Source organism: Emydura macquarii, unplaced genomic scaffold (assembly GCF_026122565.2).
Source record: "Emydura macquarii macquarii isolate MOO-44397 ecotype Brisbane River unplaced genomic scaffold, CSIRO-AGI_Emac_v2 contig_3062, whole genome shotgun sequence".
In the NCBI taxonomy this organism is placed as follows: domain Eukaryota; kingdom Metazoa; phylum Chordata; order Testudines; family Chelidae; genus Emydura; species Emydura macquarii.
This window is the reverse complement of record NW_027133199.1, coordinates 6,080,450-6,152,538: the sequence shown is the minus strand read 5'-3', so window position 1 is coordinate 6,152,538 and position 72,089 is coordinate 6,080,450. Positions and strand designations below refer to the sequence as shown.

The following is a 72,089-nucleotide window of genomic DNA, read 5'->3' as shown; positions in this document are numbered from 1 at the left end:
GCTGTAATGTCTCTCCATCCTAAATCAGTGTCTTATGCGGTATGTCTGCACAGTAAAGAAAAACCTGTGGCTGTCCTGTGCCAGCTGACTCAGGCTCACAGGGCTCAGACTGCGGGGCTGTTTCGTTGCTGTGTAGAATTCCAGGCTTGGACTGGAGCATTAGCTTTGGGACCCTCCCACCCTGAAGGGTCTTAGAACCTGGGCTCCAACCCGAGCCTGGAAGTCTATGCAGCAATGAAACAGCCCCACAGTGTGAGCCCAAGTCAGCTGGCATGGGCCTGGCACATCTTTTTCTTTGCTATGGAGACATACCCATTGATTTTTGCCACAAATTTTCACCTGTTCTTGCATGCAAATTTGTCATGGAGTAGGAAATCCAGACAGTCAAATTCCAAGGCAGGGCACACTTATCAGGGCCACCTCTGTAGCTCACCAGTCCCCTCCATTTAAAGATGTGCTAGTCAGTCACCAGATGCAGAAAAATCTCCTTAACACAGACGAATCGTTCTTCTCCACTGGCCTGGAACAGAAGTTCATGCTTCCACTCAGGCACCTCCAGAATAACAATGGCCTCTAGTGCTTTCCCTCCCTGAAAGGATTGTAAAACAAATAGCTAGTGACAAGGTCCATCAGAGGAAATGCCCTCCACTTAGGAAAAAGTTGTGGGGAATTTATAAGTGATTTTAATTGAATTTCCTACGTGCATCTTATCATGATGTGTGTTGGCTTGAAGTATAGCTTGCAGGATCTTCTGAACTGGGCAGTGATTATTGGGCAAATAAAGCCAAATGATAAAAAAAAAATATCACCGCTTGACCGTGAAGTGACACAGCCCCTGGAAAATGGTAGATAATTTTTTTCTCATGGTCAGACAATGTGATATTTCATTTTCCTTCACAGGCCTTCCCACCTCTGCAGGGCAAAAGACAAGAAACCAGGAACATGGGGGAGAGGGCTTTCAACCAACATAAAGAAGGAAGAGAGTCAGGGATGAAATAATGGCGGACATTTTGAACCAAGCTGATCAGCAGCTTGGGTGACAGAGAAAGGGGGAGGAAAGAAGGCTAGAAAGAGAGAGAGAGAGAAAGAGGTGGTTCTGTGCAAGGAGAAATTAGCGGTGCAGTTCGTGGAGCAGGACTGGAGGCTGGGGGAAGAGGACTGAGTGCCCAGAAGGAGCTTTTCAAGAGGTTGCCCACTTTCATGGCCACTAGACTGTAGGCGCCTGTTGCAGCACCAGTGCCTGTTCCAAGCACGGAATCATCCTCATGTTTCTTGAAGATGTTAAAGATGGCACTGATATAAATATATATCCTGGTAAGATAAAGGTGCAATACTTCTTTAAAAAAAGATATCTGGAAACATTTGGGAATCACGGGTCATTAGAGATCAGATATTTGGACTATTGGTCTTTCTCTGAACTTTCGACATCTGGCATTTTACATTAATAACAGCCTGCTTCCTAAGCTGTATTACTGTAGAAAACATATCATCAACTAATTAGCACTGACAGATGAAGTGGTGGTGTTCCGAGAAGTGAAATCCAGTATAGAAAGAAAAAGGAATTAGCAGGAATGTAAACAAGTGCTTCTGATTAGCATTTATAATATTTGTTATGTAAGAAGACTATGAGGAAGGTTGTATGAAATGTTCACAAATAATTTTCACACAAGTACAGAGGACTCATGCAAAGCTCTCTGTATCTGTGCTGGGGGGGGGGGGGGGGGTTATGTAGGAGGCAACAGATGGAGCACACACATGGCTTCTGCAGGCCACACAGGAGCTTTCCATGTCAGCCCCATGTCGGCCAAAGTAGAGGGCAATGCCGGTGTGGAGGACGGGAGGGGCCATGATATCTGGGATTAACCTGTGCAATTGGCATGGAGGGGATTTGGCTGTTGAGCACATTGACTGGAATAGCAGTTACAAGAGAGATTGGATTAGAGATGTTGGATTTGCCCTTTCTCCCACAAAACCGTTGTACACTTTATCCATGTAAAGCTGTTACTTGGGCACGCACCCAGTGTAAACAAAAACATTAGAAATTAATCTAGTTCAGTTTGGTACAGACTTGAAACGCCAACCCGTTGGGCTCTTGAGCAGGACTCCAGGATTGCGTTATGGTTTCAGTGCAAAGCCAGGAGAAATTCATTAACTTTAAACACGTTTGGGGTTAATTTGAACCTAGAATGCAAAGCAAAAGTTGAGAGGTGCAATTCTACAAATACTGAATGAAATGAGTCTTCACATGAACCTTGTGAAGTTAAACTGCTGAGTTTTGTATAGCCCTGTTTGGTGCTACTGGACCACTCCATACACATACCAGTGTATGGTACTAAAAATCATGAAATTCAGCTGGGCTCTCTTAGAACAGAAAGTCACTATGCTGTGGTGGGCCTAACCCAGTGGCTAGCGAAGGGGAGGGCGGGGTGGGGGGGAAGCAAAGCAAGCTCTCCGCAGGCTCTGTGCTTGGACTGAAGATGCTGCAGATTTCATCATGATCTGCCTCCTTGTGCTGCTCAGGCTGGGGAGGGGGCTGCTGCCCCAGGCATATTCAGGTGATGATTATCCTCACAGACAGCCCAGATTTGGAAGTTTAATGACAGCAGGGAGCCACAGGGACCCTGGCTACGCAGGGGCCAGGCAGCCAACTCAACGGCAGGGCTCTGGGGCAGAAACCGTCAGCCCTCCCCTCCCCCCCACCACCACCACCGACACCAGGCGGTCCGGGGGCATCTGCCCCTGTCACTCCTGATCTGAGCTGCACCTGCCATCCCCAGGGGGGAAGTGGGGGAGAATGGGAAATGGCCCACAGACCCTCCATCCCCTTGGGGTGCTGCTGCCAATGGGGGAAGGAGCACTAATGCAAGCATTGGCCCCCTGGGCGCCGGAGACCCATAGTATGCCACTGGCCTAACCCTCCCTCACAGGCCAGACCTAAAGGTAGTGATGGCAGTTATGCGATAAGAGAGGGAAGAACCTCTCATGGATCAATACTGGTTAAATGACAGGAAATAAAGGGTAGGAATAAATTATCAGCTTTCAGAATGGAGAGAGGTAAATAGTGGTGTCCCCCAGGGATCTATACTGAGACCAGTGCTGTTCAACATATTCAAAAATGATCTAAAAAAAGGAGTAAACAGAGAGGAGGCAAAATATGCAGGTGATACAAAACTACTCATGATAGCTTTGGACTTAATTGACTGCGAAGAGGTACAAAGGGATTTCACAAAACTGGGTGACTGGGCAACAAAATGACATATTAAATTCAGTGTTGATAAATGCAAAGTAATGCACATTGGAAAACATAATCCCAACTATACATACAAAATGATGGGGTCTAAGTTATCTATTACTACTCAAGAAAGAGATCTTGGAGTCATTGTGGATAGTTCTCTGAGCAGATATTTTCAGTGTGCAGCAGCAGTCAAAGAAACTAACAATGTTAAGAACCATGAGGAAGGGGATAATACATAAGACAGAAAATATGATAATGACACTATATAAATCCATGGTATGCCACATCTTGAATACTGCAAGCAGTTCCAGTTCCCCCATGTCAAAGTAAAAAAAGATATATTAGAACTGGAAAAAGTACAGAGAAACGCAACAAAAATGATTAGGGGCCTGGAACAGCTTCCATATGAAACGAGATTAAAAAGACTGGGACTGTTCATCTTGGAAGAGAGAACTAAGGAGAGATAAGATAGAGGTGTATAAAATCATGAATGATGTTAAGAAAATGAATAAGGGAATGTTATTTATCCTTTCACATAACACAAGAACCCAATGAAATTAATAGGCATCAGGTTTAAAATGAACAAAAGGACATACTTCTTCAAACAACACACAGTGAACCTGTGGAACTCATTGCCAGGGGATGTTGTGAAGGCCAAAACTATAACGGGGTTCACAAAAGAATTAGGTAAGTTGGAGGATACGTCCATCAATGGCTATTAGCCAAGATGGTCAAGGATGCAACCCTGTGCTCTGAGTTTTCCTAGCCTCTGACTGCCAGAAGCTGGGAGTGGATGTCAAGGGATGGATCACTTGAGGATTTTATGTTGTGTTCATTCCGTATGAAGCACCTGGCATTGGCCATTGGTGGGAGACAGGGTTCTGGCCAAGAAGTACTGTTGGTCGGAGCTGGTATGGCCATTTTTATGTTCAAATTGCAGCTCCACTTTCAGAGCTGTCACCTGTGGAATTCTACAAGGCTCCATTTCTTTCTCCATCATAGTAAATACACTGGATAATCCATCCACTGGGTGCAGTTTGTAAGACATTATGGTCTTAGATGCCAGCAGCTCAGAGACAGTACAACACATCAAATACAAGTAGAACCACTTGCTCACTATCCCAGTGCCTGAATGAGATCAGCACATCCATGAAGAGCAACTGTCTGAAACTAAATCCGGACATAATCGTGGTGATTCTGGTGGAAGAGGGAAAATGTGAAGAGTCAGCATACACTATATAATTACCCTCTCTCTAAAATAGTACATTGCCTCTGTGTCCTTTTAGACTTCTCACAGGTACTGGATACTAAATAGCAATGTCTACAAAAAAAAAAAAAGCCTTCTTTCATGTATTTTCTCTGGAAGTCTATGTCCCAACCTGACTAATGTAGACTTGGCCTTAATGATCGATGCATTCCAACCTGAGAATGAAACTACAAACAGATAAATATCTCCAGCTGGTGCAATACAAAGCAGCCCACCTGAACAACACGTGTAAGTATATGTCACAGGTGTTCTGATCATTTCAATGACTCCTTATCAAATTCCAGATTAAATGTAAGGTCTTGATCTTCATTACTTATTGATCTTAATGGGTTAAGCCAGGGCTATACTAAGAACCATCTGGCCCAATGTGACCATGATGTTTGCACTGCTCAGGAAAAATCAAAACTATCTCCAATAAGCAAGTCTAGTGGAAATGGGAGAAAGAGCCTTCTTCATGGGTAGCATGTGTTCGCGGAACTTTCTTTTATGGGTACTAGACTGCCTTCAGTCAAAGCAAGGCCTCTCTGTTTCCCTGTTTCCCTATGACAACATTAATAATAATGGAATGAAAAACATCTTTCTATGTGAAGGAAAAGGGGGAGAGACGCAAAGAACTCACGGATGCCATGATGATGCGTGTAGTATAGAAAAAAAGATGATGTAGGCTGTAGTCTAGAAACCAAATAATTCCCATTTAATCTCAAGTTACATATTACTCCTGGCCTGGAATCACTGAGAACATAACAGATGAGTGCAGCTTTAATATTCATTCATTTTAATTTGATAAAATTGCTTACATAGTCCTGTTTCAATTTCTCCAAAAATGCCATATTTTGTTCGTCTGATAAATGTCTGCTCAACCTATAACGCTGGTTAATTTTTAAAATAGATTCTTCTGACTCTTCAGTATAATTTGTGCAGTATTGCAGTTATCTAAAAAGTCTGAATCATGATGCTTCTGTTCATTAGTTCTCTGGTACTTCTGTATCTTGACTTTTTACTGTGTGCTAGATGGCTATTTACACTGATGAAGTAATAATGCAAATGTGTAGAGCTCTCATGCTGAAAACTCATAGGAAAATAATTTGCAACACAGTACAGAATATCATAGATGTCATTTTATTCCAAGGGGAAGACTAAATTCCCTTTGCCTGGACTGATTTTGCCTTTTAGAGCTAGATCCTGATTTAAACTATATGCCTGGCCAATGTGTATGGATTGGTGAGGATATCCTTTATAACTCTGCACAGGCTACCAGACATTGGGTCCAGGCATACAGAAATAAGGGTGCCCTGTACATCCTCTGATTCCTCTCCACTCATTCCCTCCTCCATTAGGAGCAGGTGGTCAGAGAGGGGCCAGTCATGAGTAAAATCTTTCCTCTGATCCTCAGACTTCTCTGTGCAGGTAGGTTGTAGTTTGTGGCTGATGTAGTCCAGCAGCAAATTATTACCCCAGGGAGCTAGACAAAAACAGGGAAGGAAGTGGGCCTCAAAGGAGTATCCCTCAATACAATGTCTTCTGGGGCTACTCCAAAGCACAATCTGGCCCTTAATTGTTAGCCATTAGTTGAAAATAAAGGGCCAGCCTATACCACTCTTAGTTGCATTGAGTAGTATCTTACACTGTGAGCAGTCCCATTGAATGCAATACGATTGGTTGGGAAGTAAGGCCCAGATTCTCAAAGATGCCTAATCCCCATTGGCACTAGTAAGGCACTACTCACCACCTGAGACACTACTCAGCATTAGTAAGGGCAGCAGAACCTGGCCCAAAATAATTACATTGTTTTTTGAAACACTGTACTCAGAAGTAGATCAGACTGAATACTTAAATTATTTGAGAATATTATCATAAATAAAAGTGCTGAGTGGATAATGGGGTAGCACTCCATTATTATTCATGAGTATTTGGAAGACTGTTGGGTATTTGTGAAAATATTTGCAAATCCCCAAATTTTAATTTTAGCACTAATTATTCTTCTTCCAGAAATTTGTATCAGAAAGTGAGTTACATTCAGTTTGTTGTTCTATTGAAAATGGTTCAGCCATCCAGTCAGGGATTAGAAATAGCATCATGCAATTTAGCCTACCATTCAACAATGCTAATAAATAGTAAAGAGTGTAACCAAAGCAAGGTGTTTAACACATACTCTGAGAATTATTCGTCCAAATTACTCTGCGAATACTTACTAATAACACAATTTACTAATACACAAATATTTGGGAAGGAAAATAGTTGTTTCATGACCAGTTAACTGTAGTTTGTACAACTGTCACAGACCTCACAAGGCAAGTAAAGTTGGGTCCGGTCAGTACTTGAATGGTAAACTCCCAAAGAAAATCAAGGGCTGTAGGAAATGGTGTCAGTGATACAGTGATTGATGCTCTGCCCTCTTAGTCAGCACAGAGTCAGAATGGTATAGTGAAAGAAGGAATTTTGTTGTGTGAAAGTCCAGTGTTTCAGACACTCTAACCGCTTAAGGATCCCCTGGCTTCTTTTCAAAGGGTGTGCTTAAAAGAAGTGTGAGCTCCTGGCTATGTCCCAGTTTGTGTAATTACATTCTGCCTACCTAAATTTTCCTTGCATTAGATCTTTTTTATTCCACTTCATTTCCTGCCTTAGACTATTTAGCTGCTTAATGGTACAGTAACTGGTTGTGCTGTTATGTGTTAGTAAAACAGAATGGCGTTTAAATGGCGACTGATGTGATCCTGGGATAGCCGTATATAATGTACTTCAGGCTGAATGATATTCTGTAGAACAAATGCAGAGGTGATGCATAAGGAGATGCAAGTTACACATTTATTAGTGGATGTGAGTCAAAGGGCTCCTGAGTCTACAGGAGCCTAACAAAGTGTAATTTGCATAGTGACAGGGCTGGAAAAAACTATAAATTACATCCATTTAGATTGGGGGACAGGCCCAATAGAGTGTAGTCAGGAGAGCATTAAATTAAAAGCAAAAGGGAAAGTAAAAGAAAAGGACAGATATGAGCACCCAGCACAAAATTGAGATGTTGAGAATAAAATTAATGAAGGAACTAAAGAACATGAAGAGAAGAAATTCTTTAGTTGCCTATCGGCTAATGCTATAGGAGCATGGGTAACAAAAAGAGGAATTTGAAATGCTCATTTAAGAGCATAAATTTGATCTAGTTGGTATTACTGAGACTTGGTGGAATGATTCCCATGATTGAAATGTTAAAATCAATGGTTATAACTTATTTAGGTAGAGGTAGAGAGGAAAAGTTAATAATTTTTGTGCAAACTCCACTCAGTGAGAGAAAATATTGCATAAGAACAGGAAATAGTTTTTGCTCCTTTTTATTCGATGCACCCACTCTCTAAGCATAATAAAGGAACACTTGTCCAATTCAAGCTACACTTCTTCAATGGATAAAGGGGCTAAGATGTTGCAAATGATTGCTGCGGATTTTGTGTGTGCAGATGAAAACTTAGGTTGGTACAGTTTCCTAATTAATTGTGATGTACAGTCACTAGACTGACTGTGTTGTGCTGTACTGAGTGGTAAGCAAACACTCCCTCACTGACAAAAACTTTTTCAGCTTCTGTACCTTGCCTCAGAAAAAGTCCTGAAACACTTGGTGTTGAACACCCTACTTTTATCAGAATCTCTGTATTTCTTCTTTTGAAGGTGCCAGGTAATGTCATTTCAGCCTCCACGGGCAATGGAGAAATGTACTCCACATGTCTCACATACATCTTTGCTGTTGTCCAGTGTTGAAGTGTCTTTTTTTGTTTTAAAAACTTGAACTATTTTTGGAGGTCTTCATTAAAATTACACAGATGTTGCTGAGACATTTTTGTAGCAAAAATGACCACACACAAACTACTGATTCTTTTAAGGACACAGGTATGCACAAGCCTCACCTCCACAAAAGGAACAAAAGCATCACCTGGCAACACCATGTGATGATTGCCTGTGGCAGCACTGCCATCACAGCTGAGGAATGGAGAGTGTCAGCTGCTTGCTGGGGTGCTTAGCTCTGAAGATGACACCCCTGCCAGGCGCCAGGAGCAGCACAGAAGTAAAGGTAGCATGGTGGTATTGCCACCCTTACTTCTAACACAACCAGCCCTTGACAAAGGGGAACGTGTGCGTGAATGAATGGTGCTCCTTGCAGGGATTTGGATATGTGATGTCAGTCAGGCTGGGATCCTACTCCTAACAGCCCCTGTTTTGCTGAAACAATTCCTTGCTATGGGCCAAGTTAATCTCCAAGTGGAAGGGTTTACACCAGAGATCTGTATGGCCTGGTAAATCTCTGCCACTGGAACACCCGGGTAGAATTCATTTGCAAATGTTTCTTCACAAGGCATTTTCTGTACACTGGCTCAGCCCAGCATCTGAGCACAACACTCTGCCTAGCACAAAATGTGCAGTCAAAAACCCCTCCTACTTCAAACTGTCTCATCCCTCATAAGGGTCCCAAGTTAGGCAAACATTGGAGTTGTGAAGAGACCATCATGCTGCTTTTAGCCGGCAGCTGCAATTCAGCTAACCAACAAAACCCAGCCATTACAAATCAGAGCATTGTCACTAACCCCCATCGGATGACCTGCATGCAGTAGCCTTCAACCTTGCTGATGCTGACAATCCATTTAGCCATGTCCATCACTAAATGGGGTTCCTACCTTCTCGTTGCAGACCCTGCAGAGAGCTGATAGGGAAATTAATTTAGTGCTTCTGTACAGCCTCCTGGTCAAGTTGCCCAACGCCTTCTATATTGAGCCTCATAGTAATGAGGGCTGAGAACTCTGGGAGAGGGGAAAGGGGGGGGGGCGGTCTTGAGCCAGTTCTGTTTTGTATTATTAACAGGAAACCCCCTGGATATTGAACCTGGCCCTTATTGTTGCTGCCTCCACTGGGCAGAAAGGATACACAGTGATTGACTCGAGCTCAATCTATTTAAACAAAGAGAAGGTTACGGGGTGAGTTGATCACAATCTATAAGTACCTACCAGGGGAGTAAATATTTGATAATGGGCTCTTCAGTCTAGCAGAGAAAGGTATAACGCAATACAATGGCTGGAAGTTGAAGGTAGACAAATTCAGACTGGAAATAGGGTGTAAATTTTTAATGGTGAGAGTAATTAATCATTGAAACAATTTACCAAGGATTGTGGTGGATTATCCATCACTGACAATTTTTAAATCAAGATTGGGTGGTTTTCTAAATGATCTGCTCTAGGAGTTATTTTGGGGGAACTTCTATGGTCTGTGCTATATTGGAAGTCAGACTAGATAATCACAATGGCCCCTGCTGGCTTTGAAATCTATGAATCTGAGAATGTGGCCCTATAAATATATAGTTATGGTCCAAATTCATCCAGTGAATTCATAGCAAAGATGATTTTAAATCATTGTCTTTTTTTCTTTTACTGCATTATATTTTGGTATTTCAGTGCCAAATAATATTGATACGGTGCTAGTGAATTTAACAATGGAAATGGAAATAAAAGCAGCGTGAATGGGAGCTTTTAAATTGTAAAAAGATCTGTGAAAATATTTGATTTTTTTAAAAACTATGTACTTCTTATTAGTTTTTTATTAATGTTATACTTAGGCACATATCTAATTATTAATAATTAGATAAGCAGTGAAACTTTTTTGCAGTAACTATGGTTCATTACTTCAGTAATTAGGTTTGAAAGACAAATTTTATGGTGTTCAGATAACCATATTTTTTCTTTCATTGTTGTTTCCTCCTGGTATGTTTGAATAATGCCCAATATTAGTGTACAAGATGCAGAGTACTTCCTGGCACTTCCTTTGTATGCGATGAGCTTGTCCACTGCTCAGTCCTTTCAGAGAGTGCAGCATGCTTCCATTGCATGGCTGACCAGTTCTGGTGCATAGGTAACACAGGGCCATGGCCACCCTGCTTTCCTGCTCCCCTTTGAGGTGTCTTGTGCTCAAGGAATGATATGAAGAAATGCATTTTTTGCTCGGGGAAGCATAAAGATTTCAACTTCCCTTAAGCTTTTTGTGCATCTACAGAGTAAATGGACACAATGTAGGCAGCAGTCGTCAATGACTTTCTAGAATTATTAAAATCGCTTGTGTAGCTTATATAGTTGTACTCTGTTAGGGCTTATAGGTAAGTAGAACTACTTGTAGCAGAAAAGGGAGCAGAATTTGTGGCTACATCCTGTATAAGCTGCAGCTGCTAAAAGGCAACCTGATCACATAAAGCAGAGCAGATATGACGCATTCCATTCAGTAGAATGAACATACTCCTTCTGGAAGGACCAACAAGTAGACATAAAATAGATACAGAAACAATGGCTTCTTTATTACATAAGGAATTGGAAGGCTAATTTCAGAATAAATGACTATTTTGTAAGTAATGGTAAGGTTAGGAATCATTCAAACACCGAGTGTTATTGTATCATGGATTTGTTAAACCAGACTTGACGTCTGATTTACGAACTGCATGTGCAAATTAATGGAAAACAAAAAAGGTTTGTAGCCATTGTGTCACAATTTGGAGTGCTTGCATAACATTTATTTTAGCATGCACACTTTATTGTAAGAGAGGAAGGATGGCCCAGTCGTTAGAGTGCTGGCTTAGGAGTTTAGAGACCTGGGTTCAGTTCCAGACTTGCTGGGTAGCCTTTGTCATGTCCCTCTGACTCAGTTCCCATCTGTAAAATGATAATAGTATTTCACAGGGCTTTCATGAGGCTAAGTACATTACAGATTGTGAGATGCTCAAATACCCTAACAACAGGGGCCATCTTAGATAAATTATGGTCTGATTATTATTTATATTACAGTAGTGCTTAGAGTCCCCAATCAGGGATCACTGTGCTAGGCACTGTACAAACAAGTAAAACAGAGACAATCCCTTCCCCCAAGAGCTCAAAACTAGGGTTATGGTAATATGCATACAAATGGGATTTGGAGGTATCAGTAAGAATGGGTGCATTTCCATAAATAGTAGTCTCAGTGGCCAAAGAAGTCACAGAAACAAGTTCTAACCTCTTGTGTCAGAAAATGCAGTTTGTGTAACCTGAACTCATCAATTGTCTAGTACAATGAAATTAACTGGTGTATCTTTCCATTCATACGACAGCCCAGTACTTCTGCCTTGTCAGCAAGCAGAACAGACTAATGAGTGAATCCCTCTAGTTAGCAGCACTCTGTCTTGTGACAATGATTGATTCTGTGTCTTTAGTTTGTCTGATCAGGATCAGGATCAGAAAAACTAAGGACTGCTAGCTGAAGTGTTATAGATTAGAAGATAAAACAGTTCCTGGATTTCCATAGAGCTCCCATTGGAAGACAGCAAGGAATAATACTCTACGATTCTATGTTGGTTTTCATATTGACAGATTTTTCTTTAGAACAAGTTAATTAGAACTCTTCTACTGCACATAAAAGTGAAAGTTATATCCAAACACAAATAAATAGAGCTGGGAGGTTTTAAAGACAGTGCTGAAAATGATGTGAATACAGGATTTAAAAGCAATTCATGTTTAGAATCAACTACAAATGGCAGAGAAACAGTTTATGTCTAGAATATGAGTCATATATTCCCTCATATGTTTGTCCCTTAAAACTCATGGAAGATATTTTTTACTAGAAAAAGATATGTAAACAGATGCTGTTACCAAGTTATTAACTACCAGCACCAAAAGCAACTGAAAACCTAGGGGAGACAGGTATTAATCATTCCACCAATAATCTATACAACAAATAAATACTCTGGTTTCTTTTACAAAAGTTATATGAAAATATTATGCATTATTCTGAGGAATAAATTCAGCTGCAGCAGTCACCCTTAGAAGCTATATAAATATTTAAATGATCTAAGATCTTTTCTGACCACAATAGTTGTACTGCTTTAACAGGTACAGTTAAAGTGGCACAACACCTCTAGGGTGCCCATAATTATACCAATATAAAAATGCCCTCTATTGGTACAGCCTATTCCCCTTTCCATATGGGAAAGGTGCTCTATATGTAAAGGTGCCTTATATAACTGTCTACACTAGGAGTTGTAGTGATATTTAGATTAAATCTCAGGAAAAACTTCCTAACTGTTAGAACAGTAGGACAATGGAACAATCTGCCCAGGGAAGTCATGGAAGCTCCTTCATTGGAGGTTTTCAAAAAGAGGCTGGCTAGCCATCTGTCATGGATGGTTTAGACCCAACAAATCCTACATCTTGGCCGATGACCCTTGTGGTCCCTTCTACCCCCTGGTTCTATGACTCTAACTATATGGTTTAAAAAAAAATCACACCCCTAGACCAGGCCTAAGTATACACAGTATTCCCTAGACATTCCCTGTACTGGAGAAGACTGGGAATATTTTAAAGGCAGCTGTTGGATGTCAGAGTCAGGGTTGATTGAATGAGGGGGGAGAGAATCATATAGTTTTACAGTTGTGAATGGTGTTTCCAAATCCAAGTGATGCTTGGTAATTGAAGTCACCTTGTGATTATTAGCTAGAGCATGGAGCCTTGGAAACCCTCAAAGATCTAAACAGTGTTTTGGGCTCCTAAACACCTGGTGGCAAGCAGTGGTGATAGGGATAGAACTGGAGCAATGGGAGGAAGGCAAAGAGACGTTCGCAAGAGAAGGAATGAGCAGGCAAAGCAAAGGGGAGTGAAAAGAATGGAGGAGGGGGAAGAGAAAACAAAACAAATAAGAGAATAAATGAGAATGTGCTCCAGTGTGGAAGAAAGCTTTTCCCAGGAAAGATGGGAATAGCCTTAGTGAAGAGAAGAAAAAAATAAATCGGAAACCAAAAAGGGAAGGAAATATAGAACCAAAGGAGAGAAGGAGAGGGAGAAAGAAGAAAAAATGGCAGCAGTATCAGACTTCTGCTTTTTAAATATTAATATTTGTTGATATTGCTCTGCAGCTGCTCCCTGATTTATCCCATTATGTGAGGTCCTGCATCAGTCATGTCCACAATATCAGCACAATGACTACTGAATAAAAATACTGATTTTTAGTACTGTATTTCTACCCCTTCTCCCCAAAATAAAATGAATTTGCTGAACTAGGCACATGTATTTAGAGCAGAAGAACCTGAGTGAGTTTTATCCCTCATGCCACATATAATGTATGTGGTTTAGCTGACAACCAGGCTGTCCTCAGGCAATCATTCATTGCAACATGTGAAAGGCAGAGGCTAAGATGAGACTAACCACTGAGTGAAAGGAAAAAAAGATGCCCTTGGGTTAATCTTATAACAAGTCCTATTATCTCTAGCTACTTAATTTTAAACTTGCAGTTTTACAAGAGGTATGGTACCTACTATTCTAAAAGTCCATTTGTAGGCTTTTAAAAGTTGCCATTTCTTTTACTGAGCTCTCCTCCTGCCATGCTATTCAGGTCAGATCTCTTCATAATTTCATTCTTCACTTCTCTTCGGGAACATTTATGACTTCAACTATCTTTCTTTTTCTTCTTCTGTAATCCTTGCACATTACAGCACCATTCTCAGAACACTTTCATGTTCTGCTCTTAGAAAGACTTGAAAACTACTCTTTGTAAAAAATAAAACCTTATTTTTGTACGGGTCTAAATTTATATTATGCCTGATAAACCAAATATTCACCCACGGGTAGTTGACATCGTCAAACACATTGTAAATATGCCTTCATCTCATTTCAAGTCCAATGAAAACTGACCAGTTCCTCAAACATGTCAATCTCAATCATTTCAGTTTATTTGAGTCCAGTAATACCTTCAAGTTTTCATTTCTTTTTTAACAAAATGTGATTAATAGGATGAACCCTATTTTCTAGATAACTGAGTGTCAGTGGGCTTTTGGCCAGATCCTGAACTGGGGGAAATTAGCAAAAACTTTACTGAAGTCCCTAGAGCTACGTAAGTTTACCTCAACTGACTGCAATTTTTTTCTATCTTCTCCATGAGGTTCTTACAAGAGTGAACAAGTTCATGTAAAATAGAGGATTTTCTTCCCCAAACCTTTACCCATAATTAGAAACACACAGACTTTTACTTGGTTCAGAATTTTCAGATTATTTATTTTCCACAGTGTGTTTCTAGCCAGAACTGAAAATGCTGAGAATGGCTGCTCTTATGGCAATTCTGCTTTCAGCCTGAAAAAGATCAAGGATTTCTGAATCCTAACCGGCACTGTGGAGTGTAAAATACCAATGGACTTTACATTTTAAGGGATTGAAGCTGCAGAAGTCTGTAAAAAGATCCCTCCTTCCACTTCCAGAATAGGAAAATGGGCAGATTACTCACACCTGGAAGATCAACACAGGGCTGTTTTGCGGATGACTGTGTCCACCAAGTAACACCCCCCCCCCCCCCCAAAAAAAAAATTCAGATTGCAGAGAGGGTCTGCTGATCACTCCTAAAAACTCCAGAGAAAAGAAGCCAGTTGTCACATGGAGGAAGGGAGTCTGATCCGATAGATTGCCCCCAGAGTACCATACTGGGGATATGGCTGCCTGATCACCCCTTGAAGAGGAAACCAAATGTCAAAGAGGGTAGCAGATTTCTCAGCTTTCTACTTAGAAAACCAACCATTGGGAAGGAGAGAGTCAGACCTGTTGAGGGAAGGGAGGGAAGAAGATTTATGAGGAGACTGGGGTGGGAGTGTAGCGTGGGGACTGCTAGGGTAATAAAGCTGTATGTACTGAGACTGGAGAGAGAGCTCATGACTTGAGGGTGTTTCAAAAGGTTCCGATAAATATATGATACGCAGCCACACTTCTTGCAGAGACCTAGGCAAATAAGATTTGAGTTTTGCCCATCACTAGTTCTCCTGTATTCGTTTAAAATCTGTTCGTTCTTAGAGCTTTATTTAAATTAGGACTATCTGTTTTTATTCACAGATCTCCTGAATATCTCATGAAACCCCTTTACTTCTAGGGTCATTCTAGAGAGTACTATAGTCTTTCCTACACTTTGAAGGACATTTATTTTAAAATCTTAGACTATTGCTCCTAGCCTCCAAATTGAGGAAATCTTCAGCCCTGCACTTTAAGTTCAGAATGTTTTACTGAAGACTGAGAATGTCATTGGGGGGCGCACAGGAAGGTCCCATTTCTGGGGGGAATGAAGTAAGATATGTCCAGTATAGTTATCATCCATGACAGATAAAAGACCAGAAATAAATAACCAAGCAATTCCCTTTCTCAGCAATGTATATTCCAAAAATGATGGTCTCAAAGCCTTTTCCAATATCTTATCAGGTGTTGAATTGTTGTGAGATGTGCTCCACTTAGTTCTTTGAGGGCATTACGGGCTGGGTACCTCATCCTATGTCAATGATGCCATCTCTGTAACTAATATAGTAAAATGAAGGTTATGCTATTTAATTAGTTTCACTACTTGGAAATTTCTTTGTTACTGAATTCAATTTGGTAAATGGTTGCAATTTGGTAAATGGTTGTTTTGGGAAAATTTACTTAAAGCTATTGGGTAATTAAACTGTTACTCCAACATGAGTGAGTGTTAATTCTTTCGAGGTACAACACTGATTTGACTGTTTTAAATATCTATACAAATAGATAAAATAAGATTTAGTAAAGAGAAGCAATATTTACATACTGCTGTTCCTAGCGTATAAAAGTTGCAAGCGGTCTTCCATTTATTTGTTTTTATACCCACTCATTGTCCCAGGTGACTGGCTCCTTTAAGAGACAGCAGGGTCCAATGCACTAGCGACTGATTACCTGCTGCCCAGCTGGGCTTTAGGAAGGGCACCTGAGAATTATAAAGAGGGAAAGGAGAAGAAGAAGCTGGGGGCCAGTGTGAAGCTGTGGAGACTTCACAGGCTACAGAAAAGTCTGAGCTTCAGAGACCAAAGGACTCCAGCCAGGTAGGGCTGTGAGTAACCTGCCAAAGGCAGAGAAAAATCAAGTTGAAGCTGAAAGGCTTGGATCCTCTCTGGGGAGAAGCCCCAGAATTGAGAGGAGACACCATGGGAAAATACTCCATGTGGGATGGCTGAGGAGTGGCCCAAGGGAGATAAAGATTCTTTTCTGGGTGAAGGGGATAAGCCCCAGGACTGAGTGTTGTGAACTGTGTATAGAAAATAAATTAAGCTCAGAAGGGGAATGTTTTAAGGACCCTGGACTGGTGGAGTTTATTTAAGAAGCCCCGGAGAGAGTAAAATGAGGCAGGGCCTCCACAGAGTCGTACTTGGCCAACAGGTTGGTGCTATAGGGCATGTCTGCCCTTTTACACTCATCCATAGACATAAAACAACATACATGTACATATGCTTTTTGGGATGAAATGGCCTAAAGAGCTTTATAGCAGTGAAATGCAAGCTGTTTAAAAATGCATAACTCTGCATAACAGTTTAGGACAAGAAGTGAACAAAAGACTATCAAATCCAATTGAAATTGTCCAGAGAATTTAAGAAGACAAAATGTAATAGCCCTGATTGAAATTTGTGAGGACATCAGTGATAAAACTCTCTATGTCTGTGAAAAGTTCCATGGAATCTTTAGTGACTACTAGTAATCAGCACTTCAGTTTCATGTCATGGTGGAGTGGCAAGTGTGACAGAGTGGAATATGTCCACACCAAATTGTGACTTTGAGTTTGGATTGTAACCTCCATTTCATAGTGTGATCTTCATTTTGTGCTATGTGCTGAACACATCTAACCTTGCCCCAGGAAGGTCTATTATGAAGTATTCTAGATAGCCATTCTGCCCACAAAATTGCTTGGGGCTTTGTTAAAGGTCTGTGACTGAGAAGCCATCACAGAGCAATCTAGGGCCGTTGACTCTGATGGCCTCTCAACTGCCGGCTTAGTCCTGGGGAACATTAGATTTTCTACATAGTGGTGCCAACGTGACTGGTAGAACTTCAGCTTCTCTGCCAGGGTGCATGGCAAAAGGAGTGAGACTATATTTAAAAGAGGGAATTGCTTCTTTGAATGGGGTTCAGACCATTGCCATGTGTAAGCGGGGCATACAGGAGGGACGCTGACTAGCCTGAAATGATGACCAACCTTCAACTGTCAGTAGGGGTAAGATCAGACTAGGTGCATTTCATTGCTTTTGTTATTTTATAAGGATCTGTAGATCTTTTAAAGAGTAGAGAAACTGTGGTTAAGAAATTCCTTTGCTAAGCCTGTGCTCCTCCTTTCCTGCCACATAATCCCTGAAGGGGTTAAACTAGAGACCACAGCCCTAAGCAGGACCCTAAGGGACTATGTGGAAGCAACTGAGGGGGCTTGGAATGTCTGAGGAACTGGTTTTAGGGTTTAGGGAGGCTAGACTGCACAATTTCACGTCCCAAAGAAAGGCTCAGACAAAAGATCTCAGCAGTGTGCCTTACGGACCCAGGTCTAGGAACAGTGACTAGACTCTGCCCAGACTCAGCTGGCTTGGAAGCACATGCGATCCGGTAGTTAGGTCCTTTATCAACAGACTGCTGACTATTCGGTGGGAGTTGTGGGATGACTGGGCCAGGCTGTGACAGCATGCTTGGAGCATAGCTTTTTGAAGGAAGTTACTGGGTTAAATAACATATTATGTGCAGACCTGTTTGCACTTCGGACTGATGTATTTGGTGCTAATCAATTCCAATCCAGCAGACTCTTTCAACTGGATAGTAACGAGACATGGAGAATTATCTGGATCTGAAATCATCTGTGAAAGTTGGTAATGCCAAGGATTTTCATCCATCTTTTATAAACTCACAATAAACAAAAATGAAATCCTCTCTTTCATATTGGCAAGTGAACTTTTTATAACTTCACTTCCGTTGCTTCGTGGTGGAATACTGTTGAAAATGGCACTTTGCCCAGGAAGGATTTTTTACTCCATTAATCTAGATGCAACAGAAGTTTTCAGGTACTGACATATAGTTGTTTCTGTGGTCTTTGGTGCATTAATGCACTTAATTTGGACACAGTAGGAAAAGATTCCAGTTCAGAGATAAAAAGAATTTTCCTAAACTAGTTTAGCTTCTAGAGACATGAATGTGCTCTCTTGGCACAAAACAATGGCCAGATTAATTCCCGGTGCACTTCATTCACTTAAACAAAATTGCAGCATAGATGAATTTGGCCCAGTGTCTTTTACTATTACTTGGTTATTTGATCTAACACAACAAAATATCACCACTTTGAAGAGGAAAAAATTACTATATTAATCATTCTTTAGGACAATTACAACTTTCTAATTACACAGCTGATTACATTTCCAGACATTTAAAAGCACTTATCTGTGACTTTCTAAATATGTACACATTAGCGTGGACTTCACAGGCAAAGAAAATAAACACAACCTTAAACCAATACACATCCCAGCAGTCATTGGCTCAATGCAATTCTGCAATGCCTTCAGTGAAGCCCCAATGCTAAGAGGATAGGCTACCCAGACCCTTGCCCCAAGTTATGCTAAAGGCATTTGGCAATGCCAGAATTGCCTGGCCACGTGACCAGGGTACCACCGCCAACTAGATCATAAGCAGGAAGACTCATCTTTAACTTCATCCACCCTTGTCCTGGGGTTTTGAGCATCAGTACTGACCACTGCCAACCATTTGGATAGAGAACAGATACAAGATCAAAATATTTGAGCTACAACTGCCAATACCACAGGCTACAAAGTCAAGCAGCTGCTGCCCTGCTCGCACCCCTATTCCCCATCCCCAAGATGATTTGTGTATCAGTGGATTGCTGGCAGGTGCAGACCGACTGCCCATGCGCTTGATCTGCACACACACACTCCAATCTATGGTGAATGACGACAATCCATCCCAGAGGTTTCACAACTCAGCTATAAAGTGCAGTCAAAGCAGGAAATGTCTGGTGTTCAGTGTGGGACAAAGTGCCCTTCGAAAATGTTTTCCTTGTTTTGACTGGTCTTTACAGCAGACCTGTAACTTTTAAGCTGATTTGACCCTAAGGGGGTCTGACATTTAAACGTGACATGGGAACCAAGCACTTTTACTGAAGCTATGTGAATTGCCATGCCATGGAAGGTGGAAAAATTAGAAACCCTGATCCTGCAAACACTTAAGAATTTAGGGCTTGTCTACAGCAAGTTAAGTTGGTTTGAAAACAGTTGCATACACATGATGCAATCCATCACTGAGCACTAACTACATTTGCTGTGAACTCTGGAGTGCTCTTGTCAAGTGGACTGTTTGCTGCAAATGGTATTAATATGGTCTATTGTTTGTGTGGATGTAATTGCTGTTCACTGCTTTTTGCCAGGCTTCCACTGGCTACCCCGCAGTGCTTTGCGGGTCAGCCATTACTTCATTACCGGGCAAACTGGTAGAAACTGTAGTCAAGAACAAAATTATCACACACGCAAACATGATTTGTTGGGGAAGAGTCAGCATGGTCTTTGTAAAGGGAAATTAGGCCTCATCAATCTATTAGAATTTTTTGAGGGAGTCAACGAGCACGTGGATAAGGGTAACGTAGGGTACTTAGACTTTCGGAAAGCCTTTGACAAGGTCCCTCATCAAAGGTTCTTAAGGAAACGAAGCAGCCAAGGAATCTCATTCAACTGGGTGATATACTGGAGATACATTTATGATATTTTCATCCTCTGGAAGACTGCACTGGGTGAGAGAGAGAGGCAGTACATGGTGACCCAGGGGAAAAAGAAATGTGACTCTCTTAGGAGATCATGGCAGTGGACAAGGAAAGCGAAACCATGGCCAAGGAGATCATGGAAAAAGACAAGGAGCTGCAAAGGCAACTCAAGGTGCTATCCTGAGCCAGAAGTTTCTCTTACAAAACATGCCCCTGCTAGGTCAGGAGGCCTTGCAATCCTGTTAGCCAGGAGCCAGCCTGTCTTTCAGCCCCTGGGCAAAACTGATTACAGGGACCAACAATAATTCCTTCTCATCATACCCATGCAGCACTTGTCCTAGAGGCCATTCCCCTCTTAGACCCAACATCTGCCTCCTGCGCTTCTAGGAGCCCAGCACTTCTGAGCCCTGCAAAGCACCTGAAAATTTCAAGCTCTTCAGAATTTCACTCAACTCCAGCCCCCATGCATAAGAAGAGGCAGAGGGCAGACCTATATGAGCTTCTAATTTTAAATGCCTTTCCCCCCCACACCATGTTATTTTTACACTGTCTGTACTGTTGTTTTATTTAAAGGTTTGCTCTTAGTAAGTATATTGTTTTGGTAAATGTATTTTCAAATAATAAAGGTATTCTTATTTCTCCATGGCTTAAATCAAAACTTATTTTTGGCTTTGTTACTGTTGTTTCATAATGAAAACCATTTCAAATCCGTTTTGGTCCATTATGACTCATTGCTGCATGTAACACAAAAGCCTTTAAATAAAGCTAAAATGATTCATACAGTTTTCCAAAAGTATATAGGCCGCATCTGACTTCCACCACCCATAAACAATACTGCACTGCTCACAGTCTATCCTCCCTCCCCCTACGGATTAGCAGTTGGATGTACAGCTACACATTTTCAAGGACGAAACTCAAAATATGAACAATAGGCATCCCTGGCAATATTCCCCTCGATGTTAGCATTCTCTATGGGCTGCCTTGCTGTCTACTCGAACCGCTGAGCGAGACTCTGCATCTCAGCCTCCCACCCACCCTTCCTGGAGTGGTGCTTTTCTGGGTCCATGCTGGCAGAGAACATTTCAGAGTTGATCCTAGCCCACTCAGAAAGAAAGAGTGGGGTAGAGACAGCAGAAACATCTTTTTTTAAAAAATAAAAATAAAAAATGGAACCCACCTGGCTTCCACTTTGCATCCCACAATTCACAGCAAAAACAATCCCATAATGCACATTGCTCAGCTGCAAAGCAAAGGGCGCTGGGATATGCCCTGAGAATGCTGCTAGCTCAGTTTGTAGCAAACTGCTGCCATGATGAGAATTTAAAATGGAACTGACATCCATTAGCACACTATTGGGGCAATCTGCACACTGCGCATCGCCAGAAAGCTACACATTAACACCCCTGCGTAGACATATTCTTTCTCACCTTCATGCATGTGAGTAATCCCATAGATTTTAATGGAGATTTTTATGTGTATAAGGCTGAGCACATCCCTAAATGTTTGCAGGATCAGGATATTAGCAACAAATTGACAATATGACCAGTTAATGTAGAACAATTTTTCTGAGATTCATGCATATTTGCCACAGAAATAACAAACCAGCAGACCAAAGAACCACGTTCAGAACTATGCAGAACTGAAGACTGAATCAAGAAGGCTAAAAGCTGGCTTCTAAGCATGAGTTTTAGAAGAATATATTTTAATATGTGCTTGCCAAGTATGGAGAGTTTCTGTTTTGTATACCAATTGCCATATTATTCTCCCAAAGCCCTTCCTTCTGAGATTAAATAAAATATGCCCTCAATCAATTTTTTTCATCTTGCTTGTTTCTGAAATGTAGTCTCCCTGGAGGAAAACAATTCAATATCTCCCTTGTGTCCTCACTTACAGAGGTGCAGAATAATTAGTACATTCCACTATCAAGTGAGTATATCTGTGTTTCATATAAACATCATACTCTTTGGTAGGCACATAGAGACTTTCAAACATCTACAACAAGACATACTGTAATATAAACATTGTATGTATGTGGAATGCTGTGACAATGGAAAATTACTTATTCACACTTAATTAGGCAGCTAACTCTTCATTCCAGTATCTTTAGATCAAAACAAAGTAAACAACTCATTACCAATACTATCCAAATAAAAAGCAAAACAAAACATGGTGAACATGTCAGAGGGAAATAAATATTTACAAAATAAAGTGACAGCTTCCTGTTGTTTCATTCCATCCTCATTCTATTAATGGCTGATTATTTTATTTTGTATATTTCAACCAAGTCTCAGATGTTCAATGTGCAGAAACGATTTGTCGGGTTCTGCTTTATTTATTTTCCTACTTTTTTCAAGACTAATCAAATATATTTATACCATATAGTGTTCTGTCTTAGGCTGTTATATTAGGCTAATCACCATGATATCTGAGTGCCTTATTGAGCAAGAATTTGAATTAATTTTACATTGGCAATATTTCTTAAAAACTGGAGCAGTAAATGTTTCCCTAAATGAGAAAATGTGAGCGTATTTCAAAGTGACCACCTGATTTATTCCTGCATTTTAGGGTGCACTCACAAAAGCCTATAAAATTAATTGATGAATTTGCGCAAAGGCCCTGTTTGTTGTTTAATTTTGGGGGACATGAATGGGAAAAGATATTGGTGCCACAGTGTGAACTTGCAAAGCTATGGCAAATTTTATGAAGTTGTTCTCTTAAACTGAGGAAAAGGCATGGGATACAAGAGCTCCTGAGTTCTACAGTTTGTGACACTGATTCCTATTTAATGCATGTCAATAAAGCCCTTTGCCTCAATTAACCCATCTGTTAAATGGAGATAAAGCCAGCAATAGATGTCTATACTGAGGATTATGTTTAGCAAGGCTAAGTTAATGGCTGTTCAATCTAAGGCTTCGTATCAGTTTTCACTATGACCTCTTATACTCACCCACTGATAACTTTCTGAAACTTGTCCCAAAAAGGTGTGTGTATGGGGGGGGGGGGGAGGGAACCACTCTCTCATTCCACTTCTTGAAATTTAGCAGCATGGAATTTTATACAAAACAGGCTTTACAAAAAGTTGCACAATTTAAAGAGAAAAAGTAATGATTTGCCAATACATTTGTGGAAAAGAAAATGTGACAGACATGAATTTACCCCGATGGAATTAAAAAAAAAAAAAAAAAGAAATTCACACGAAATCCCACAAAAGAAATCACTTACTCTTCCATAAGCAGATTTGTTGCTTAATTACTAATATGTTGCTAATACTTGTTAAGTCAGTACGTGGCAAGTAATTATATGTTTTAGGTAGTTGGGAATGCTCAGATTACTGTATAGTGACTACATTGTAGAACAGACTGCAGTGGCTGTATTTGCATAATGTGTTAATGTTGTTCTATTGCTGTTTTATCTTCATTTTACTAATGTGCCACAGTTTAACTGACAAACACTACTTGTTTGTCTTCTCCCTTCATGTATTAATCTAAATACTGATTTAAGAAATTAAGGGCCTGATTCAACAGCTGATAAAGCTAAACAATTGTAATCCTGGTTTGACCAATCAGTTACACTGGTTTTATGATTGCTTTGCATCACCAGGGTATGGTACAGCACCATCACACACCAATTAATTTAGCCCTAACCATTTTAACAATGGGAACAAAATACCCCTCCATATCCCCTCGGTTCAGGTTCTGATCGTACACATATATTATAGTTGGTTGAAAGGTGGGCCCATATAGAAACAATGTATGTGCCCCTATCTTTAACTTTAGCAGAGCTGAATAAATGGGACTTAGTCTAAAACTCTTCTCTTTTTTGGTTTAAATATGTAACCCTTCCCTTCTGCCATTTGGAATTGGTAGCAACAAGGCTGGGTTCAATATCTAGGGGTTCCTCCAAGCACTAAAAACACACACAAAAAAAACCCAGCTCAAGCCCACATCCAGAAATCAGGGGAAACTAACCCCCCACTTCTGGGTACCTTTAAGAAGCAATATTTCCCCTCTTGCAAGCACTGGATCTGTATACAACAAATGATGCCTCTGCCATTGCTCAGCTGCTGCTGCTATTTCTGCCATTGTTCGCTGCTGTCACTGCCAATGCTCTCCAGCATAGCTGCAGCCATGTTCTTCACTTAACCCAGGCCTCAATGATTTCTGCTCTTTGTGATTTCACTGGTTGGTGGCGATCCTCACTGCTGCTGCCTTTTTTGCCTCGCTTTCCTCACAACACTGTCCCCATACCACTGGGTTTAAGATTCAGCCCCCTAACCTGTGTATCTGTGATGTCAGCTCTAGTGATCACTGAGAAGAAACCAGGACTCCCAATTAAATCTAGTTAGAGCTGTTTTTAAACAGTGGAGGAGGAGGGCCAAATGGCTTCTAAGACACTTCAAACAAGTCCATGTCACCAGGTCAGAAAACCTGTCCCCACCCTCTCTGACTTGCACTTGGATTTGGCATCACTTAGCGAGTGAGGTTAATTTAGGATGCCACCCCTCAACGAGGACATATGAGGCACAGTTCTAGTGCCCGGCAGTCACACAATAAGGATCACATTTTGTTACTCCTTCATCCAAGATTTAAGTGAATTTTAATCCAAAACAGCCAAAATTGATGACTTTGGCAAAGCAAGTACGTCTGCTGCTCAAAGTATGCAAACATGATCTGTTCCTAAGGTAATTTCCCTAGTTCATGAACAGATGGCAAGGGAGAGCTCATTCAGACCATGGGCTTACAATTAAATGAAATCAAAACCATCCTTGTTTTGGCCCATAATTAGGTTTCATTTTAGATTAAAAAAACCCAACCATTCTGCTGGAGCTACTAAAAGAAGATCGTGGCCCTTTGTCACACTCTAGTAAACAAGACACACAGAGCTCAGAAGCTTATTGGCCTCCATGAAGCAGATATTTGTTTGTGAGCCTGTAGACACCCCACAGCAAAATACATAAACTAAGGTAAAAGGTCATTGTACCAATGCATCTGGTCAAGAAACTTAAAATTTTTTCAAGTAAAAAAGCAAAGGGGAATATACAGTGACATAAGACTGAGACAGACAGCATAAGCTACTTAGGAACGTGATTCTTTATTTTTTGTGAAAGGAGCCCAGGGCCAACCTCATGAGAGAAAAGATGATGGGGGACTGTTTAACACAGTTTCTGAAACACGAGGAAAAGGGAAAAACAGTGATTCAAGGGGCAGATCCTCAGCTGGCATGAATTGCTGTGCTCTGCTGAAGTTAACAGAGCTAGGCTGATTTACACTAATTGATGAGCTGGCCTCTATTTTTTTTTAACTCCTGTTCTTATAACTTCCTGAGCTGTGTCTCCACAGGGGAAAAGGGACATTTGATGTTACTGTGTCTGTCATTTGTCAGGACAAGAGAAAGATATTTATGGTTCCAAATAAATAAGTAAACCTCCTGCTGTAGGTGTATGTTTTATGACTTTCAGGTGTGATTGAGCAAGAGTGAGGATTCTATCATCCCATTGCTTTTGCTGTGCACACCAGTGCAAAGTGCATCAGCATGCTACTGCTGAGCAATGCACGTGGGTGACTGAGTGGCAGCAACATTGCAGAGGTGTGAATCAAAAGAATTTGTGACCCAAGCCCATGCTGCTCCAGGGCATGTTCCTCACATATGTAGCAGTCAGAAGGGACAGATAGCGTTTGAGACTTCAAGCCGCCTCAGGGTGCATTAACTTCTGCACTGCAGAGTATGCAACTGAATATCAATAGGGCAGTCACAGGCAATGAGGCACAAGTGTGTGTGTGTAGGAGCAGCTATGTCACAGAAGGAACACCAGAAGCAGGAGTTATGTTGATGGAGCACAATGTAAAAAGTGAGTGGGGAAACAGTAATGAGGAGCAGTAAGGAGTGACTTGCATTGCACATGTGCATCCACCAAAATATCAGAACAGATTTCTACAGCTAATCTGATGGTTTGCTCTAGTTAGACACAATGGATTAGAGGGTTGTTTCCTGCCAGCCCCTCTACTCTCCTGGATGTGGGACTGGGCTTGAGTTTTTTGTTAGCTGTCACGCGCTATTTTAGTAACTATAGATTTTTTTGTCTGGTTGTCTGCTTTATGTCCTTGCCTGTCTTAGTTGTGCATTTTACACTGCCATGCCTTATATATTTAGGGAGCAAACAGGATCGTTCCACCCCATACTCAATAGGCTCTGTGTGATTTATATCCTTTCCTGTTTTTAAAATTGATGTATGCTTTTTATGTGAGTTGGAGCAACTGTGCCCTCCATTTTTAGTCTCTGCTAAAGTTTATTGACTGAAAGCAAGAGTCAAATATAAATATAAAAAGGAACTAGTATATAATAAGCAAAAAAGCCTCCTCTGGCCACTCATGGTTTTTACAGTGGGGTTTGTCTCATTTCTCTACTCCTTATTGCTCCTAAATGACACATATACACTTATGTTTTATCTCTGAGACTTCTTTTCTCCATATTTTATGATTCGTATATGTTTTGAAAAGTCAAATTAAGGTCACATCATTATTCTGCATTTATCTATTAATGAACTGTCTTGGTCACCTATTAGTCTTGAAATAGTCAAATTCTCTTTTCTGTCTTGGTAACGTTTTTTATTATTTACCATTCCTTGATAATCCATTTCAGATGGATTCCTTGTAATCTTAGCAAATTTGTCGTTTATTTTGGGAACAAATATTAATAACATCCATAATCCTCTAGATATGCAAATCAAATGTCACAAAGTCCAATGCTTGATTTGCTGGTTTATTTATTTATTTTTATTTAGTGATATTATTTAAACTTCTTCCATAAATTTGCTGTTCAGGTCTTATCCCAAAGTAATTAACTGTCCCTAACAGTTTGTGAAACCCCATATATAAGGGAACAACTAGTCAGCTTTTTCCTGGATTTCTGGATTTAGGTTCATATAATCCTGGGTATTAAGGAATAATCAAGCATAAACTACAAGAAAAAGAGGAACTTGGGAGCCTGTTCTTCAGTTGTTATATTATCTGTGATGTTAAATGGCAACTCAGGACAAGGATCCCAGCCACAGCAACACATTGCTACTTCTCCAAAGTCTGTCTGCTTATGGTTTTGGAGAACGTGCTAAATGAATTTCACTTCTTTAGTGACAGCCAGGAAACATGACAAGCAGCGTTGTCCATTTCTGATCAAACAGAAAAAAAGTTATATCTACCTTTTACAAGAATTTTGATCTGCACTGCTGTAAAGTCTGAGGCCTCATTCTTTGGCTAGGCAGTTGCAGCCATATTAGGAGAGAGATCAGCTGTAAGCTAAGAAGCATGTGGTCACAGCTCCACATCCCCATCTAAATTACATCAAATAATGTAATATCTGTTAAGAAGTTGCTACTGTCCTAATAGTACCTACTACCACCAGATAAAGGTACAGCTCTTAAGATGTTTAAAGAAAATTTTGTTTGATAGCATTCTGTCTGGCAAGGAATCACTTATCAACAGTTGTGGTTGTAAAACCTACAATTTTATTGTTATGTCTTATGGCTCCACTTCTCTATCGTTTATCTGAATGATTTCTGTCTGGTTCTTTATTTTCTGTCTGTTGAGTAACTAATTGTGCAATATTTAAATTAAATAAAATGATGGGATATGATTCGTTAAAGAACTGTTTTGTAATGGGCTAGGATTGGTATTTTGTAGTTATTTAGTTTAAAATGATTGGTCAAGATATAGCTAAGCAGGACCCAAGTTTTAACTGTATCAACTGAGTCCAAAAGGAAGTTCTTTGGAACCTAACTCCAGGACACAGCCCAAGATTAGAGCTGCTAGACCTCAACACCTTGCCAATTGCATTTACAGAAGCTAGAGTCCCCAGATAATCTAATCCTGATTGGCCACCAGGAGAAGTTTGTCTGCCTTATTGGTGAGCATTGTATGTTTAGCATGCATATTCTGTTTTGGTAATTGTTAATAAATAGAGAATAAGGATATTACTGTATAAGGTTCCTTCACTGGTAAAAGACTCTACAAACCTGCAGAAGATTATACCCAGAGCCCTACAAATTGGGAAAGGGTGGATACTTAAATTAACCAGGTTCCATCCAGGAACCTTACGGACCAGGAATGGATGACCCTGAGCCCTAGAGTGTGAATTGGGTAAGAGTAGGTGCCTTTCCCTCAGAGCTCTATGGATTGGGAAAGGGTGGGGCTACCTTAACCAAATTATATCTTGAGCCCTATGGATTGGGGTAAAAGTGTGGTGCCCTAGTTTGTGTGGGTAACAGACACCATGGTGATTGTTCAGAGTAGGAAGGAAAATGAAAAATTACCAAAAATAGCTAGAAATGCCAAGTAACACATTAAAGAAGAGTTATTATTAGGAACTTTGAAAGACTGATTACCATGATATAGTCTTAAACGTAGTATTAGAATGAGTAAAAGGCCATCTGGCATCATCATTTGTTCATCCTTTATTCTCATCAACAATAGAGAAACTGAAGTTAAAACTATGGTTCAGATTTTGCCATTTGTGCTCACTTTTATTCATATGAGCAGTCTATCTATAATATTGGGACTAATCACAGATAAAGGAACTATTCAGTGTGATGAGAGGTGGCTGAACTGATCCCAGTATGTAATAATTTATAAACCAGAAAGGTAAAAGTTCTGACCATAGGTAAGACCAAGCATACATCCTCTGTCACCAGAAGGAATGGCAACCATGACTGATAAAATATTAAAATGTTAGGGAGAGGAGAGATCAGTATAAGAAGTATAATTGTCATCAGCAAGAAAAAGCAGCACAAAGTTTGTGGAGATAGTAAGCAAGACAGCTGTATTGCACTACAATCCATTCATGACTTCTTCCAGAATCAGTGCAAGTCAGACAATTCACCAGCCATATCAAATATAAACAAGCAAAATTAATTAAACCAAACAAAAATATTTTAATTTTTAGAAACTACTAAAAGGTTCGGGATTCTCTGTGGTTCTCATCCTATCTGAAATGGTTTGCCACTTAATATGAAAGAATTAAAAGAAGTCAGGCTTTCACTTTCACATAGATGTATTATATACACTTCAGCAGGAGCTCAGTTTTGGTGTTCTAAAGCTCAGATCATGGGGCATATATGTTTGCTAAATCTGGGTTATTATTTGCAAATTGCAGAAAACTAGAACATATTCTAAGGCTTGCAACTATGGAACTTAAACTTCTCCTGAATACATCCTAGGAAGAGGTGTAATTGAGACAGAGGCCTACATTTTCAAATTTAGGCACCTAAATCCTTATTTAGATATCTAATCTAAGTGACATGATTTTCAGAAACATCAAAGATATCAACATTTGGAAATGCAAGCCTTGATCTTTGCTCAAAAGAACAAATGTCATAAATATATTGGATGAAGTGTTGTTGTAGCTAGAACATTAGAGACACAAAGTGGGTGAGGTAATACATTGTATTGAACCAACTTCTGTTGGTGAAGAAGATAAGTTTTGAGCTTATACAGGTCTGGAAATTGTACTCAAAGTGTCTGAGCTAAATACAAGGTTTGAACAGATTGTTTAGCTTAAGTAGTTAACACATATTTCAAGGCACCATTCATGGTGAAGTGGCCAGTTAACAAGTCTCCAGTCATTGGTGGAAAAGATTTAAAAAAAAAAAAAAAAAAAAAAGGCTGGGGGAAAAGGGGTGGGTTAGTGGTTTACAGATTTGATTTATGGCTTATTACAACAGTGTCTTTATTCAATCCATGATTTTTAGTGTCTAGTACAGTTATGAATTTAAGCTCCCAGGCTTCTTTTGCATGTGTTGTGCACGTTTCCTTTGAGGATGAGTACTGAGAGGTTAATATAGAGTGATCACTTTGTGAAAAGTGTTCATCCACCGTTGATAAGGTGTTTTGTCTTTTATTCTATACTGTATCAGTTGGAGATGAAGACCATATGCTATGATTTCTTTAAAATTACTAGCAATTAGCCACATAAACCCTACTAACAAAAATACAAGGATTATGGATGAATGGTGCATATCCACACAAGGTTCAGTTATACACAATTTAATACAAAGATCATGCAAGGATAACATCTAATTAGAGTACCTGGTATGGCCTATTCATGATTTTTTACATCATGTATGAGTGATCCTAGCACTTTTGCCATTATAGGGCTGCCATTCTTTATCCATTTTAATTTTTTTCAGTCTGTAACATTCACTTTTTATCTTGTTCTGTTATCACATTAGCTACCTGTCTCTTTTGCATGCTACTGTCCTGAATGCTATGTTGTGTAGAGTGGTCTATTGTAGCATTCTCTGGTATCCTTGTGAATAAAGTTAATGAACCTTTGGGTGCTCTACAGTACCTTCAGGAATGGGTACAGATTATTTTTCTTAGTTTTGGAATGTTCCAAATTTGCTGATGTCTATAACCGATGTCAAAAATGTACGGCAAAGAAAGAGGAAATATGGCCAACAACATAATTTCAGAGACAATCTTATTGATATTTTAAAAATCCATTGTCCTATCGCCTTTAGCTTTCTGTCATGTTTCTTTTGATTAAAACTAGTCAGGAATTTTCTGACTGAATGTTTTTCTGTCTGAAAACGCCAATTCATTAAAAGTAAATCCTTTTGTGGAAACAGGTCAATTGTGACAAAATTTCATTTTGAGAAAAAACCAGACAAGGAACATCTCAATAATGTTGAAATGTTCGTTTCAACATTTTCAGAATAGAACATTTTGGTTTTTTTCCTTTCAAAACTACTTTTAATTTAGAAATTTATTTTATTTATCTATATTTACTTTTTTTTTCAATGTCAAAATCATTTCAGTTTAATTGGGAAAAAATGCTTTGTTTAATTAACCCCAATTCCTTTTCTTTAAAATTTCATTTGGTGGGAAATTTTTATTTTCATTTCATTCTGGAATGAAACAAATTTTTTTTTTGCAGAACTTCCCACTAAATGGAAAACTTGGTTTCCCCCAATTCTAGGTTTGATGCATCCACCTCTTGCTGTAATGAGACAGAAACAAAATCACAAATACACTTTAAAAAGGGCTTACTTTGACAATGTTTTTTAATAACTCTCTCTTTAGTTTAGGATCTTTCTTTGATTCCCTGAGTCTGCCTCTCTACTGAGGTCTATGGGCAGAGCTGAAGCTTTGTAGACACTTTGGTTTCCTAAACCTGTTTCATTTTTCACCCCCCAACATTTACTGCTTTTGCTTTGATGTTTTTTTCTCCTTGTCTTATATATCTGAGATTGTATATAAGAGGAAGTCAAGGCAGGGCACAGAACAAAAACCACATTCGTACCTTTTACACTGAATGCCTTATCAATACTGGCCATCCACCTACATTTTTCTAGTTTAGATTGCTTGTTCTTTTGTCCTGTGGTTCTGTTGCCTTATTTCGTACTATTTGATGTCCGAGGTGAGTGGGGGGAAAGAACACTGACTTTTTTAAAAGTAATTTTGCCTTTAAAACAGCTTTTGTAGATACAGCACTGCACCCAATTTACCCTGACTGCTTCCTGATGATAGTTTCCAGTCTTAGCCTATCTCTATTCATATGGATTCTCTGCAGTAATTTTGTCATTGTTAAGTAAATAACCTTTTTTCCCATTTCTAAAAAAATACCATATATTCATGTTATCATGTACCAGCCCTGCAGCAATCCTATCTCAGCTGTTTTGGTTCTCTTAGGCACCCTGTAATAAAACGGTGGCTTCTATTGCTAAATAGTTTCACATTTAAAAGAGAAGTGAAACTTAGTGGCACAATCAGTCGATGACTCTTGCCTTCCACTCCTGGGCATCAGGATTCAAGTTTAACTGGACACACAAGTGAAATGAGTTTGGCGGTCTCAATCCAATTGGGGCATTTGTCCATAATATAAAACCACCAGCTAATTCACTGGGCTTGGCAGTCTCTGGCTCCAATCTTTGGCAACACTGTTGGTTACTTTATGCCAGACCACAGGTGCAAAGAAGATTCAAAGCCAGCATGGAAATCATAAAGGAATCCTCCAGTGGCATAGAGATTCCCACAGCACATATTTTGTTGTGGCTGGCATAAGGCACGTGGCCAGGAAGGCTGGCACTGGAGACATGGTCCTTAAACTGCTCTGAGTTACACTTGGTGACCAGCACAGTGCACAGCCACGCTAGGATCCATGGTGCACAAAAGTAATTTAAAGGATGCTCATTCCTCTCTCCTCCAATCTGGGCTGGGCTGGGCTGAGGATAAGAATCTAGGTTCAGGTGAAGCACATGGCTCAGAATTGTGGAAATACAGTAAACATAAAGTTCAGAAGTGTTGCTTCTAATTCCATAAGCGTTTTGAAAGAATCATTGCTTCAGGTTTTCATCGCACTTACATTTATTTTACACCACTGTAACACCATTGGGCCTGATTTCCTTCTGACACTGATGTAAATCTGGAGTAATTCCACTAAAGTCAATGAAGTCACATTTGTGTGAAAACTTCCATTTGCTTGTGTTGTAAATTGACACCTGACTTTTCTGTCACCTTTACCATTCTTTTTAATAGCATTAAGATTTTATTGTCTATTGGTTATTTATTGTCTATTTAAATGTATGTAAGTGTGTTTATATAGATGATCTTTTGTCTTATTGTTTCCTTATACTCCCCCATATGTCTGTATCCACCTGCTGTTTCTTGTCTTATATATAAAAGACATTTTGTAAGCACTCTTCATCAAGCGCTGTCTTTTTGTTCTGTGTTTGTACAGTGCCTAGTGTACTGGGTCCTGGTCCATGACTGGGGCTCCTAGTTGCTACTGCAATATATATATATATGTGTGTGTGTGTATATATATACAAAATATATATATATATATATATAATGATCAAGACCTATGCATTATATGGAGTGCTAGATTAATATATATATATATATATATATATATATATATATATATATATATATTATAAATCAGTAGTATGGACAGAGTATGACTCATAGGATAGGGATGATAAACAATATACACTGGCATTTGCGGAGTTAAATGAACTAGTTTTCCATGAAAGGAAACAATTAGCTAATAGGTTAAATGAGATGTAGTTAATCTTAACAGCATCAGGAAGCATCAACTCAAGTTTAAAACTCTGTGAAGCAAAGATGAATCTGAGTTCAGTGCAGGAATGAAGTGCATTGACAAAGCTCAGAGGATCTGCTCACATTATGACTGGCTCTAGCTGGTCTTTATCTGTCTTTTTGCTTTCATGAGTCCAAAAATACATTTTTTAAAAGAACAATGCATTTGAAGCATTCTATTTCAGGTTTTTCTTAGGCACAGAGGAGTGCTCACCTTGCTCTGACTTTAGCCTTAGTCATGGCTGCTGAATCTCATCTATATTTGCTGTAGCTGTTGCAGTTGCTGCCCCAGTAGCAGTTAGGCTCATTCAGTAGTATTTCACACAGAAGTCAGTTGTATGATTAAGTAGGTAAACGGGGCCCCGGAAACTTCCATGGCTACTGAAAAGGAAATAAACTTAAACTTTTTACTTCATGGCCTTCCACATCCACCAGACATTTGGCCTCCAGCCAAAAGCAGATTTAAGTAACAAAAATGAAGATAATATACTTCTCAGGCATGCATAAAATCGGATTAGAGCAAACACACAAGCTCTGATCTCTCAGACAGTTATGGATCCGAGTGACTTTAGGCACATGAACAGTAACATTGATGGAACTATTTGCCTGTTTAAAGATAATTTGATATTTTGCAGCATGGAGGCTGCATAAGAACATGGAGACATAACTCAGGAATATGAAGGAAATATACAATTCTACAGTGAAATCCTGACCCCATTTCAGTCAATTGACTTTAGTGGGCCAGAATGTCACCAGTGTTCATAGATTGAGGGATATTATGTTATACATTCATGTGTAAAGAAATTCCAGATCTGCTAATGAACTGAAATAGTATTGAAGAGGAACACTAGTATGTTTGTACTCAACGTTTGTAGCTCTACTAAAGCAATAATTGTAGTAATTTCTAGCAGGCAATTTGGTCAGCTGGCAGGATTCAGGATCAAATGTTCAACTGGGGTTTGTTCACACGCACACATTGGTTTGTGCACACAAATTGGGTAAGAGAGCTTTCATAACCTATTTGTCATGTAGACAGCTGTTTGCCTGCACAAAAATGGGTTCTTCATAGTTGAAGTTTGCATGCGCACAAAAGAAGGCAGCTGAAAATTTGATTCAGGGTGAAAATGAACCAATGGATAAACTATCAAGGGATGGTAACAGTGAGAAGTGTGAGATTAGTGGATCCTTGAGAACATATATGCAAGCCCTATGTTCTGTCTTTTGAATTCATAACCTTTTCAATACGTTTACATATAGACATTTAAATTTCTATTTCTCTCTCTTGCATGTTGTTCTTATTTATTGTCATCATAGCCCTGATGGACAGCCATAGGCAGAAAATCCTCTGTCCCCCAACTGTCTGAGAAAAATCCAGGGAATCAGAATTCCCTCAGAAATGAGTTGTGCTGGCTGGAGAAGAGGTACTAATTCACTTCATCTCTCTCAGCAGTCTCCACTGGTGAGTCTCCTGATTGCAAATTAAAGCTTCTTCTCTGTGGCAGAAAGCCATAAAGGAAGGTACTAGCAGTATGACTACCTGTCTATTCTGGAGATTGTGACATGTGTACTGTTTCTTTAAAACTGTAGCAGGAAACTGGACTTGGGAAGGTTCTAAGCAGAAACTCACTATTGGAGCAGAGAGAGAGTGTGTAACTTTAGGGATAATTCTGTTTTCCTTACCTAATAAAGTTCCTTGTTCAGGGTTAGAAGAAAATGACTCTGTCTGTGATATGTGATTCTTTATTATTATTTCATGCTGGAGCGACTGCTGCTTCTGCTTTTGAGGGGTCCAAACTAGAAGACAAAAGTGAAATTTACATCTCTGTACCATGAACTCATTGATTCTGGCCCAGTAAGTGAAACCAGGGAACACCTTTCTTCTTTTGGGGAAGCTTTGCAAAACAAAGCCGTTCTGTACAACAAGAACAGAATCATCCCTGTTTCCCTGAAGCTGTACTATCCATCACTGGTCAACAGCAGCTTTGTCAAATGCTTTTTGCCAAGCAGTATCACTAGAAGTAGTATGTCACAGGAAAGGAAGAAAAGGTCAAAGCTATAAATTCAATGTGCTTCATCATTTGCTCTTCTCTGAATGTTGCAACCATGAGCACCAGCAGTACTTATTAATACAGCAGGGGATTTTGGAGGAGGAAGGAGGTAGCAGCTGTACCAGATAGGGAATCAGAAGCACATATTCTTAGCTATTCATCAACTGTGAGCCAAAATAATTGTTTTTTGACATTCTCTCTCTTTAATATGTAGTAATTATGAAAGCTAATTAACTGTAGGTGGATTCACACCCTGTACGGGCCTGATTCTCCAATCACACCACATTACCTGCATATAACTCCTGTGGCTTCAGTGGACTTACTCCTGATTTTCACGGGCATAAGCTACAGGAGAATCAGCCCCCAAGTCCTTTAAAAGAGCAGCTAATTTATTATGGAAAACTTTGAAAATGGTGTTTAGAAATAATTCTGCAGATGCACCTTAGGACTTCACTGCTCTGTGCTTTGGGTAAACACTGAACCCACCACTCCAGATGTTCAGATCTGCAGTGTCACTGACATGCTGAACAGAAAGGTTTACATTGCTGGCCTGGGGGAGGGTCCAGTGCAGGTGACATCATGCTTCCCAAGGGCCAGTGTCGGGGCATCACATCACCAGCTGCCTCTGCCCCAGAGATTCAATAATGCCCTGAAACAGTCAGGGTACATGATAGTTACCTCCAGCTTCTTCTTCTCTTGTCTACTCTCGACTGCTGCTTCTGCTTTTGAGGGGGACAGATTAAACTCTTACTGGTCCTGCAGAATAAAGAGGAACATAGCAGCTGGTCTCCAGTTGGGTTCAGAGAGCCATCGAAAGAAAATCACCCCAACCTTCTCCTGTTCTGGAATAGCACTTTGGAGAATGGTGCCATTGTTCTTGTTCTCTAGCAGCAGTGCGTCCAGCTACAGGTGCATAAAAAGATAGTTGCCTTGTACCTATACAGGAGAAAATGTCCCTCATCAGCTCAGTCCCCCACTTCTACTCATAAGATGAATGGAAGCAAGTGAACTGGAAGATGTCCTTTTCCTCACAGAAACAAAGCAGTGGTGAAGTACACCTCATCCCCCCTCCCCCCAAGGACTGCTGTATTGCTCCAGCTTGTGTCCAATGCTGTGGGAGCTAGGCTGACTAGCTGTTCAGTATTTTAAGGAGTTTCCCTTATTTTGGGCTGAATATCCACTGACCCATAGCCAACAAAGAGCTAATAAGAAACATTTGAGCCGATTAAAAACATGTCTTCAAGCAATGATCATGGAAAGAATCTTGCACTCTGATACAAATGTCTGGTGTGGGGTGATCGCCACTAAAAATAAACCTGGCCCTGTATTTTTCTTACATTTGTCCTTGAAGAGTGTAGCTATTCATCATAGTGGGATCACACAGTCAGTGGCTTGTTTCTTAAAAGATCAGTGAGCCATGAACAGAGATCTTTTTAAAGGCCTCCCTACCCCCACTTAAGACAAGATGCTAGTTTCATCTTCATTCAAGCTACAGAGGAATGGATTCCTTTCCATTTAGAGTTGCAGGGAGCTATGAGAGCCTGACCCTGAGGGCTTATCTACACACTCACAAGTTGTACTGCTTTCATTAAAGTTAATGTGGTACAACCCCCTACCCATCCTGGATACAATTATACTAGTGTGAAAGTGCTTATACCAGTATAGCTTATTTCTGCCCAAAAAGGGAAATAAATGATGCCACTTTAAGGCACATTTATATAAGCATAGGTCCACACTAGGGGGTTGTACCAGTAAAACTACATCAGTAAAAAATCATGCCCCTAACTGAATTAATTATAATGGTACAAAATATATGTGTATACCAGACGTAAGCAGCAGGAGCAGACACGAAGAGAATCAGCTGCAACAAAATAGTCGATTTCAAGCCATCAGTAAACTTCTGCGATGGGACCAGTGAGGTGAATTAGCACTCTCCTATCATGCTGCAAGAGTGCAACATCACTTGCAATGATTCCACCCCATCAAACCTTGACAGCCTGCAAACTACACTGCACCTGTCCTAATGTAATCTATATCTTTTTTCCATTCCTCTTCCCTTATTCTTCATGAATCTACTTCCCTCCCTTACCTGAACAGTCCCCATAAATATAATGGGATTACTCATATAAATTATATAAACAAGATTTGGCCATGCAAGGGACATTTGCATTATAAAAGGATCTTATTTTTGTAAAAATTAATCCCTTGCTGACATGTTTCTGCATGTTTCTGTGTAACTGATAAATTAAATGCAGAGTACCAGTTTATTTGATATGTATAAATGCAGCAATAAAAGGATTACGTTCTTTTTCCAAATATATTTGAGCTGTTTAGCTGCAGTTGTTGATTTCACAAGATAAAACATGTTTAGAGACTAATGACCAATTATTCTGTGCTCTGTGTAATGCCTCCAAATATTTGTATGGCTATAGATGAGAAAATGTTCCTTTTAATTGTGTTCTGTATACCAAAAATAGGTTCTTAAATAGAACTGCTGGATTTCTCTGACTCTCTTAGTTTTCTATAGTAAAATAAAAAATTATTTCTTGCCCATTGGCAGAGAAATACCATGCAGGGGAAATACTTATAAATATGTATAGTCATTTGCATTGAAACGCATTAATTCATTTAGTTACCTGGGAACACCATGGTAGAGGAGTAAAAAGCCAAGACCAAACATGGTGGTCTAAACAGAATCTGGAATTTATTCAGCTTTCCTTCTATTTTGTTTTAAGAATGTGCCTGGTTGGTGGATGTTGAATCATGTTGCCCTGCTTTAGGATGAAAGGTTTACTTGCATTTTTGCAGTTGTGGGCACATAGGTCAAGAGACAGAACAGGTTTGGATACATTTCTCCAGCCAATTGCTCCTGCTGCTCTGAGAAGTGAAATAAAAAAAGGTCTTATATAGAGCTTCTCTTCATCAGTAGATCTCAGAGCTCTTCTCAAAAGGAGGTAAATATCCTCAGTCTCACATTACGGATGCAGTAACTGAGGCAAAATGACTTGCCTAAGGTCACCCAACAGACCCATGGAACTAGAAACAGATCCCAGGTCTCCTGAGTGCCCCTCCAGTGCCTCCTCCACTATCCCCTGCTGCCTCCTAGGCCTGCTTACCAAACAATAGGAACATGTGCCCTGCATTGACCCCATGCACAATTGGCCACCTGCTGGTCAGTACAGAAGAGGGACAGGGTAACAGACACTGCCTTCTCTCTACTCTTCCCTATCCCTTTGGATTAGCCGACACCCTAGAGAGTGTTCTGTGTGTTCCAGAGACCATAGGGTCTGCAGGTCCAGAGAGTCCTTACTAGCTTGTTCTTTCCTAACTTGCACAAGGGCTGACCCTCTGTTAACATATAACAATATCATGGATGAAGTCATTACAAAATGACAGGAACTATAGGGAAGCTGAGGAAATCAACAAACAAACAGCTGGAGTATCTCTGATATCAAATCAGTCTGTATCTGTTTATAACAGCCCCAAGTGAAATGTTGAAATTAGGGAGATTAGGTTTCATTATACTGGAAAATGTCTCATGCAAGGTGTACATTTGTCACCCTACATAATAAAATCCTGATTTTGACAGAACTATCTGTAAGTAATGCTCACTTCACCACATAAACACTAGGCTGTGACTCATCATCTTACAGGAATTCTCAAACTGGGAGTTGGGACCCCTCAAGGGGTCATGAGATTATTATGGGGGGGTTAATGAGCTGTCAGCCCCCATGCATGCTGGGACTGCAACTGTCAGTCCATGCATGGCTGACAGCACCTCCAACAGCAGCAAAGAAGTAAGGGTGGCATGGCATGGCATGGAAGGGGTGGCAAGATATATTTTTTGGGGGTGGGGGTTATCAGAGCCTGAAATATTTTCAAAGGGGGTCCCAGGAAAAAAAGTTTGAGAACCCTTCTAGCAGAAAGCATGTATTTGCAGTGTCTTTCCACTTTATCTTGTCTACTTACAAATTGTTTGTTTATTTTATTTTGGAAGCTTCTTTTCACCAGCATTCAGCAAATAGGATCTTACCAAGTGCATCATCATCATCCTGATAGAATTGATTCAGGGACTGAATTATAAACTGAGTAATTGCAACGACCTGGCAGACAATGTGCCTGAGTTAATAAACAGGAACTGTGATTGAATAACGTATAAATATATAATAAAACCAGTCTTTGGAAACCCTGGCAAAGTTGCATTATCAGCCTCCAGCACCTACTTGATTAGGCCACTCTTCCAGTCAATAATCCAGTCTCTTATTCTCTCCTTTCAATAATTTATTCCTGGAGTTTTGTGACCCATGAGGTTTTGTTAACAGGCTACGACTGAAGCTGGTTGGGAATTTTTCAATTAAACTTTCTCCCCCACCCAAAAAATGCCAATTTGTTGAAACCAAAGATGTTCATAAGAAAGGGTCGGTCGGTGTCGAAAACATACAGGTATGTGTTATTTTAGGTGTGAGGTAAAATATTTGGGTGAAAGTGAGATAGTGCTTTCAAATCTAAGGACTAAGTGAGGGCCCACAGGGCTGGTTGGAACCACCACAAAACGTTGGGAGGAGGACTGTTGAATGGGTGAAGGCTGGCCTACTTGAGGTGGTTTGGTGTGGACTTCCAGAAGTTGCCAAGAAAGGTCTCTTGAAACTCCAGAAATTGGTCCATCAGGGATGATGGTCTGGGCTGCCATGAGGGCAGCAGTGAGACCAGGTTGGGAGAACATTGGACTGTGCGGCTTATGAGAAGGAAGCCTGAAAACTGGAGCGTGAAATAAGAATTTCTGGGGCTTGAAAAGGACAGTGGATGCTGCCAGATAATCAGCACTAAAATTCATTTGTAGATGTTTGTTGTAAATAAATGACAAATTAATGAATTCAATCAAAGTGGAGCCGCAGAAAATGGGGGTTTCTGCAGCAGCCTTTCGAGAACATCTACCATACATACCAGGAGACCTTGGCTTCTGCAAACCAGGTCCTCGTACCAAGGTAACAGAGGGAGGGTACTCTGAGGTAAAATTTCCAAGGGAGCAGGTTTAGTGGTGTCAGCAGCTATCCAGATCCAAGGAAATCTGGCATTGTGACAGTCATGTTCAACAAATTTCCCAACTCAAAAAAACATTGAGAAGTTTCTTTTTGGTTTAAAAAAAAAAAAGTCCTCATTTTGAAAATGTACTTAATTTATAGTAAAAAAAAAAAAAAGTTTGAAAGCAAAATATAATATTTTGAAATCAACAAAACAAAACATTTGGATTGACCTAAACTAAACGCATTTTTGGGTTGTTGGTTTATGAACATTTGAGATTTTGACTTTTTTAATCCTAATTTGGAATAGGAAAGTTTTTCAAAACATTCTTATGGGATGGTGTGCCAGGGCTACCTCAAAAGGCTAAAAACAAAAGTCACAGGTGTTCTTCTCTCTCTTGTGAGAAAGACACAAGTTGTATTTGTTCTCCCTACAGCTAGAGGAGGACATTTACTGAGATATTCCAAAGCACAAAGAAAAGGAACCGCAAACCCCAAAGTCACATTGTAATTTCCCCAGTATTCAGGTATAGTTGTCTAAAGCATCTAGTGTTTAAAACTACTCTTCTCACCTTTGGGAGCTGTTTTTCTCTGGGCTTGGGCTGTTCTGATTGGTCTCACACTCTACTTCCTTTAATCAGTATGATTTGGCCTGCCAGGATTAAATTAGGACAATTATGCCCTGACTCTTCTGCCTAATTTGTGATAAAATAACCCCATGTGGCACCATAATGCCCTCTCACAGAAGGGAAAATCATTTCCTACCCAACCCTCATTGTGACCATCCTTCTTTTCTCTATGGGTGAAACTTTTTCTTACTGTAAAGTGAGGTCACGGTTTGGAAAAGGTGGAGAATAACCAATGTATTTTAAAGTTTTTCAAGGTTCTGGATTGTATTAGCAAGATACCTGGAACCAGCAGGAATTCTCCTAAAACATTCCTCCTCAGCATTATTTATTAGTGATCTTTCAATATATTTTAGCATCATTAATGAACATTTTCCTAAGGCATGTTTTCAGCAATTATTTTGCCATCTTAAAAGTTCACAGTTACAGTGTCAAGAACAAAGACCTGCAGCTCAGTCTAGGACTAGTCTCCAGGGAGACTAAAGAGCACAGGAAGGCTACAGTTGAACTGCCTGGTTGGCCAGACCAGCTGGTTGGCTGGGGGGAACTAGCAGGCATGATCTTAAACCCAGCAGCAGGTCGCTGGCTAGTTATTGCTTATGCCTGCAGCTGTGATTGCCTTATGCCTTGCTGTATTCCCAGTCCTGCTCCTAGGATCTGAGCGCTAGCCCTGATTGCCCACCTCCTGACTGCTGACACAGGGCTCCTATACATGATACAGCACTGCACTGCTACTATACTAACAGGTTTCTGTCATTTTTGTACTCTAAAAGCATACAGAAAACTATCACAAACACTAATGGTTGTTTCAAGGGGATTTAAAATGAGCACTTAGTGTATTATCAGTAATTGTGGGGTAACATTTTAAAAATAACATTCAGTAAGACTTAGCAACCTAAATCTCTTTTGCAAATGGGATTTAAACTCCTAGTTTCCCGCAAGGCATTGACATTGCTGTAATCTAGCCTGGGTGTATTCCTTGTATCAGATTCTGCAGCTGATTCCTGCAAATGGCAACTTCTTACTGAAGATTAACCCTTTATAGCACAGCTATAGACAGCTCCACAGTTCTTATTCTAAGGAACAACACCAGCAAATGTAAGTGCTTCATCTGGAAAAGACATTTGAAGAATTAGCTGCAAATACACAGTGTTGAAAGCAAACATACCCTCACAGGCACTATTTAGCCACCTGCCAAAGCTGCAGGACATCGGTGATGTTAGAATTACCACCTATCCTGGGAAGTAACACCTGGAATCAATTAATGCTAAGTAAGAGATAAATCTATATCTTCTTATGGTGTATGACAGCTGGATATGCAGTTCCAACCCATAGATGGTGGTAACTCCTTTCTGAAGAAGTCTTAGCTGAAACTTGCTGCGCTTTCAGAATTATATGAACAAAAACTGTCAACTCAGAGTAAGTCATTGATATTTATTTTATTGGGTCTTGAGTTTTTAGAGTTATTAGGTTCTGAGATATTTTTAGAGTGGATATGCTTAACTATTTTGCAATATTTTAGATCTGGAGGAGTTGTGTTAGCTGAGTTTTTGATTCATGCCACAATATTAATAAATCAGACCTTTCAGAACAGAGATGATTTCAGTTAGATTGTAACTCTTGACATCTAGTGCATAAAATTGCTTAAAATGAGGAGACTTGGAGGGTGGTTTGTTGCAGTTAGTAAATATACTGAATGTTAAGTATGTTGCTGGTTTTAATGCTATATCTTTTGCTGTTTTATCAGCTGATGAAAATCCCTGAATAGTGTTAATTCTTTCTAGCTAGTGATATATTAACTTTTCTAACTGAGGAACTTTGTCTCTTTCTTGTTGTGGTGTTTTGTTTTGTAAATCAACCTTTGTGTTTATACAGGCCAGATTTTTTCCCAAATCTTTTCCCCCTCTTTTCAGTGATATAGAAAGGGTAATTTGAAATCTGTAATTTCTGAAACATAAATGTTTTTTAAAAAAAGTCAAAGTGAAGTGGAAGGCAGTAATTAACCAAACATGTTTAAAGGACATGGTCATCTTGACTTCAGCCCAAATTTTAGGGTTGGTTTTTTTTTTTTTTTCTTCAAATAAATAAGGTAGTTTAAAAAAACTCAAAAACTAAAAAACGTCAAGAGAAACAGGATTGTCTTTAAAGTGTTTCAAAATTCAAAGGGAAACCACTTTTGTTTCAAGTTAAACAGTCCTCTGCAGTGTCTGCACTTCAGGCTAAGAGAATTTTGCAATTATTCCAGGTCACAGCCAGCCTTTGTTAAGGTGTCCTTTTTCAAAATTGCCACTACTTCCATTTTTTCCAAAGAATGAAGCCAGCAGCTATCTTTATTTAAGAGCAGCCCTGTAGCCTCAACCTTATTAAAAACAATGAGAGAGGTGCTCTTCCCAAAATGATCACCTGACTGTGGCTGAGTAATGACCTCAGTTCCATTGTTCTCAAAGGGACATTGCAGCCATTTTCCAAGAGGGGAGGTTTTCGTGGTATTCTCTATGGTAGAACACTTTTGTCAGACTCTAATGAAGAGGAAACTTTCACTTTTGAAGAATGATGTGAAAATGAATATTAATCCTTTGAAAAGTTTTCAAATGTAGTTAGTGCACACAACTGCACTGAATTTTAACTGTAAGGGAAGTTTGAAGTCTGTTTATTCTGTCATTAAGAAAATTTGGGACAAAAAGCCATGTGACACTGGATGCTAAATTTCTTATGGTCCCATTTTAAAAATTTTAGTTCCTTAACCAATTCTCATAAAATTCATTCTCTACTTAAAGTGTAGGAGCTTCAATGTTTGGGTGAATATGGTTTATTCTTAAGTAGACAAAGTGGTCGAATCCCTGTTTTGTCACCGTTAACTATGGAACCATGAGTACCACTTCTACAGTAAGTGTTCAAAAGTATCCAGCTCTTTGTGAGAGAAATTAAACCCTCACACATCCTTCACCATGCCATTAAAATGTCTCAATAAAAACCAGGGACAGGACCTCTACAGCTGCTTTTCTACTGCAGGGTCTTCACTGGCAGTATCCTTCCAGCTACCCCCATCAGATGAGTATGGGCTAGTCGATGAGTTGGGATAGTGAACCTAATAGGCCATCAAAGGAAATGGCATTGTTTGACCCCTCTGTGTTGAAGAGTGGGCTGCCTTTCCAGAAGGGACTCATCAATTCATCTCTCATTCAGGTACTGTGCTAACCTCTGCCCATGCTTTACTGTGATGAGGATGACAACCCAGAGCTGAGGTGCTCTTTTTACAGTGTCCTTTGGCTTCTCCTCTAGCGTTTAATTGCACAATTATTCATCTCACAGGTTTCCAGTGTGTGTTGAATCCTCCTTTTTCTCTTTTCAGTCTGATCACTAAGTCTTTATTTTGTGTAGCTTTGCTTTGTTTTTCATATCTCATTGCCGTGAAGGATCTACTACTGACAGTGTTGTAGTTAAGGGTCTGTAGTGATAATGCTTGATTTGATTTCTGATCTTCCCCCCTCACTGTTAGTGTATTCTCTTGTGGTCTTGTTTAGTGTTTTGAGTATAATCAGTTCTGAGTAAGGTTGTTTACTCCTATTCTGGAAATCTGTGGATTTGGGAGTTCTACAGTGACTATCATGCCATGTCCTGGTGTTGATCCTGTTGCTGTGTCCCCAGCACTCAGAAGTGGGACAAACCTTCATTGGGGAAATCCCTAAATCAGCAAGCCTATCTAGTTCCCTTGTTCAGATACCTACATACAGTTTTGTCTTTCACTGAGATCCCATGTCAGTTGCACAGCCCAGGAAAGGACACTTACTATATCTCTGCTCAGACAACCTCTTGAATCTGTTACAGTATTTATTTTTCTCCTCATGCCTCCGTGGTCAGGAAACTGCACCCAGCTGCTCTGTTCCTAATGTGGACACTGAACAATTCCTTCTGGAGAGGAACTAGTGTTCATCTCTCACTTGGGCACACTGGTGGGCTTTGTGGTGATAGGATGGCATCAGAGCACAGAGCTGAAATGCTCCTTCTGGTGTCTCAACTTTCTTTCTGATTTAGACAATAGTGAGTATAGGGATTGAATTCATGCTCAAACCTGGCAGGAAAGGGAGACTCAGAACAAGTATTTTCTCTGTGGGCTGGGACTACCTCTAATAGCAGTAATATCTTATTGGTACAAAGGTTTAAACACTTGAATTCTTTAACTGTACAATTTTCCAGCCATTGGAACAAGTTCTAATTCTATCATCAAAAGATTAGCTACTGGCTTGCTAAGTGTAGAGAGGTTGGACCTCACTCTTCTTACACTTTCACTGGTGTGAATCTCAAATAACTCTAGGGAAGTACATGAGATTACATTCATATAAAATGTGTGTGAAGGTGGCACCAGGGCTCCTAACGTTTCTATTCATATTTGGAATTTTATGCAAGATGGATTGTTGTAAAATCAGAATTATATAATTGTAGCCCTTTTCTACATAGTTTGCCAGATGCAAGCTGACATCTCCCCCAGATGTTGATTGGATTAGCCATAGGTTGCAGAGCCCAAATATTTGGGAAAGGCATGAGAGAGTGATATTTTTTGTCTTCAGTGAAATGAGGAGGGTTAATTTCTGAGCCATTCACATGAAGGGATGAAAAACCTTAACTGCTGTATAGTTATACCATGCAATTATGATTGAGGCATTTTATTGCTTGTGGTCCCAAATAAAATTGAACTGTTTGGGGTTTTTTTTTTTTTTTTTTTTTTTACACATTAGACTCTCTCTCTTTCCCTTTTTGCCTCCTGCTTAGTGTCCCTAGAGAGCCGTGCACAGGTTGTTTGGGTGCCTTACCTCAGCATTTCCGAACTTCAGCATGTTTGGATTTCTTTTCAGTGTAACTTTAAATCTGAATTTCCTGGGCTTATAACTATATACACTTGGCCACACCCACACGGCTATATATAGCTATAACACTTGGCTTTGGGAAAATTACAGTTTCCATGTAGTGTGTGTTTTTGTTTTTTACCTTTAAGCTACTGATCTGTGCTTTCAACCATAACTACATTTTACCATATTTTGTGTGTGTAGGAATTTATTTGTTTTTAAAAAATCTCATACACAGACACTGAATGAGAAACCCAAGGAGAAAAAGCTACTATATGAAATTTCAAGATAGCCACTATTAACTTATACTTTTTAAAAAAAAGTGCCATGGGGAGCCTTTCAAACATTGATGCCCAAGCCAGTATGTGGCCCCAGAAGCCTTGAAAAGCAAACAACCAATGGAGTCTCTCAGCATGTGTCCTATCTCCCTCATATCACTGACAATAGTTGTTGAATGAAGATTACCTGTAGATAAAGGCTTGTGATTGGATGAGTTATCTCTGATGTCACAATACCCCTTTTTAGTTACACGACCTGTTGTCCTGACCTGTTGGTAGCCAATATAATCATATTAACAATTTAATTCAATTATTAACAGAAGTAAATTACAACCTATTTTTTCAGCCATAGCCTACGCACAAGATTTCAATTAATTTTAATTTTACAGAACATTTGGAAGGTCTGTTATTAATATTCAAAAGAAAGTAGACTGACAGATGCTAGTTCATTTAAACTAATGGATTTTCTTGTAAATACTCAAGAAATTAATTCTGTACTTGGAATAAGAGCTGTAAATTTGGGGAGGATATGCTATATTTGTAATTCATAACTAAGAGGCTGAATCCTTGCTTTAAGTGCAAAACTGAATTCAGCCTTAACTGTGGAGTCATGACTGGCACCTCCATTATTTTTTATATATAATAAACATACACACAAACTATGTTAATAGAACATTTAAGGTTGCAAAGTAAAGCACTCAGATTAGGAAATGCCAGTATTTAGGTTTCCTGGGCAAACTTAACTTGCCCCACACGCTTGTGTGTATATGAATTATGATCGAGTACTTACTTTAATTACATGATCACAAGCTGTTGCCCAGCCCATTTCTCCTCAGGCAGCCAGTTCTTATTGGTTTGTCCTATCCACTACCTTCTTTCCCCAGCCCTGATGGTTCCCAGTCTCTCAGCCCCAGTTCCAGTCTCCTTGTTCCCTTCCTCTACCATCAGCCTACAGTCCTAGGGCTTGTCTACACTAAAATGCTGCAGCTGCACCGATGCAGCTGTAGCATTTCAGTAAATACGCTACCTATGTCACCAGGAGTGTTCCTCCTGTTGGTGTAGGTACTCCACCTCCCTGAGAGGCAGTAGCTGTGCTGACCTTAGAAACTCTCCAGTTGACATAATGCTGTCTGCACCAGGAGTTAGGTCAGTATAACTGTGTCATTCAGGAGTGTGGATTTTCCAAATCCCTGAGTGACATAGTTATACCAACAAAAGTTGCTAGAGTAGATCAAGCCCTAGTCTTTCCCCCTCCAACCTCTCAGGTCTGGCTTTTGTCCCCTCTGCATTTGATTCTTCTTCCTTTAGCCTGTCTTGGCCTAGCAGGGGGTGCATTAAGAACACCCAGAGCAGTCAGTAATTGAAACTGCAGGGAAAGTCCTACACAGCTCCAGGCTGGAGCATGCTCACTTTGCACAGAAGCTTCAGAGAATTAAGCTGTGCAATTCTAGCATGTATACTGAGCACTTGTGATATGTGATTTTTGTTTTGCTTTGTTTTCTCTTCCAAAGGCGTATAACTTGGCCAAAGTTGGGAGGATGTTCATGGGGATGGCAAAAAGCACATCCTTAACACACAAGGCCAAATTTCAGGTTCCTGGTCCAAAGCCTGCACATGCTAGAGCTTCTCAAAGAAACAGTCACCAGATTTTTTTTTTTTTTTTTTAACATGAGGAAAAACAATGTAATTTTCCTAAGCTTCATTCTTCACAACTACTGAACCCATTTTGGTTAAAACTTTCTAAAAACATCCAAGCTGAGGCAGACAACTGTCATGGAAAATTCCAGCCCAAACAGTTAACATTTGGCAAAGTTATAAGGAACTGAAAACCAGGGTCTTTTAATGGGAAGTGTTGGGAAGCCTTAATAGATGATGCTACTGGTCCCGCCACCCCCCCCCCAAAATAAGAAGGGGGGATGTCCATTCCACTTTTCAAATACCAAAGGCTATTCAGCTTCCTTTCTATGCTAATACATTCTTTCATCTGAAACTTACATTACACTCAAAGACCAAGCAAATCTTCTAAAACTTTGTCTAAAACAGACCCATGTACAGTTTAAATTAAACCCCAATGACAAAATCTGTGGAAATATGAATATGCAGTTTCAAATGTCCAAAAATCTAATAACCTATGTCTTTAGCTAGAAAATTCTGCCATGGGATGTGCATGCAGATTTAACTATTTCAGTGGGAGAAACTTGCACTCATCCAGGGTCAGGACTGGGCCTCTATTGTGCAAAATGTTGACACTATTTCACTGACAGAGTATGAAAAATGCTGTAGAAGGCAAAGTTTGTGTTTGAATATACAAGATATACAATCTTTTCTTTCCTTTTGTATATACACAAACTCTGTGTAGCTAAAACCTGTAACTTAAAAGTGCTGGTTCAGCTGATTTGAGGAGCAGCTTCCACTCTGTCAATCAGCCAAAAAGACTGATATGTGTTGGCTCAAGAAATGATCTCCTGCTTACAAATCCAACTGTGGAAAGGGGCTGTCTGTGAGGGCAGTGGGTAAATTCCAGAACTAAGAGCCATTGCTAAAAAGGCCCTGCCCACATGTGAACCTACCTAGTCAGTTGGTATGACAGTCCTAGCTTCTCTCTGCAGCTGGATTAAAATCCCGTAGAGCATCAATTAAAGCACAAAACTGAATGCCACGGATCCTCAGACAATGTCCCAGATCAATGAACTTCCAGACTAACTTGTACTACAGTTAAATGTGTGTTTAAGTGCCTTGCTGAACTGGAGTTTGTGTCTGGAACTCACAAATAGTTTGCATTAAAGTAAACTGGAACTCCACATGTACATCTAATGACAAGATTTGGTCCACAGTCTGAAATGTGCTTCAGAATCCTTTTTGGATGAAAGGGACTCTGTTAGGATGATTATTTTTGTGATTAGACTGGACCAGATAGATATCAGTTGTGTGCAGAGAAGTTTATTTTAGTCTAATCTTTGTTTAGAATTGCTTTCAAATGTTTCTTGAAAATGCTTTCTATTGTGTATGTTATTGACCTGTATAATATCTGCGTAGCAGTCTTTTGTATTTTTGTTGCATTTTCTTTAGGTGCCTAAAAGCCTTTATAAATCTGACCCTTAGGGCTTGTCTACACAAAAACTGTACTGCAGTAACTCTTTTGGTATAGCTTAAATTGGTACAATACCTAGTGCAGCTGTATTGGTATAATGGTGCTTATTATGATGCAACTTCCTCTGTCCCTTATGGAAATAAACTATATCAGATTAAGTACCTTTATACAGATATAATATGTCCGCACCCGGTGGCTGTGGACTCATTTAACTATTTTGGTAGAAATTCACATCCATAACCATAATCTCTGTGCTTGAGTTCTCTCTCTATAAAGTAGGAATAATACTTCCTTTCTCCCACCTTTTGATTTTCTTGTCCATTTAGAATGTAATTTCTTTGTGGTAGGGTCTCCCTACCACAGTCTGTGTACAGGCATAGTGCAACAGGGCTAACATCTCTGAAGCCTATAGGTCCTACTTGTTAAGTGGCTTCTCCCTCTTCATGTAACAGCCTACAAGAGTCAAGGGATACGCTGCCTGCCTTTCTCAGCCCATATGGTCACCCCAAGGGAAGTGTGAGCTAGTGAGGGGCCTTAAGGTTAGAATGTTGGTTGTCTTCTGTATGATTTCTACTCGCTAATGTGCTTTGTGTAACGCTTGCCCCTTTACTTAATCACATAGTGACTCTTCACTGATTCTGTTAAACACTTTACAATGACCATGAGCCTCCTGAAAGAAACAAACTATAAACCAAAAGGCTCATGTTTTGAGGGGGAGTTTTAGTACACAGGAGTCTGAAGGCTAAGCCCTGTGTCCACATGAAACTAAGCAGCTGAACATAGGGCTTCAGATCTTTGGACCAAGTGCTAGTCCAAGGGCATGCACCCTGCAAATGTGTCTAGGGATCCCAAGATTGGGGCCAGTAGCTGGACTCCATTCATGCTATGGAGACTTAAACCCCCTGGGGATCCAGGGACACAGAGGTTTGGATGCCCCTCAGAGCAGTCTGCTGTATTGGCAGCTTGGACACCTGTCTGGATCTGTGACAAGTTATAAATAGGGATTGTGAAAACTATTTCTGGAAAGTTGCACACTAAAGATAATTGATTCAATGTTTTTTCTTGCGTATTTTCAGTTCAGTGTCACTAATTTGCTATGTTAAGTATATGAGATACTGTCTGATACAGTGCCCTGAGTTTTTATTTTAAAAAAGAAGGTTTTTGGCAGTCATTGAGATGGTCTGAGGTTATGAACTTCTGAACTACTTTGCTCACAAATTAAACAAAATCGGTTCTGGAAAAATTCATGGACTATTTTTGTGTGTGTGGCATTTTGATATTTGTTTTCTAAGATTAAGCGATACTGTCCTAAATCCTCATTTATCTGTAGACATTAGAAACTGCTGTTCCACACTTGAGTGAAAAGGATCTCTTTGACTATTCCACTGATGTTAACTGACTTAACTGTGAAGACCAATTAGCTGGCTCAAGTGCAAAATGGATTGGTAGTAAAACATCTACTGTATCAAGGAAATGTTCACTGTACAATTACCAAGAAACAATGATTTATACTGACAAAGAGAGTACAGATCAGACATCAATTGTCCTGTGACTGCTTACTGCTTTTGGCTTCAGTTTTCTACAAGGAAAATGGAGATACGATTTAACAATGAGAGGACCCCTACAATTAATAGTGTTTGAACTGTAAATCAGATGCCCATTGTGGTAAACTATATATTATGCAGGATTGTAAGAGACTTATAAATGTAGGATAATGAATAAGGATTAAGAAATAGTAGATCAGCTTGAAGGTAAGCTGTAAATATGATGACACAATCAAGTGACAAAATCTGATGTTTCTACCAGTATCCGCACTAGTAAGATATGAGCTTTTATAGAGTTGGGTTTCTAGCTGTAACATTGTTTTCCTTAGTAAAGAAAGGAATATTGTAGACTTGAATATTTTACTTCAAACAAACTACTGGGGAGGGTACTAGAGGTTTCCAGTGTTTGCAGTCACTTTTGAAGAAGTTACACCCAAAGCTTATGGTTTTTTGTTTGTTTTTTCTGTAGTTTCTGATCCTATTGATTTAATCATTATAGGTTCTTATGTAGTCCTTATCACTGTGGTTTTTGACTCTAGTCTTCACCCAACCCGTCAGAACTGTCACTTTATCAAGTGTTTTGTTCTGTACTGCGTTATGCAGCAAGTTTGGAGAAGCAACTTCTGCGTAAAGGTACATTATGTTGGGTAGCCAAAGCTACACACTTCTGGAGAAGTAAATTAGTACCTTTTAAGGACAGAGTTTATTTGGTTGGTATTTTCTGCATTTGTTTTGTTCATAGATGTTCTCTTAAAAGTATTGCAATAATACCTGTCCCCTAAATCACATTTAGTCTCTTCTTCTATCAAAGAGAATAAGATGAAATATGTCAAGAGTCTTCTGCATCATACATCTTTCTAAGGATCATAACTAGTTTTTTGTTTTATGATTATGACTGGAAAAACTATTGATTTGTCTAAACAGCAAAGAGACTTTCTGAAAGTGCTGAAAGCAACTGAACTGAAATGATTGAATTGTCTATTGCCTAAATGTTGTTCTGTGGCAGAACTATTTAATTTCTCTTGAATAGTTACTATTGTCAGGGTTATGCTAATATGTTTAGATTTACAATGTATTTGTTAAATAAGCTTGCTTTTTTTTTTTAAACTTATATTTCCCAAAACACTTTATGTATTCACAAGAGTTGGGTATTATAATGTGCTTCCCTTCTCCTGGTAGCTGGGTTGCAGGTAAATGTGGTTTAAGGGGCAGGGGAAATAGAAAGTGAAAATGGTCTTGGTGTAGAGCTGCCCATAGCTCCAGAGGAGATCAGCGATTCTTACATGGGGGCTCTGGCTGCTTTTAAAAGTATTGTTGGATCCTTTATTTGGATACCTCTGATCATGGGCAGTTCATGAACCCCCCATTTGGGGAGGCTAGCCTCCAGCCCCGCCCCTTCTGCCTGAAGCCCTGCCCCTTTCAACCTCTATCCTGTCAGAGGCTTCCTCCTTCCCCCCTGGTGGACAAAGCACCAGGCTGGCCAGGGGGGCCAAGTCAGTGCCAGAGCACCCCAGCACCAGTGCTGAGCTTCCTGAGCGCACCCAGAACCCATGCCCAGCACTGCCCCAACCTACCTTGGTCCCAGGCTGGCCAGCCCATGCCCCAGCCACCCTGTCCAAACACCAGCCCATCCTCCCCTCACTCCCAGAGCGCTGCCATCCCAGCTAGCACCAGAGCCGACCCAACCTGGTTTCGGGCTGGCCAGTCCACTCCAGCCCCTGGAGAACCCCCAGCCGCACACCCGGGCCCCACAGCGCCAACTTAGCTGGCTGGTGGCTGGCCCACCCCCACTGCCAAAGTGCGGACTGCCTGCATCCCAGCTCCTGCCTGTCTGCTTCAGCAAAGAGGCAGTCGGCTGAGGTAGACTATCACACCGCTGCCAGGCCCATGTGACTGGGATGTAGCAGGAGGGGGGGGGGGAGCCACACTGGGCTGTCAGGGAAGGGTAAGCCTTCCTGGGCCTTACACATCGCGCTCCCATGCCTCTGATGCTATCATATATACACTTTACAATATAGTTAAGATGAATAGCTTATCTGTGTAGTCTCAAAAGCCATTAGAATAATTAGAAACATTAAATTAGAACTATTTCACCCTCCTGAAGAAAAGTCACAAATCTGGAAGCAAAAACAAAACCAACACAAAGCAATCGGGAGATCCAGTGTTCTTGATATATCTAGAAAGAGTCACTGGGACTAATAGAGAGAGAGAACATTCCAGGGTGCCGTTGCAGCAAGAGATGACCAGGAACCATGCTGTGGCTTAACCAACATTGCAAAAGTCCAATAAAAATAAGTTGTAGAGAAGAGCTTGCAGCTCAGATCAAAACTAATAATTCTATTGCCACCATCAATACTAAACTGGACACAGGACAATCTTCCATTGAAATGGCTGAAAACAAAATCTGCAGTATTTAGTGAGACAAAAACCATAGCTTGAGATTTTTCAGAACTGACTAAGGGATTTAACCACACAATTACCATTATCTGGGTGCATGGCTCTTTGAAAATCTCAGCCACCGCCTTCTTTCTTGGTCCCACTAAAAGCTGCAAAAAAAAAAAAAAAAAAAAATCAAGGTTTCTTGCTGCTTGTATGTGGGCCTAAAAGATCAGTGTCCATTCCTCTTCATCACAATCTTATTTGTGTACCTCCCTTCTACGGAGGAAGAAGAAAACGGTAACAAAATGAAAACCCTAGAAGTAAAGAACAGCCACCCCTATTTCTTATGGTAACCTTTCCCAGATTCCAGGACAGAGAACAATGTCTCAAGTACCTCAAAGCACAAGGCACAGTTAGTCATCTATTCCTTTACTGACCAATACACCAAAGAATAAAAGGAAACTGGGAGAGGGTACTGTGGGTAGTCTTAATTTCTGATGGAGAAACTGCATAACACATTACACTAGCTCTGTTTGCATAAGGGTACTTAACTAAAATTTTGTTGGTCTTTTTGGTTGGCCCTGTCCCTAGACAAAGAGAGAGACAAAGCCTTAAGTTAAGAATGTATTTGCAAAAACCACTGAGCACTCAGGATCTGATCCAACACAGAGTGTAGACAACGAGAAGAATTTTCTTGACTTCAGAGGGTGTTGGGTTGGCTCTTGAAAGGATAATTTTAAAATGAGTTGGTCAGTAACCGTGCCAGAGTGGAACAAAAGAACAAATATCAAAAAGGAAATAAGCTTTTTCCACCCTACAAAGGGAAATTTAACTTACTTTTTGCAAAAAGGTTAGCAGCCTCTTTAAACTGAACCCAATAAAAACCCTGTGAGCAAGATGGCTGGGCAGATAGTGTACTGGTCTGTCTCATACACAATAAGAAGCTTTTGGGCAGGGGCAGGAAGGCGGAAATGACAGCCATCCTAAACTAAAGATAAAATTAAATAAACTTGTCTGCAAACAAGTGATATCAATTCATTCCAGTCTAATCACAAAAATAATAATCTTAACAGAGTCCCTTTCATTCAAAAAGATTCTGAAGCACATTTCAGACAGTAGGCCAGATCTTGTCATTACATGCACATGTGGCATACTGGTTTACTTTAATGGAAACTCTTTGAGTTGCAGTGTCATTTATGTACATGTTTGTCTTTAAGCAAGTCACTTGTCCATTGCTAAATTTTGCTGAGAACTCCCTCTGAATTACTGAACGGTAACAGCACAGAAGGCCGTAAACAGAGGCTATATGTTAACACACTTGAGTAAACCACATTTTAGAACTGCAGCAAGACACTGTAGTATAAGTTAGTCTGGAAGTTCATTGATCTGATTTGAGACACTGTCTGATGATTTTGGTATATGATAAGAGGAATGGACATCCCTCCTTAATATTATGGAAGGACCAGTAGTGCCAGGTGTTATGGTTTCCCAACATGTTGCCTTTCCAGTACTTTATAACTAGATCTGGCCAGAAAACAGAGAGCTTTCTGTGAACATTTTTTTGAAAAATAGATTGTCCAGAAATGGGACAAAATATCAAAAATACTTTTATGGAAAATGTTTTTCAAGGAAAATTCCATTTTGGGGAGAACCAAAAAAGAATCTTTTGGCTTCCTGGCTGCCCACCTGGAAGGCTGTCATCAGTTTCTCCTGTAGAAAGGAGGAGTTCAAGTGCCCATGTCTTTGCCTTCCAACAAGTTCTGGGCTCTGCAAAATAGTGTGATCATGTAATTAAAGGCTGTATTATAATGTATATATGCAAAGGGGCCAAATTAAGGTTGCATAAGCAACCTTAATTATAACATTTCTTAACTTTTTCGTGTGCTTGACTTTGCAACCTTAATCTTCTCTTAATGTAGTGTTTTTGTGTGATTGCTGGTCAGGGTTGGTTGGTTTTTTAGTTTTTCATCAGAAAATTCCATCAAAACACCTTTGTGTGGACACTTATCAGCTTTATAAAACTTTCTTAGGTTCAAGATGGAATTTTAATATTTTGGTGTGGGGGGGGGGCAAGAGAAGGAGGGAGGGAATCAGGCAGGGCAGGGAGTTGAATCTGGGTCTCTTTCAGGGTGCTCTAACTACTGGGCCATAGGCTATCTTGAGGTCGGAATGTACTTTTTCTTTGGCTTTTTATGGGAGGGGGGAAAAAAGTCAAAAAAGCTCAGATTTGTCCTGGTATGGAATGAGAACATTTGAAATCTCAAAACGTTTCATGGGATGTAAAACCATTTCCCAACTAGCTCTAGTTGTGATTCATATAAATGCTTCTAACTTAAGGTAGGCAATGTGGCCTAGGTAATAATGCTCTGAACTGGGAGTCAGGAGACCTGGAGCCTATTCCAAGCTCAGCCACTGACCTTGTGCAAATTAGTCCATCTTTTTGTGCTTCTATTTGTTTGGTTTTAGGCTGTAAGCTCTTAGGTGATGGACTGTTCCTGCCCCAAGCACGAGTCCCCACCCGTGGTTGGGGCCTTTGTTCAGTACTGTAATACCATCTTTTTAATAACCCCTAGAAGAGGAGATTCCTTGCCTTTAAAAGATTATAAACTTATATGGAGAGAAATTACTACAGATCAAGCATCAGGATGACAGATAGCCTGTCAGGGGATCAGCATTGGAAGTCTTCATGCAAGAAGTAGGTTTTAAAGAGAGTCTAAAGGAAGAGTTAGAGGCTATATGACACAAAACTATTTGTGCCATGCAAATGCCATTTGTTTGCATTATTTTAGTGTATATTTAACATAGCAAGTTCTTTTTTTGTTCTCCTTTAGGATAGTGCAGGAACGTGCTCCATGGTCTAAAATAGTTAATTAGAACAACAATATAAAACAGTACTTTCACAGAGGAAACAAAAATGACTTGTTAATCAGGCCGTCAAGGGTATAATAGATTCAGCACATTAAATCCAGCAGCAGCTAATCATGAGAAACAGAACTCCCACAAAGATGCAGGAAGACACGCCATGTGAATTTTGCTGAGCTTCCCATTCAGTGATGAAAAGAAATTTTGGTCTATTTTAACCCTGAATATTCTCATTTCTATAACAAAATATTGGTATTTCCTTTAACATCTTTATCTTGTAATGTTAAAATTATTTCTCAAGATTGAATGTCTGCAGGGCTGAAATCATACTCTCACAATTTACATGCCTACATGTAACTCACTGTTTTCATCTTTGGTTCTCTTTTCCATAACAGTATTTATTTTCCTATATTTTTGAATGTACAGAGTATCTTTTGGGGCATTGTAGTCCTCAGCTGCTAAATCTTCAATGTATAACTCAGTGGAGTGTAATCTATATTATGGGATTTTTAATACATTTTAAACAATTCTGTTAATATAATTTGATTGAATTGTGCAGATTCTAGGCTCATGAGCATTGTCATGTGAAAATAATATTTCATCTTGCAAAACTGTGTCCAGATGAGCCCCTGTATCTGTCTGAGGTATGTGAGCCTAGGAAAGCCATGCATGGTGTATGTGATAGATGACCTGTCAAAGAGGCAGGTATGCTTAATAAAACCAATATATCAAGTGATCTGAGCTTTTCCCTAGGATTGGACGGGCATAGGTAGTCGCCCTCAAGATAGGAGGCAACCTTTTGGTTGCTGAGTCTAGAGTGCTAGTAATATCATAAGCGTGGGTCATGTATAGTGAATGAGTTTGGACAGGCCAGGGTGATACTAAGAGCAAAGTAAGCTAACTGGCTTCAGGCTAGCCTTTGTTTGAGATGAGTGTTGCGTTGCAAATTTGGCCTTATGTGGACTTGCTTAATAATGCTTACAGTTGTTGTGTAAGAGAAGGCAATGTTTGGTTCATAGAATGTACTGGGTTGAAGGGCATAGGTAAGAGGAAGCTGATCAGTACAATAAAATACTGGTAAAATAAAAGGTACTGGGAAAAATGTCCCTGTATTTGGGGTGGAAGGGGGAGAACAGGAAAGTCCTTACACTGAGTGATATGATCAAAGTAAATAAACCAATTGGTAAAGAGACATGATAACTTTTGCTGTCCACTATTTTCATGTCATGTGAACTGAAGCTGGTGCAAATGTATTATATGGGTTATCTAAGACACAATGCTTAATGTTGGGTGGATGGTCATGTAATGTGGAAAGGTGCTAGAGTGTAAGGCATGGTTGGAACGTCATAGGAGAAATCCAGTGTGACCCATTTATGCTGCAGGAGAAGGTAATTCATTTTTGGTTTTTTGGGGGTGGAATATCTTTCATTTGTTGCTTTTATAGTAACTATAAACACAAGGACAGGCTTGGAGTTCAAATAAAGGTTTGAATGAACAAACCTGAGTGTCTTGACCCCCCACATGTGTAGTAATATTCTTCCTCCAACAAATGGAAAACTCTGAGGAAAATTTGGACTTAAGAGTCTTAGGGTTAGATACTGATCTCAGGAAAACTGGTGACATTCAGGGTAACCACTCTGATATCATAAAGTGAGAACAAACTTGATTTAGCTTTCAAATGAGCATTGTACCCTCTTCCTCTCTTCCCCCCAAAATAGATCTGTCAGAGCAGGCGCTCAATTTATTGAACAAAAGATTATAATTACGGTAATGCCTTGAAGCTCCAACTGAGATCCAGGGCTCCATAGTGCTAGGTACTGTGCACACAAGCAGCATGAGAGAGTCCCTGTCCCAAAGCATTTTTAATCTAAATAGACTAAGGTTATGTCTATGCCGTGAGTGCTACAGTGGCACAGCTGCAGTGCCCTAGTGTGGACATTTCCTACATAGACCAAAGTGGCTTTTCCATCAATGTACGTAATCCATCAATCTAACTACCACCCAGGGAAGTAGAAGAATTCTTCTGTAGACCTAACTGTGTCTACGCCAGGGGTTAGGCCGGCTTAATCATGGCCCTCTGGGATGTAAATTCTTTTTCTCACACCTCTCATGTAGCCAGGTTGATCTAAATTTTAAGTGCAGACTAGACCAAACTATGAGAGGGGAAATCGAGACAGATGAAGTGAGTTGCCCAATGTGCATAGTATACAGGTAGCAGAGCCAGGATTAGAACCCAGTTTTCTTGTTTCCCAGATCAGTGTCCTAAGCTCTAAACCATGGTACCTCTCTAAAATTACCTTGAGAATGTCATGTTGCCTGAAACAAGAGATGCATGTCTAGTGAATGCATTGTCCCTTCATATAGATCAGGTGGTATACATGAAATGTAAGGACTAAAGTCTTTACCTACTTTTATTTAAAAAATAGTAACCTGTCTTATGTGTACAGACATGTACATATCAATGAACTGCATACAACAACTGCTCCATAAGACTATATATTTAGTCCTAATCAATTCTCCATAAGACATGGATGTATTTTAACAAAAGATTCTTGCTTTTTCCCCTTCCCCCATGTCAAGGATACATGTAACATGTAATTCAAGAGAGCAGGAGTGAGGCAAGGAGAAATCTTTTCTTATGTCTTCTAAATTTTTTCATCATTGAAGCCAAAAATTATTTGGCAAACAAGACCAGAATATACTGAAATGTTCTATTTTGAAAAGTGACTTCAGGAAATGATACTCCCTTCCTTATCAGCTCTGCTCCCAGGGCCTACTCAATCATGGTTTGCTTTCGTTAGTGGCTAAAGTACACTCGGGTTTTTTTGTTTTTTCTCCAAAACATGAAACCTCTCAATGTCATTTTTACACAGCCACTTTCAAGAATACAACCACATTTCTAGTATAATTGCTGGATGTGTTTTTTTTTCTTTTGTTCCTGATCAATATATAAAAAGGATATTGGCCATGATTCAGGAAAACATTTAAGCACATGTTTATATCCTTTCCTATTCATGCCAACACAGGAGGAGATTAAACCCTGGGATCTTGTCCTGCACTACAGAGTCCGGCAAGAGGCTAAAAAGAGTGAAGTAACCACATGGAGTAGAGGAAGTTTGGTGGGTAAAGCCAGAGATGGGAAGGAGCTAGACAGGTGCTGTAAAAAGGAGCCAAGGGAAACAGCAACAGGGTCTGAGACTGAGCAGACCTAGGTTGCTAGTCATAGGGTATCTGGTGTCAAGACATCCTGCTCAGGAGCATGAGTACCAATGTTCAGACAGACTGTTCAGAAGCAGGGCACAAACCCCAAATTGGTTGTGAGTTCTGTGTTTAGATTTCACCAAATATCAAGTGTGAACTCCTCAGGCACTGAACAATCTTAACATGGAGTCAGACTATCCCCTTGGGTACTCCAATCTATCTTGCCACTGAGGTAAACTTGCCTTTGTGATAGATGATCCCTTACACCAAAAATCACAATATTCAGGTTACTCCTAGTCCCAAAGGACTAGTCTCTTGCCCCAGGTCAATTGCACCTTAGATCTCACCCCAAAGATAATAAGTCTTCAGGGTTGGCTACAAGTGTTAACTAGAAATAACTTATTTCCTATTTACAAGGTTAAAGAAGGTAAGCACACCCACACTGAGTTAGTTTTAGGTTTCAAAAGGTGAAATAAGCGTCTAAAATAAACAAGCACTATATGTCCCTTAGTGCAAACCCAGGCTAAACGCTGTGGATCTCTTTCTTATGGCTAGAAAACCTAGTCCTCAAGAGTCCAAGCAGCATAGAGGTAGTTTCTCCTTGTTAAGGATTTTTATTCCCTTTTTGTCTTCTCTGAGCTGGCAGATCAGATGGATGCAAGGAATTCACTTGCATGTCTCCTTTTCATGTGGAGGGGGAAGAGAGCACTCAGCAAAGCCTCTTATCCTCTGGTGTTGCACAAAAGTTTGTCTGGTGTCAAGGGGCTTTCTCTGTTGGGCAGACATAACTCCTATTGTCACAGACCAGCATTTCACACTAATTAATGTCTCTCTTTCGCCTGCAGACTTCCACAGCTAGAGAGCCTCACAAAGCAAATATTACTTTTACAGTATGGGATGCAGATGTTATGTGAGCTTAATGCATGCAGCAACTTGCTTGCATTCAATAGAGTTATAAAAGTGAGCTTAGTAATTAGACTTTAATATCTATTTTAACACTACTAATACACAGGTGAACGAGACTAATTCCAGCTATGTATTTCTCAGTAGCCAAGTGGGGCATGGGGTCCTTGGCATAAGCTGGCACCTGACTTGCTAGTGTCACACCTCGGCTGGAACACAGAGTAGCAGGCAGGCCCAGGTTCCCCTTCCAGCCACTGGTAAAGTGGCCCAGGACCTGGAGAAGTGGAACTGGAAGACCAGCTAAGGCAGTATCCGGACAGTTTGTCTGGTGGGATGGTATTACCCCATAAGGAAGGGGATACGTAGTGACCTGGCAGAAGGGCCTATTCACAAAGGGGGTACACTGAGATATGGAGAGTGAAAGGGGCCATAGCACAAGCAACTGACAGAAGGGGGTGCCTGATGGTGGGAGAGCTACGTAATTCCCAGACTGAGCCCCAAGGAGACAGACACACCTTGCTGTGAGTGGACAGCCCATTACACGGTTCCATGTTAGATTATATTTATTCTTGGTATAATAAACAAGATACTTTTGTTTTCACGAACTCTGGGACTCAGCCTGATATGGGCTACTAAATTTTTTTCGACACCTGCCTGCTGTTTCTCAAAATTATGCTACATAATTACCACAACCAACAGGGTATCTCCAGGTTTCCAGGTCCTGGGAAGAAAAGACTAAATCCTTTTAACTCTGTCTAAAAGAAGCAAGGAGTGAATAAATTTTGGATAAGTGGCAGCAACAGTACCAGAGTCTGTGTCTGTCAGCTGTTCACCAGAGGAGGAGCAGGTTATCACAGACATGCTCAGGATCCAAGTTTTGGACTTGTGTCCAGACTCCTTGAGGAACCTCTTCCTGCTTGTGACCCGGGGTGGAGGGTGGGGGGAACCAGTGAGCTGAATGACCAGAGAACAGGAGAGTTGTGATGGTGGCAAAGAGTAGATCTTTGCTTAAGAAAATGGAAATTTTCTCTTAAGCCAGGATCTGATAATTGTATTTTAAATTAAACACAATTTGATACTGTCCTTGGCTCTGGCCAATGATTGTTGGTTTTGTTACTTATTTAGACTCAGTGACCATTACTAAAAGTGTATATTTGGGGAAGAATATCTGTTCTGTTTAAATGAAATTGTTTTCTAGTGGCTTTATTAGTTCTTTAACAGACCAGATTAACACATTTATCATTGACAGAGACTTAAAATGATTAAATTATTGCACCAAATGTGCATACAACTACATCCTAAAGCACTAACAGACTAGAAAATAAAAGATTGTGTTTACTTTTGTAAAGTGACATTAGTGCTTCTCAAAGAGTCTGGATTCACAGCAGAAGAAAGTAAAGCCTGTTTTTTATCTGCAGACAACACAAGCACTAGCAGTGCAAGTTTCTCCACACTACTACATTGTGTGCCAGACTCCTAATCTGGAAGGACAAATCTGAAGGGGATTAATTTAAAAAAAGATCTTCTTTAAGACAGGCAATAAGACAGAGTGTCCATAGTCTGGCATGGCCAAATAAAGGGCTCTGATAAATAGAGCTGGTCAGGAATATTTTAGTGAAACTTCTCCTTCTCTCATCTCTCCTTCCCCCTCCCAAAAAAAAAAAAAACCAAAAAAAAAAACCCAAAAACAAACTGAAACATTCCTGTAATTTCAGTTTCAACAGCACCTCTGTCAGGAAAGATTTCTCAGGATGAGGTTGGATTTTCTGGTCAAAAGCAGTGCTCACCCTACACTAGCCAGTAGTCTGGGGATTAAAGTACTCACCTGAGTTGCGGAAGAACTTGGTTCAAGGTTCTGGTCTAAATCAGGTAGTGCAAGGACTTGAACCTGAGTCTCTCCTAAACCAGGGGAGTGGCCTATCCAGTTGGCTATGGTGAGGTGGTTCTTGTTTTGACCAGAAATTGCATCCTGGACCTGAGAAACTTTTTCTTTCTGGTTGGTCATACGATGACCCACAAATCTTTAAAGTCTCTTCTCCCTCCCCCACTTCCGCCCATCCCTGCCAATTGCAGAAAGAGAACACTTTTTTTTTTTTTTAAATCTCTAAAATTTTAATGGGAGGAGATAAACATTTTCTACCTAACTGTACTGATAACCTGGGAAATGAGTCTGACTCCACCCCTGGCTTGGATTTTGCAGAACACAAAACCTAGCTATCTGATGTTGAAATGGTCGCAAGCTCAATCTCAAAATCTGGACATTCCTGGATAGTGGGAAGTTTGAAATCTGAATTATGTTTTCACAACAACTTCTCAGACAAAATCACACTGGTTTGGCCATCTTTATTCAGAAGAGAGGGGGACTGAAATTGGAAACGTGTATCTAACCCAATTTATCCCTGCTTCATTGTTCCCTTCAGAGGAGAAAGAGCTCTTTGCGCCATCTGCTGGTAAACAGGGGGAAAGAAGACTGCAGAGAGCTTCATTTATATAAGCTATCTACCCAGAATTCCAATGACACCTTGGGAGTCACCATAATTGCAAGGGTGAGTGTGTGCATGCACGCACGCATGTGCATGCATGCTATGTGGCTAGTAGTGTATTCCTCATGGCAAGGACTTTGCTGAAGAGTCTAGTGGAGGAGAACTAGAAGTATACAGCAAATTCTACACCACTGAAAAGACTCTTGTTGGGAGATGCTGCAGAGGACCGGAGCAGAACTGTGTAAATGTGATGAGGCCCCTCCTACCCTGACACTGAAACTGCAATTGCTGGATTAGGACATTGGAGCCTCAGAACAGGAACAGACAGAATATCCAAGGGACTGGAGATAGGCCTACTCAAATGCACCTCTGCAGCTAACCACTGATCCCTAACCATTAATAGGGTTTAGCAAATGGGGAAGGAGGATGTGGCAAAGGGACAATTGTCTATTGGACATGGACACTGGTGCATGAGGAATGGAGTTAATGGGCTCCTGCCAAAATTACTATGGGGGAGTGTTTTACTTATCGTTCATTTCATTATGTTTTTGTTTTCTCTCCTTGATACCGCTGTGTTCCCTTTTCCCCCAATATAGTTTTCCTTTTTTTTGGCCACAGAAACTCAAGATTGGTGAGTGGGGAAGTATTGCCTAATAACGGCACCCAAGGAAGGTAATAATCCCAGAAACTCTGTGTGATGGCTTGAGCTGGTGATGGTTGTTAATTTTAAGAGTTACCCTTCACGCTTTGAATTCAGCCCTTGTTGCTGGCAATGACACCTCACAGAATCATTACAAATGCATTTTATGGTATCAGTTGGATAATGTTGGTATATTTTGATTGATGTTGACATTTCAGTCTTGTTCAGTCTTGGACTTTGTCTTGAAATGTTGATGTATGAAAATAACCCATTAAATTACAAAGTAATTTACTATCACTTTTACTATTAAATTACAAAGTATTTCAGCTACACAAGTTAAGGCCCCCATCAATTTGCAGATGCCAGTGCACATGTGAGAAGCCCTTTAGAGTGCAAAGGGACTCCTCATAAGCACTGATTAAATCTTTTGTTGCATTCATGTGAGATGAGTCTGTATATGGTTTACACTAAGTATACAGTTATATCATTGTATATTTATTTGTTAAATCTTGTTCAGGAAAATTCCTGTGTCTGAGAAGTATCAGGCTGGATACCTAAGAGAATCTATATGGATAATTTTAATTCCATTCAATAGTTTCTTTATTTTCCCCATATTTTTGTCTTAGATATGTTGAAGACAGTATTGTTTACATAAATACTATATTGACTTCAAAACCATAACATTTGTCTGATCAGCTTATCCCACTTGATCTATTTTTCCTCAGGTAGTTTAATTGTTAACCTAATGCATTAAGTAAATTGCTACACTGCCCTGAATTTTTCTAGCTGCTGCTTAACCATATTTATATAGTGAGTATTTGGTTTTGTCAGCTTCTGATACCCTTAATACTGTCTATTACTTGCATATTACTGCTTGTAATTTCTTTGCATTGTTCTTTATTAGGGATAAGTTTAGTTTAAACTGTGTTCCGTTCTTCTGCTAATGTGAATGCTATCTTAACCGTAAGAAGATAAAAACAATCCTGCTTTTCTTGCAATTGTGTAAAGGATTTTAGCTGTCAACCACTGTATTGTCCCACTAAGGCAAGGACTTCCCCTAATCTTTCAAAGATTAGGATTTTGCCTCATGCCTCCCATTGCCTTTAGGAGGAATCTGGAACTGTGATCTGAATGCTGACCTTCAATCCTTCACTAAGGTTCAAAATAAACAAAACGGGAAATCCTGTCCTGTGAATGCATGCTCAGCTGTGGGTAGAACTTGGCTGAATGGGACTATCAAAAGGCAATTCTGAAATGTGGTGGCATGACTTACAGTGACGTGAACTGGAACAGGCAAGTGTTGTCATAGTAAGCATGTTGTCAAGCTTAGGTGTTGTCAAGCATAGGGAAAGCCAGATAAATATTCCTGTGATGAATAACAAATCTAGATGATGTCTCAGTAAATCAAGCAGACAACATAAAAATGAGGAATAATGATCCATCTTGTAGTGAAAATAAAACATAATACGCATCAAACTTTTTCTGAAGCAATTGCTCCTTTTCAGAAGTCTTAATTAACACTCTGTGCTGTTTCACACCATTCCAAGTGTTGTTCACACTTGGTAGCAACATGGCCTGAACTTAATTATATGCTAACATTTCAACCTCCACCTGGCCACAGCCCTGGAATGCACATTAAATAATAAAAACCGAATTTGGATCTTACGACCCCAGGTTTTACACCAGAATAGCATCATTGATGTCACTCAGTGCTTATATTAGTGCTAACTAGGGTAGAATTAAGTTCTCATAGCCTAGAAGTGCCAAATGATTTTGGGTGCCTAAATTAAGTCACCATAAAGGGGTTGGGGCTTTGGCCCCAGAAAATGCTGCACGGTAGCCTGTAAGTAAATGTTCATAACGAGAAAAATCATTATTACTAAACTTTAATCAATTATTAAAAATTGTATTTATTCGATGTCCTGGTGGGATAATATGTCCTTTTGTAAGATGCTTTGAGAGCAATGGATGAAATCCACTGCATAAGAGGTGGATCGTATAATAGTAGTAGTAATATTAAAATATATTATTCCTTTTTTTTTTTTAAATGACCACATTACCAAAATCTCCAGAACATGAATGTGTACACAGTAAACTCAATGGTTTTTCATTGGATTGTTCTCCAATTAGAGAGACCATCTACAACAAAGTCCCCACTATAAGGAAAGTGTTGTAGTTAGTGCAAAGTAGGAAATGATTTCTCTTTTATTTTTAAAAAAAAGTCCAGTTTCCCAATCTGCGTGGACCTGACATGGCAGAATGTGACAGAAGATCTTACTAAAGCATACAATGGATTAAACATGCTGAAAAGTGCCCATTGTTATATTTATGGTGAGGAATGTCTCCAACTCTGCATTATAGACAATGGGTTTGCTTACTTTCTGACCTGCAACTTAATTCACTGTTGTGGACGTGAATCTCTGAATCTTTGTCACAGAGAGGGGAATTGTGAGCATGGATGCAGTAAATGCTTTCTGCCATGTAGTTAAGCATATTCATAATGTTAACATCATGGATAGGGAAGGAACAGGAGAAGCAGATGCATGTCACAAGGGCTCTTATTTAGGACCCGCTTCTGCACCATTAAAGGCAGTAAGAGTTTTCCATTGTCTTCAATAGGGTATAGGGTCAAGCCTATGATACAGAGGTAGTGTGGGTGATGGGTGTAGGCTTGAATGTCTTTTCATAGTTTGTAATTTGCTCTTTCTTTAAATTAAAAACAAATTCCTTACTTTGGGATTATGTGGAATTCGTAGGTGAATTAAAATAAAATTCTGTAAATGCAGATTTTAAAGCTTCTTCCCTGACGACCTATTGCTGCATTGATAAGAAAGCAGCTGGAACTGGTCAGTGCAAAGTGTGATGGAAGGTATGATGTTAGCAAATATTCTTGTTCTTGAATGCAAAATTTATTTTTGCTGCCTACTTATGTTTCCTGAAACACTACTTCCCCTATTAAGGGGCTTTTAAAATCACTCTAAATAACTATGAAATGAGAGCATAGGAAAAGGCTATCCAATCTATCAAACCTGTCACCTTTTTGTTTTATTCCCAACTTTTTGTTTACACTGTACTCCTCAAAACCATCTTCCCATGAAAAGAAATGAAATAATGTCTTAAATCATTTGTATTCAAACCATCAGTTGTTTCCATTTGTAAATTAGGTCCCAGTAGTGCAAAAGTTATGCATGTGCTTAGTTTTACTTCTCCAGGAGGAATAATTCTGGATATAAAGCTAAGCATGTGGGTAAATCTCTATATGATTAGGGCTTCACTCCCACTTTCCCTCACTCATTTACTTCCCTTCCCCCCCCCACTGGAAAAAGATGTAAAGATAATTCTACTTGAAAGATGTGAAAAAGTTAAATATATTTAAATGTTACTTTTTTGTCACCTTTAAAGACAAACAAAAAAACCCAGGGGAAAATAGAAGAAAAGGGAAGGTGTAACTAAAAGCTCTAAATGAAACTTTTGGAAAGAAAACTACATAATTTTCAAAAAAAAAAAGTTTGCTTTTAAATTTCAAAAGAAATTGCTAAATTTCAAATGAAACAAACTTTTCAATTTTGAAATTTTTCATAATTTTGTTAGGAAACTTTTTTTTATCAAGGCAAAGCTACAATAAAACATTAACATACAACAATATACATTACTTATTCAGGATCAGGTTAATATTCAAAGAACCTGGCTAAAGATTCTGGCGTACAGGCTGAGGAGCATTCTCTGAATATGCTAAAAAGGGTGACCAAATTTCTAAATGCTTATCTTCTATTTGGCACATCTTTTGTGTATATTCTTGGTCTGAAAGCTTTTTCCATGATGAGGACATTCCATATCTTACTATACCACAATTCCATAGGAGGAGGAGTCCAGCTGCTAACAATGAAGAAAATAATTTTTTGTTTTGTTGAAAATGAGCATTTACTGGAGCATTTAGGTAAGCAGGTCAGGAGTTCCCTAGGAAGCTGGCATTGATGTGGATGCAGTGGGAAAATGATTGACACATGTATGGATTTAAGCCGCAGGCTGTGACTTGTAGTAAGATTTTACTACAGGGGAGGGGTACTGCTGGCCCATCACACATACTCTCCTACACCAGGCATCCAACTGGCTCCAGCATGGGAGTTACAGGGCTTTTGACCTCAGAACGTGTTAACTGGTGCCAGTGTTACAGGGCTCCTTGCCATGAACCCATAATGTGGGGTGACTCTCCTCAGCCCTACCTCTCAGGACTCAGCTCTCTTTGAGTCCTGGCACCTTCCCCACCCCAAGGGAGACAGAAGGTTCAAGCAATGTGGAGACCTCGGGCCACAAGGTTGCACTCTATCGCACGCCATTACCAAAAATCCCAGGTCTTTTGCGTGTGAGAACCATTCATTTTATTCTCTTAACAGCACTGAAAACTGGCCACAGGAAGCACCAGGGCCTAGATTGGTGACTCCCTCCCTGCCTGACCATGCCACCTGGTATCACAACACCTGCCCACTCCATGCCTGCACACGCTGTAGCTATACATCTGCATCTCCACCTGACAGGTATACAGCATTGTCCCCCAAAATGTCTGGCCCTGTGCTGTATTGCTGAACCCTCTTTCTCCAGGAATATCTTGCTGATCCCATTGCATGCCTTTTCTGGATGTGAACTACTTTGGCCCTGTTGTTCAACTGAGCTCAAGCTGCCCTCCTGGCTGTCCTCTTGTGGGCCCAATGCATTACAGAAGGCCTGCAATTCCAGATATTGCATGTCCTCTGTGTCGCTTTTGAAACAAGTGTGTTGCATTAGTTTAAGTTTTGCCATTATATTCCATTTTTCCCTTGGTACAGAGGTAGTCCTATAACACCTTGATTTCCCCTCCAATGCCCCAACTCCCTATTGCCTGCATCTGCCATGAGCCAAAACCCCTGCAGCCACTGACGATCCCGCACTTTCTCTAGAGGAAAAACAGATTTGACTCTACCATCCAATTTTTTTAATACACTGTGTCAGTATCTCCGTTCTAGTGACAACTAGATTCTAGGATACCTCCATTTTAATCTTCCCACTTGTCACATCTTTTTAAAAACTGTTTTAACTTTAAACAAAAGACCAACTCTTATTTTGTTGCAAGTCTACATGAATGGGCAATTTCTTTCTGAACATTAAATATAACAGAAAAATCCTGCTGTTGATGTTCTCTGAGTGAGCAAGGTTTTATTTATATTGCATACACACACAATTTCTGTTGTTAAACCTGTGAATACTCTTTCATTAAACCCTTTAAAGAAATCTGTTAACTATCTTTTGTGTGATTATTTCTCATATCTCTGAGGGCTTGTTCTTTCCCCATTGTTTTTTCCACTGACTTGTCTTGGAGCCCCTTTACTATTAACTATAATAGGTTCATACCCATATGATGCTTTTCATCCATAGATCTCAAAGCACTTTACAACAAAGATACAATTCTAATTTTAACAAATGAGGAACCGGAGGCACAGACAGATGAAGTGACTTGTCCAAAGTCTCACACAAGATTGATGCCAGAGCTGGAAATAGAACCTAGGATGAAATCTTGGCCCTATTGAAGTCAATGGCAAAACTCTCTCTGATGTCAGTGGGGCCAGGATTTCATCCCAGTTCTCCTTACTTCCCCCTTGTGTGCTTGAGATGGGATAGATATTTTGGTTTCATGTGGCTTTTTAGACCTCCCTGAAAAATAGCATATTTATTTCCTAATTATCGAGTAAGTCAAGAATAAAACTGTCAGTAATTAATATAAACTTTATTTCATAAACATATCTGTAATGCTTATAAAATGGGAGGATTTGATATTTGATAACTAAGTGCTGCCAAAATGTAATGATGCAAATATGAAATGCTTTAATAAGCTAAACCAGAACATAGATGGAATCCTCATACAGCAACTTATTTTTACTGTAGTAATGAAAGATAATTAGTGGAATCAGAAAGCTGCAGTTCACCTGTCCTGCTCTGTAGCTGCTTTAGTCAATGTCATTGCAGCTCGACTTACGTTTATATAGTTTCATTAATGTTGTTAGTTTCAGTTTTAATTAGTAACTGCAGTAGCATAGCTTAGTTATGGCACTTACATTTATTTCCCTGGCTATGAATGCAGGTGGCTGTGCATGCCGGTTTTCCTGTTTGCCATCTGCCTGCATTTCAGCTACTGCAAATGGAAAAACTGGAAGAGATTAATGTTGAGCTCCTTGAGCCTGGTCTCCTGAAAGAACTAGATGCAGGCTGGCTGATTGGAGAGATCTGTGGACACAAGATCACAATACACACTAGAGAGCCTGGAAAAAAAATCTGTAAATTGGGGAGCTTGGGAACCTGACAGCACAATGGTCAGCAGCACGCTTTATTTGTGAGAACCGTATTGGAAGTCATTGTAGAAAAGATTCGGTATAATATGCTGATGTTAATGGGTTAGAAAGAATAGTGTTAAATGAACTTTCTTAAGACTAGGTTATGCTTATTGAAAATGTCACAATGGCCTCAATGAAATGGAGAATTTGGATCAGGGAGAAGACGTAAACATTAAATTAAATTCTCCTTTTATTTATCATAACAGAGACTTGTACAGTGATATTCAGACTGAAGGATCCAAAAACATTTTACAAGCTTAACACAAGGATCCTTTGTCCTATTTCTATAATGTAGCCACCACTGTGAAATGCAACAGCAAATGTTTAATGGGATACAACAAAATTTCACAATATTTTGATGGGAATACAGGGCATTCTAGCAGCGTAAGTGGTCTCACTATTAAGTTGGGGTGGTGACAAGGATTTGGGGGTCTGTAAATCTATTGTGCACTCCTTGCACACTTTTTTTTAAAAAGCTGGAAGATGAATGTGGCCTTCAGTATGTCCTTGGTTCTTGCACAGATAGGATTCTGCACAGTGGGAAGAAATGCGCACAGCAGTATAAATTTGCCTATGCTCCCATACTGAAAATGGTGAATGGGGAAACTGGATAAGATGGGGGAAGAGATGGTATCAGCAGGGCACATGTACTTAAATGAATTCAGAGGATTCAGATTTTTTTTTTCAGTTACTTATAATGCTGACCATGAGTACTGGCTACTGAACTGCGCTTGAGAGCTTAATTTAGGAGAAGATGAAAGCCGGGCTAGTGTGACACTCTGTACCCCATGTACATCCTTATAGTGTGATTTGTGTATCATTCATGTTCACCCTTAGTGTAATTATGTATTGTCTAATGCAAAGTATGTCATGTAAGGTGTTTTTGGAATGCTTGTGGCATACTGAACATTATTGTTGTGGTAGCGTGTTTCCTGCAATGTCATACATGTGTACAGATATGAAACTCTGCTATGTCATATTCCCAAATGTGTATCTCACATGGCTTGAATAGATGCAGACAAACACAAAGCTGAAGGTACATGCCCAGCAGAGGCATGCATACTGGAACAGTGGACTGGCCTACGTGTGAGTACTTTGGCTTAAGTGAAAGAAATCATGCCCAGTGCTGGACATGGCTGATCATCTGACCCCGGGGGGTGTTGGGGAAACTTGTTAAACACTGAGGTGTCTTTATCTCAGAGCTCTCCCTTGGAATCCATCTTCTAAGCGATACCAAAGACTGAGACTCTACCCATAGGGCGGGAGGGCCTGATTGCAAGAGGCATCACAACCAGCTGTGGGTAAGCTAGCATTAGACTGAAAAGCTATTGAGATATTAAGCTTAGTTCAGGATGTGAGTTATTTCCTAGTAAATTGTGACCAACTCCTTGACTTCTTATTAATCTCTTGATTTATATTAATTTGACTTAGAATCACTTAAAATCTTGCTGTAGTCAAACTTGTTTGTTTGTTTTATCTAAAACAGTGGATTGAGTGTATAGAGACTCCGCTTAGAGGGACAGAGCTGGTGCATATCCATTTCTTTGATAAATTGATGGACAAAAGTAAATGAGCTTGCAAGGTGCAATGTGCAGCACTGAACCCTGTAAGACTGCAGTTCCTGGAGTTGCAACTGGGAGTGGGGGTGTTTGTTGGGGGTCAATATCATGAGTGGCTAGCCAGAAGTGCTCCTTCACTGGGCCAGGAACTGATTACTTGCAGGAGGCTGGGCGTGGGCTGACCCAGGCGTGGGTAGTTCATACAGCAAAGCAGAGTGAGTCAGGGCCAAGGCGTGAAGAACTGGGGTGACAGAGCTACACACCAGTCCAGATTGCGGGGGGGAACATCACAGCTAATCATAAAGTCCAGGCATAGATATAGGAAGGTATCCAAAGGTCTCCATGAAATGGTATTGCTCTCACAGACACCTGCCTCATGACATAGGCTGGACCTAGTGTTCTTGCCGACTCATAAACTTGCAATGGCTGCTTCCCCTCAGCTTACTACATTGATTAGAACTTGAGTAAATAAAACACTTTAATCAGGAGCCCTTCTAATAACTCTGTGTTGTTCTCATGCAACTCTCACTGACATCTTGGCATGAGAACCCATATAGTATGATAGGTTGTATAAAGGGACAAAGACTGATCCTCATACACAGATACTGAGAGAAAAGTGTGAGTGTGTGAGGAAGCAGACCCTGACACTGCAAAATCTTTTGGAAGCTAAACTAAAAACATTCAACATCAGTATGTATTAGTTCTGAGCAACAGTAACAAGCTGGGAAACAAAGTAGAAAAGTGGATGGTGCTGTGGAATCTAAATCCAATGACAAACTCCTGATCTCCCTCCTCCTAGTGTCAAATCCTGATAGTTCACTTTCTAGTTGTCATTTGCTCTCTTTGGTGACTTCACTATAAAAGCAGGAAGGAAGGTTTGCCCTCATAGTCTCTTCCATCTCTAATCTCTGTCATTCTATGGTCAAGGTAGTAAGGAGAAGGAATAGCAATGAAAGACAGAAAATTCTTCCTTGCTGGCCAATCTGACCAGGTTGCCCTCCTTGTAGCCCTTCACTGTCATCTTGATCTTTCTTATACAATTTAAATTCCTTGTTATAGGAACATAAGAATGGCCATGCTTGGTCAGACCAATGGGCCATCTAGCCAATATTCTG

The 72,089-nt window shown here is 40.0% G+C and overlaps 2 long non-coding RNA genes across 3 annotated transcripts; one reads left to right on the top strand and one right to left on the bottom strand.

Moving 5' to 3' along the window:
• Positions 1-34,850: 34,850 nt before the first annotated feature.
• Positions 34,851-40,830, bottom strand: LOC137141460 (uncharacterized). Of its 2 annotated transcripts, none has more exons than XR_010916648.1 (3): positions 40,775-40,830; positions 35,860-36,117; positions 34,851-34,927 (listed from the first exon to the last, which is right to left on the bottom strand). It is a non-coding gene; the product is annotated as an uncharacterized lncRNA (long non-coding RNA). The 2 variants fall into 2 exon arrangements; XR_010916649.1 differs by having other exon boundaries at positions 35,860-36,084; positions 40,775-40,793.
• A 1,325-nt stretch (positions 40,831-42,155) lies between these two features.
• On the top strand, positions 42,156-63,239 carry LOC137141432 (uncharacterized). The gene is made up of 3 exons (XR_010916630.1): positions 42,156-42,247; positions 62,351-62,476; positions 63,032-63,239. It is a non-coding gene; the product is annotated as an uncharacterized lncRNA (long non-coding RNA).
• Positions 63,240-72,089: the final 8,850 nt, after the last annotated feature.